The following is a 72089-nucleotide window of genomic DNA, read 5'->3' as shown; positions in this document are numbered from 1 at the left end:
TCCTGGATTCTTGTATTATTACTTCTCATCATGAGAAGTTCCACCAGTTACATGCAGCATCATCGATTCTTCCATTATCAGCAGTGGGGTAAAGCAGGGCCACGTCTTGGCACTGTCTCTCTTTGGCATTTTCTTCTCTGTGCTGCTGCAACCTAAATGAGGATGGCCACCTGCATGCCAGAGCATATGGCAAGCTGCTCAACTTGGCAAGAATGTGCACTGGGACGAAAATATATCACGTCCTAGTCTGTGAGCTGCTGTTTGTTGCTTACTCCATGCTGACATCCTATTTCTATTACAGTTTGAACAGTTAATCTCTGCTGTCCAGTCAAAAGCCTGGTGAGGTCCAAAAAGGCAATTTAGAGTGCCTTATGCTGTTCACTGAACTTCTCCTGATCTACCACCTCTGAGGACGCACTGAGACTCGTGGTAGATGCATGACGCCACAGTCTGCAATTTGCTCAAAGAAATATGAGCTAATGTGTTCTCCTCAATACGTAGTTATCACTGCCATCCCCTTTGTTTTGGACTATGCTTGATTATTTTTTGTATACGCATGTCTTGAGGCAAAGATCTCTCTTCTCGACAGAGACACAAAAATTCCTGTAGATGCTACAACAGTGCCAGATTTCCACTTTTGTTGATTTCTTATGGAATGCCATAATTCACTTACTGTGGCTTATAGATCAGTTCTACAACCTGCAAGGAATTTGGGCTAATTATCAGCATCAGAAATATCAAGGCATTGGGTCAGGATGTGTCAACCCCACCTTTCATCAGTCTCACCCTGGAGGTTTTTGGAAGCTCCATATATTTTGGACCAACAATCACCAACAACCTCACGCAAAATCAGCAATAGGATTGTCAAGGTGACAAGTCAAAGTTAAGAAGACAAGTGTGGATTAACAGCAAATTAACAAAAAAATGTAAAGCTGCGCACACACAAGATTTATATTCTCAGTGCACTCCTGTACCGAGTTGAAGCATGAAAATCTAAAGTAAGCTAGAAAGAGGAGCTGACACTTTCTATTTCCTCTGTATTACATGAATATTGGCATCTCCCAGCAGGACAATTTACCAGAGCACTGAGATTTCCAGCACTTTAGCCTTTTGGAGTAACAGCTATTCTTTTGGCTGCATCATGAGAGTCAAATGGATGATGATTGCATCCCCAAAGATGTTCTATGGTGAAGTTGCTTTCAATATGGGAGCAACAGTTCATCTATGTCTGAGATGCAAAGTTATCTTCAAATTAGACTTCAAATTGACCAAGATTAGAATCAATGCATAAGAGCTCTTTGCTGATGACTGGAGTACCTGAATACAAGTAGTCAGGATGGGTGAGAGAAAAAGGCAGAGGACAAAAGAAGTAACCATATGGTGGAAAAACTGTTAGAAAGTATAAAGAATGGCCATCACTTAATTTGTGTCAGCTACAGAAGTGACTGGCTACGTTATATCATAGAGTGTAGATAGGTTGGCCAAGGTGAAAGGCAAATGGGTTAGAGGGGATCTGAAGATTTTCATTTCACCCAGAGGGTGGTGGGATCTGAAATACACTGCCTGGGAGGGTAGTTAAGGCAGGAAACCTCAGACCCTTTAAAAGGCACTTGGATGAGCACTGGAAATGTCATAACATTCAAGGCTATGGGTGATGTGCTGCAAAGTGTGACTAGTGTAGATTTTGAGTAGTTTTTCTCAGTGCAGAATTGATGAGTTGAAGGGCCTCTTCTGCACTGTGTGATACTACATCGGCTCCTATGGCCAAAACTGGTGATCATTACTCCAGATATAATATACAACATGGTACAGTCCATCATCTCCCAAGATAGGTGGACGCTTACTATTACCAAAAATTAATAAATTAGCCTTATACAGATAGATCGAGAGAGAGAGAGAGAGAGAAAGAGCAATGAAGGATTCCTGGCCGGATTCTCGAGGTGGGATGATTGCCCTGTGAGGAGACCAGGTCTGTATTTGGAAGAAGAAAAATTAACTCTTTGAAGTAGAGAAAAGTCTTAAAGGTTTTGACAGGCAGTTTCTGACAGGATGTTTCATATTGCTGAGGAGCCTAGGCCCGGGGATCGCAGATTTAAAATAGGGTGCCAACCATTTGGGATTAAGATGGGGAGTACTGTTTACACTGAAAGGTTGGTGGCTTCCCTAGAGAGCTATAGGGGCTCAGTCAATAGGTGTACCATGACAGAGATTGAGAGACAATTGAATACAAGGGATATCAAGGGTTATGGGGATAATGTAGATACATGAACTTGAGGCTCAAAATCAATTGTAATCTTTTTGCATGTAGGACTGCACGACATACTCCTTTTTCTATTTCTTGAGTTCTTATATTTTATCAAATAGTACCTTTACTTTCTTATGCCTCGTGGAGAGCACGAAAAAAAATTCTCAAGCTGCTAGAACAGGAAGTTAGTTATGTGTGGTTTGTCACTGCGAGACTTCAATAGTGGTTTCTGCATTTGGTCAGAACTCACTTCCAGGAAGAATTCCCCTTTTTAGAAACCGGGGTCCATTTCAAAAGCAAAGTTTTTGTAGTATATTCTAATATACTCTGACTAGCAAAAAATGTATAAATCTGATGCCACTGCAATTAGCTTCCACATCCAAACATAAATGACCTCAAACAAACAAAGGACGAAAGATACATTAAGGATAACGTTTACAAAGATTACCAGGTCACTGAAGCCCAGTGCCCTAGTTATATAGGAAAAAACAGGAGGGTCTGTTCTTACATAAAGTACATGACCTTTTCTGGAGGTTGGCCACAGGCAGCAGCTATTTTGACCTTGTGATTAAATGTCCAGTGTCCGTTGGTTAGAAGGATTTGAATAGGTGATTGACATCGCGGTAACTACCAGCGCCTTCGAAATAGGGTATGTCAACAAAGTCAGGGGGCAATCTTTTCAGGAGACAGTGCTCGTCAGGCAGCAATCTCCTTCAGGTGGAAGATGGACCAAAAGAGGAGGAGGAACTTCTCCCTAACACTTCAGCTAGGAAGCAGGATGCTGACTTTATAAACCTAATGAGCTCAATATACCCCATGTCCAAAACATGTTCCTCCTTTGCTACCAGTGAATCTTCTTCAAGTGTCACGGGTCATGTACTTTGTCTAATTAACTAATGTATCAGAGTTAAAATTCTCCTTTATAGTAAACTTAACCAAATTTATGAAAATTCCCTAGGTGTGGAAACTGCCGAGATAAGAGTGGGCCTGAATCAAATCTTACACATTTGAGATCCACGTTACCTGGGATTAAAGAAAAGAAGGACCATGTATTATTCCTGTGTAGGACTGTAGGACTTGTAGGACCTGGACAATGATAAAACTATTCTATTAATGTTTTACTATTGATGAAACTACCTTGAAGGATGACCTAAAAGAACAGCTACTATTTGAAGTTCAGTGTTATATTTCCACAAATCTTGTCAACTGAGGAAATTTAGTTCTCCGCTTATTGGCACTGCCTTGACGTTCAGTTGCCAAGGATCTGAGGTTTGATCCATTTGACAAACCATTACTTTGTTTACTATGTACAAGGTGTTCTTTCCTTTGATTTTGTTGGTACAAAATAGAATTTGCCACTGAGTAGATTATACAGATATGAAGTGCATCTACAATGAAAAACACCAGGATGCAACTCATGAAAAATGCATACTAAATTATAAGGTTCACATTGTGCTGAACGACAATCTTTTTTTTTTAGCCATCCACTTCAATTGAAGTGAAATAAGGATGCTTAAGTCCCAAGATAGTTTTGGTTAATTATTTTAACTTGCATTTGGCCGATGTAGCATTACTCAAAAGGTTTTACTCTAAAGGGTGCAAAATATGGGCAAAAAAAAACAAAGTTAAAATCTATCACAGTGGATTGCAGGGTGTCTGCAATTTGTTAAAAAAATTATGATTTTCATTTGTAACAATGTAGAGACTGGGTATCCCACCGAGTTTAGTACACACAATTAAAATTCAAAAGATCAGGGGAATCTTGCAAAAACAAGGAGCAAACTAACAGACTCCAGCATAAGGATTACTGATAAAAACTAATCCCCTTCATCATTTGTTAATAGCTTTCAAAGAAGATGAAATGTTATTACCCCATGAGACAAAATATTACATTAGAGACTTTTGTAGGCTTAAAGCAGATAACATGCTTTCTTTTGCGGCTAGCATACTTTTGTAGATTAGTCATGCAGCATTTGATTTGAATCTTTTCTTTATAAGGCTTTCATGGGATGCGCATGTCACTGGTTAAACCAATATGAATTGGCTATCCTTAATTGCCATTCAGAAGGTGATGATGAGCTGCTTTCTTGAATTGCCTGCAATCCATTCTTAACCTCTTTTAATCTGTCATCATGTTTCTGTATTGCGTAGCTAAGGGAGATATGAGATATGTTTTCTTAGCCCTTCTCTATGATAAATCCATCTGTGTGAAACAATGTGTGCTATTTGGAGCTAGATTTCTCGTTAACAGTTTGAGGATTGGGTCAGCACCTCTAAGTCAAGATGGCAAAATACTCAACAGATTCTTTTTTCTTTCCACGGATGCTATTTACAAGATGCAATTATGGTGAATTTAATCTGTTACTAAGGTTGTAATATAATTCTTTCAACTCAGAATCTAGATTTGATTCTGCATTTGAGTGACTACAGTATAAATCTGACTGTCATTTGGCCCTAAATGGTATGAATTGAAATCCTTTGAGAAAGGCGAACGATGGCTGGAGGGAGGTTCTGTTGATTGAGATTGACATTAAAAATAAATGTTGTTGGAACAAAATAGAGGGAACCTCACCTTTTGCCACTCTAAAGTGGGCAGCTGAAGGAGAGGGTCATGGTCAGGGATGGACTTATGTCTGGAGTTGAACTGTCTGCTTTACTCCCACTGAGAAGTTACAGAAAAAAAACTGAATAAAGGAGAGCGCTGATTTCAAATATAGCAAGAACTGCAGATGCTGGCGTCAGCAACAACAAAGGGAGGGTTGGATGTGCGATGAGGCCAGGGGTGGGGAGATTTTAAAACTGGTGAATTCTATGTTAAGGCCATCTGGCTGTAGGCTCCCGAGGTGGAATATGAGGTGCTGTTCCTCCAGTTTCTGGGTGGCGTCATTGTGACACTGGAGGAGGCCCAGGATGGACATGTCACCCAGGGAGTGTGAGGGGGAGTTAAAATGGTTGGGGACTGGTTGTCGTGAACAGAGCGCAGATGTTCCATGAAACGGTTCCCGAGTCTAGCTTGGTCCATCCATCCCGCCATTCGATCCCCACTACCCCCGACCTGCATCCAACCTATCACCACCCCACCTACTTTTCCCCAGCATCACCCATCCTCCATCCCACCTCCTTGACCTGACACAACCTGTCTGGCTTCTATCCCAGCTATCCACTCCATCCATCCCACTGACCAATCCCCACCACTGCCTACCTGCACTCACCTATCACCATCCCACCTGCCTTCCCAGGCCCAAATCTCCTCCCTCTATTTATTTCCCGGCTCCCTTCCCACTTCCCATTGCTGAAGAAGGGTCCTGACCCGAAACGTCAACATTCCTGCTCCTCTGACGCTGCCTGGCCTGCTGTATTCCTCCAGATCCATACTGTGTTGGCCCTGATTTTAAATCTATTCACCCAGCAGAAACAAGGCTAGAAGCAGTTAAAATGCAGCCATCACTCCCTCTCAGCCACTTGCTGATCTTTGACCAGCCATGAGGGGCATTCACAGGAAAGCTATGGATCTCTCCTTAGATACACAGAGGAAGTCTGAAAGTTCTGGATGCAATTTTAGTTTCAAGCCTTGGCAGAGGAAGTCGACCTGCCAGGAGGCGGATTTTGGAACAACCAAACCTCAAAATTTATTGAGTTTACTTATTAATTAAGACAGGAAGTTCTGAATTAAGCTTTCTTTTCCTAATCTCACTAATTAAATTCAGAGTGACCCCCATACCCCTTCCATGCACCTCCCCTTTACCTCCATCCTGCTTTCAATCACAGCTTTGGAAAATGCTATCTTTCTTGCCTGACAGTGGCTGTAATGCTAACACTTTAAAGTGTGTGTCTGTTGGAGTCCCCTAGGGAGGCACAAAAACAGAAAAAAACAGCATCAGCGTGATACAAAGTGGATTTCATGTTGCACCAAGATAAAAATTATCCAGTGTATATTCAAGTTAAGGCCCCGACCTAACTTGAGACTCAGTCTCCGTGCCACTCATTTTGCAATATTGATTGCAGAAATAATGGCTTTGCATTGACATTAATGTTGTAAAGTAATTATTTGATTTCTTCAGTTTTCAGCAAGCAACAAGGAATGTGACATTATAAATGGTTGCAAAAGCAATCAACACATAATCCCACTGGAAACTGAACTTAATGCGTGATAAGTGGCAAAAATGGATTAACGTTGAACACTGCATTGAGGGCCACGTGTAATTTAATTAGAAATCATTGAATTTGAAATACAATACATCAGTGTAAGAAAACCTACAAAAATATTTAGTTATGTAATAGCAATACATTCATTAAATATTTTCATTGCAACTTTTTTTTCTATGACTGTGTAAGTGGGTTATTAAATTAAATGAAATAAGCTGCTGTGAAAACAAGTGCAACATTTCTAAATGACTGTCAAGGCTAGTGTTTGTGTGGGCCCAGAGACATACCAGCAATGACCTTTAATATTAAATGTGTCACTTTTCTGGAATTTGTTAAACAACTGCTCAATTTATGTCCTATCTTCTTTAATAAAACATGGCTTTCACAAATGAATGAAATTATTTTGCTAATTGTTTCTTTTTAAATGTACACCAATCCAAGGTGACTACAGATTTTTAAATTGTTGATACCAGATATGTCATACTTACAATCAGCCAAAAATAGCATTGGGGTGAAATTTATTTTAAAAAAAACATACTTGTAAAATGAACACTACTTCTTGCAGCAAGAATGATTTATGCAAGTTGTACCTTCTCGATTTGCCTTCTCTCCTTTTCAGGTTTGTTCTGTCCTGCCCATTACCTAAGTTTCTCAATAATAACAAAGATATTTGAGGTTCCAACTTCACTGTAGTCGATTGTACACAAGAATAGCATGCACGATTATCACACCTGTTGGAAACTGACTAATGATCCAAAATTACACCGTAATTTAGCCATTATTATGCAGACTGCATATAGACTAATAATTGCCATTGTTACTGTACAAAATAGATAATAATTTTAACATAACAAGATGATTGCACAGTAAACAATGCCATAAGTTGTGCAGCACTTTTCCTGTCCTCTGGATGTCCCAAAACAATTTACAGCGAAATTAAATGCTTCTAAAGTGTAGTCATTTTTGTAAGGCAGCCAATTTCCTCACAGCAAGGTTCTTCAAAATGGAATAATGATGACCAGAATGTTACATATTTTGGAGCAATACAGAGATAACACTAGTTTTTGAGAGTGGGAGAATCTGAGTGACATGGGCTCTGATGAGATGTGTGGCAATTATAAAGTCATAGTGTTGTACAGCACAGAAACATACCCTTCGGTCTAACTCATCCATGCCAACCAGATATCCTAAATTAATCTTGTCCCATTTGCCAGCATTTGGCATATCCCTCTAAACCCTTCATATCTATGTACCCATCCAGATGCCTTTTAAATGTTGTAATTGTACTAGCCTCCACCACTCCTTCTGGTAGCTCATTCCACATATGCACCACCCTCTGCTTTGACATGAACCCAATTCATATAGTGGACTAGGCTGCACCTCAGGGCACAAGTGAGATGTTGGGTACTGGGGCATCTGCTTTGCTTTTCATAAGCAGCATAACAAGATTCTCATTAGCCAATGATGAAATGGTAAATGACAGGGATTTAATGCCTTATTAAAAGCACAACTCACCTTAGGAATAATCAGCCTCCCATAATACCAAATGCAGTAAACAAGCTAGGCATTGGAAAAACTTAAAGAAATCAGAGCGAGCATCTGACAGATTCAGCTCACCGCTTATTCAACATAATCGCCATGTTGGAAACTGGGCAACAACATCTAATGGCACACACCATGGGCACCTGCAACAGGCACCCACTTCCATGGACATTGGCATCAGATATGTGCCAACCTCCAAGAACCCTTATGGTACATCTCCAATCCAATCATTGGATGCTTCTGCACTTCAAAAATGCCCACATCAGGCTGCACTATTTGTTATCACTGTAATAATGCTACAAGGATATTGTGTGTTCAGAGATGTGCACACAGTTCATGGATGGGCCAGGATACATCTCAGGGCTCTTCACTCACTTTCACCATGCTCACTCACTCTGTGCCTACCTGAATGCTCATAGCATCCCTGCTTTGCATTGCCTCACCTTGCCTTTGTGTGTTTTCTCCCCTAAACCAGACATACTAGGCTCTGTTACTGTTGTCTTGCCTTGTTGCTTAGCACAGACTCAAAGCCAGGAAGCTTGATGTAGTTGTCACTAGTTCCTAGTCAAGTCAAGAGGGATAACCTTCGCTCAGGGGTTCCCAACACTGTAAGTCAAGGGCAGCCTCTGATACCAGTCCAGGCCCTGCTCTGGGCGTTGAATTCAGGATCCTCTCCTCATAAGGGATAAGGAGTCCAATGTCAGATATGCCATCACCCACCATGGCTCTTTCTGCCCCCATTGTGGGCTGTTTACCTCGAAGAATGAGACAGAGAGGCAGGTATCAGACCAAAATCGTCCAAATCCAGAAAATTCAACGCAACTTAGACTGAGACAAGATCCAGCCCTAAGTGTGTAACATGTGTACTTACAACAGCTTTAAAGTATCACGGCAAACATAAAATCTCTACACTCAATCTTACAGCTCAGCTGCACATAACTTCTGTGGTGATTGTTTTCCTGGCTCAGAGTCCACACCAAGACTTAATCATCACGCACTGGAAGTAAAGAGCAGTAACCAGATTTACACAATTTAACACAGAACAATTAAACATTGCATATGTTCCCTCCTTGTATACTGAAGACCTAATTTTGAATTAAAATGAAGACCATGCAAATTATTTATCCAAATTCTCTGCCATTTTCTGGTTCCTTTTGTCTGCTGTTAAGTTTTCAACTCCTTTTATTTACAACTATTCTTTGTCTCAAGCAGGTTTTTATTTTTCAAGTTGATACTGTCCTTATTTTTCTTGTTTGGGAGAACCACCGGTGTCTTCTTCCTATTGTTATTCTTCCCTCCACCATTCTACATTCTACATCTTCCGATCTAAGATCATTTCTTGCTGTTGCACTTATTCCATCCTGTACTAACAAAGCTACCACACCTTCCTTTCCATCCATCTTGCCTTTTTAAAAAAGGTCACATACCCCTGAATATTTAATTCCCACCTATAAATTCACCGTAATCATATCTCCATAATGTTGATAAGATAATACACATTAAGCTCTATGTTTGCCATTAATTCATTTATTTTGTTAGAAATACTATGCACATTTAACAAAGAAGCCATTGATTTTGAGTTTTTACCATTTTTTCCACTTTTGACCCTACTTTTGTGTTGGGGTTTTTAATCTATATCACTTCCTGTCTTACTCTTCGTATCACTTCCTAAATAGACACCCTGCAATGCTTTGTAAGCCTATGTAACCACTGTGCAGAAACGTGCTTACTTCTCTAATGAGTATAAAACACTCTATACAGCCCTAGTTATTCAATTTACCAGGGCACTGGTCCCAGAATGGTTCAAGCAAAGCTCATCCCATCAGAACAGCTCCTTTCTATCACAGAACTGCTGCCAGTGCCCCATAAGCTAAAACCCATTCCTCCCACACCAATCCTTGAGACACACAATTATGTGTTTGTTTGTTTTTTAATCCTATTCTAGTTTGCTAATGATCCGGTTAGTAATCATCATGGAGGTTCTGCTTTGTACTTCAGCTTCAAACTGTTCAAAATATTTCAGCAGAAACTCCTTTATTGTCCTCCTAAATGCCTTTCTGTACCACTGTGATGTGGGAATTTCACTCATCTGCCTTAAAGTCTCTGCTCACGTCCTCACAACTTGTAAGAAACTAGCCAATATTAGACAGTTTGCAGGGGCTGTGGCTCTTCAAAACCTGAGTCCTTACAAAAGCTTTACCTGCAGTTACATGCTCTTGCCCCTGATCATAGACTAAAACCTAACCTGACAGGTGTGGTCAACTCCAGGAGCAAAGTGTCCAGGTAACATGCCCCATCTCTGATGTGGCAAAATATGTCCAGCTTGGACTCCCACTCCTTAACTACAATCTGAAGTTTCTTGAGCTGCAAACACTTGCTACAGATTTGTTCAATCTGGATCACCTTGGTGTCCATCAGCACTCATATGTTGCAGCAGCAACACATCACCTGACCTGCTATCACTATCATTGTTTATTTAGTGTATTAATTAAGCGTTCTAGCATCCATTCTCTTTATTCTTTATTGCAATTACTTTTATTTATATCTATATCAATCTTATATCAAACAAGCTATTTTCTTTAAAAAAGAGAGACAAAGTACCAAACTAATTACTTTACTTTTTACTTTAAATGGTAGAAATACCAATGCTATTCACTAATCAGCTGTTTTGTTTAGGCAAAATGCAATCAAACAGCTCTTCCCTTTCACTGCTGCTGTCCTTGAGATTCTCAACCCCAGCAGTCTATTATAAAGTGTACTCAAATGCTTAGTCTCACAAAGTTGGCTACTTACACATGTTTTCAACAAAATTGGTCCATCTGAATCCCTCAATGAGGATTCACTTTCAATTGCTTCTTAATTAATCTGCTCATTTATTGCAGATCTTGCTAAAAATAAAACTGCTTAAGGATAGCAGTTACAGAATTTAAAATATAGATTTCAGTTTAATACCAACTATAAATCTGAAGGTTAGACTAAATTAGGCTCGTACAAATTAAAGATTTCACTTTCTTATCCAATAAATGCATACACTAAGTATTAACTTGAACTGATTTTGTTAGCTGAATTTGTATTGTCATCCAATAGATAAGTTTTGAATTTACTTTGATCTTGATAGAGATGATCCATACCTGTGGCTGCAATTTAGCCATTTGATGCAAACTAGTCTCCAGGTTCTGGTTCCATTATGCCTGCTCACTTGCACATGCTATATTGTTGCTTTGTGATTTCTTCTGCTTTAATCTGAATCTGAAACTTTTACAACTTTCAGGTTTGGGTATTGGAATGCACTAAAATTTATAGAAAGTGTAGTTACTCTTTGCAAAATGGGCAGAATCAATCACTTTACCAGCACAGAAATAAAATCCAGTGAAATGCAATTATTATTAAGTAGGCTATCGATCAAGAAAGCACAGATGAAACTGGGTAAGGAAAATGACAAAGCTATTGTGTTCAGAAAATCTGTGAAGTTGCAATTTTCACAACTGGGAACATATTTTACTCCCTTAATGGAACGTAACACCTCCACTAAATAAATTAAATAAGTGTTACTGACATCAGGGAGCTGAAATTTATAAAACAAAAAGTAGATTGTGATACACAGGCAATTTGCCCTTCTGTTCTTCTAAAGGCTAAACATTTTATAGTAATTATGCCCTTAGTGAGAAATTTCAACAAACTAGTGACTCTGGATTTAAAGGTGTGAGATGAAGAAAAAATATGTTCATTTTACATTTGTACATTCGTCAACCAGATAGTCTGTTGACAATATACATAGTAAAGATAAGAAAATACTCATGGATAGGTAATGTAAAAGTGGATTGGGACAGGACTTGGATCACTGGCAAAATGGGGGAATTTTCTAACAATTATAAATTGGTGTAGAAATATTAACCAGTTATGTATACAGCAGCAGAAAGCCCTTTTAGCAATGGAGTGTGTGTAAAGAACCATGCAGTAATAGAATAAATAGTTCATAAAATTTTGGTAGATTAGCCATCTATGAATTATTGCCTACATTAACATGGGTTGTCCATGCTAAGATTTCTTTGCAGATGATAGGAAGATGTAGCTTTCATTAGTCAGTTTTGATAGAAAGTTTCATTGGTAATACGTGACCAGTCCCCAGTTTAGGAAGGGTTTATAATAAGCTTTACCTTTCAGAGCATCTGAGTACATTGCATGCAGACAGAAGATTTATCATTGAAGTAAAAGTCCCAAAAAGGTTTCAGCAAGCATTAAGATATAATGCAAGGCCTTTGGAAATCAGTTTCAATCAGAAAGACAGAATTCATTAGAAAAGAGATGCTTAAGGAATAGAGAGGCCCAAGTGAGGTTATTAGTAAAGATGGAGAAATAACAATTATACATCACAGGAATCAGGTTGTTGGTGTACATTCTTTAAGAATGGATTACAATTTTGCAAATTCTAAAGGAGTTACAGAAGATACTGAGGAACCAGACAGCTTTCATAGCCATATTTTGTGTGGCTATGGGGATCAGACTATCACAATTAACAGTTTCTCTGATTAAGGACTGATGAGCTCTGATTGTCAATATGAGGCCAGCAGTCCTAAATGCCAACTTCCAAAAGTGGCTGCTAAAGTCAAATATTTATCGGAAGGGAAACAAACACAGAAGATGTCTGAGAAATGTAGCAGGTCTGGTAGCATCTATGGAAAGAAAAACATAGTTAACATTTCAGGTCCAATATGAATTCTCCTCAGTACTGAAGAAGAGTCAAATAGGACTCAAAACCTTAAATAATAATGTACATTTGAAACAACGATGAGGAGGTATTTCTTTTTTCAGATGGTATTTGGAATTCTTTCCTACAGAGGCTGGGTCAATAAGTATATTCAAAGCTGAGACAGCAAGGCCATCAAGAATTGTGGGGAAAAGGCAGGAAAGTGGAGTAGAAAATTACTAGATCAGTCATGATCTCATTGGATGCTGGGAAGACCCAATGTGCTGAATGGCCTACTTATGATCTTTCTTGAAAACATTCAATGTTTTGGTATCAACCCTTTTCTGTGGCAGAGAATTCCACAGGCTCACCACTGTCTGGTCAAAGATATTTCTCCTCATCACAGTCCTAAATAACCTACAGTGTATCCTTCAACTGGCTGCGGACTCCCCATTTATCAGGAACATCTTTTTTGCATTTGTCCTGTCCAGTCCTGTTAGAGTTTTACAGGTTTCTATGAGATCCTCTGTCATTTTTCTAAACTCCATTAAAAAGTCTTAACTGATCCAGACTCTCTTTATATGTCAGTTCTGCCATCCCGGGAATCAGTCTGGTAAATTTCATTGCCCTCCCCCTGTAGCCAGAACATCCTTCCTTAGGTAGGGAGACGAAAACTCCAGGTGTGGTCGCACCAAAGTATAATTGCATCAAGATTGGGGTCTGGCACAGATGCCCAGGACCAAATGGAATTGGGGAACAAGGGATGGTTATGTGTCAATTACAGGATTTGTGAGTGAGCACATGGCCAGATATACACGTATGATGAAACAGTAATCAGCTGTTGGAGTTGTGGTATTTGAATTAGAAAGGAAATCTTAGTTAGCAAAGTATATGACTGGACTCTGTCTAACCAGCATTTTAACATCTGGTGTTTAACACCAGTGTCCACTGTTTCAAAGTTGGGTAGAGTAATTGTGAAGTGGAAGGCAGGGAGCTGAAATGTGTGGTTCTTTCAAGAGATTTGTGCTTTGTCTGTACTTAGAAATTAAAAAAAAATGTACGTCTGTGAGTAGCAGCTGAAGTTGACAGTACAGAAAGCTTCAAAAAGTGAAACAAGTGTATCAAAAAAATGCCTTACAAGTCGCAGGCCGAACAGCAGTCTTGTTTCAGTGTTGTGACAACGAGTTTGAATTCGGCCAATTAATTTAAACAAAGCACCTAGGAACAGAAAGCCAATTGATTTTGACAACCAGAAACCAATCATATTATAAGAATTTGATTATGTCAATATTGGTATATAAGATAAAGGCATTTGGACAATCAGAGAGAGACAGCGAGAGCGAGAGCTAATTATTTGATTAGATCTAATTAATCAAAGGTACCATGGTATTTTAGCTCCAAGTCCTCTTGAAGAAATTATAGAGATAAAACATCCCTGACAGCAAAATTAATGGAAGAAAGGTTTTTGTGAAGAGTCAAGAGATGACAGAAGATCCCAGAAGACAGTCTGTGTGAACTTGGAGAGATTAAGTTATAATTTATTACTTCTTATTAATTGTGTTTATATCAGTGGGACTTGTTTTTATTTAAACAGCATCCAGTAGAATTTAGAGCAGTTAGGGAGTAGGTAGTAGTCTAAGGGGGAATTGTTGGTTTGTTAGTAATTTTGTTAATTTGTTCATTGTTGGGTTAAATAAATAAATTGTTTCTTGCTACTTGAAATTGGAGATGAGGGATGTTCTTTCTTTTAACCACTCTTTTAATAGATTGCGAGGGGAATGATGAGCTTCCCTGGGTATTCTGGGGGTAATTGTTAGAGGGGAACTCCTATTCCTATCATGACAGATTGGGGCTTGTGTTTTAGTTTGATTATAGAAAGGTTTGACCATTCCCCATCGTAATGCCACCCTATCAATTCCCACAGGATCTTATACATTTTAGTAAGATCATCTCTCACTTTTCTAAATCACAACTCTGTTGTGACATGCATTTTCACGTTGGGTTGAAATGCTCAGATAGACTTATATGCTATTGTTTCCTTTTAATGTATCATAACCTGTTTGTTATATCTGTTCCCATTATGTGTCTTTGCACAATAGCTTCCAGTGACAGCTCCACAATCACTGATTATTTACAAATAAATTTCTGATAAAGGTTGATAATAACGGATAATGCCCATCTTGTATGTTAGGTGGGGTTGGAATTGTACCTATGGCTTTGGCACTGTTGTGGAAGCTGCACCCAGCTGTTGTCATGCCAAAATCCTCTGAAATCAATTCCTGATTCCACAAATTTGCATTTGTCCTTGTTGAGAATTAAGTTGATTGTGTGAGAGGAGAAAAATTTTCTTATAACTGGTGATTGTTGTTCATAGGAGAGACAAAACAGAATACAATGTCATCATATAGTCTGAGCATTCCCTCAATATTTGAGAAATCTGAAGAAACAATCTTCTGGAACGAACTAGATTTGGAACTTTATTCCACAACATATCTGCAGTACTGAAGCGGACTTTCAAGATGAGGCGACTGATGATGTAAGTTCAGTGGCTGTCTGCAGAGAGAGATATTCTGGAATGTCAAACCTGATGAGGTGTCAAGGAAGCTTCAAAGCAACAAACTTTAAATAAGGAAGAAATACATTACAAATTAAACTATAGTCACCTGGGAAATCTCAGATTTTGTATATAATGGGTGAAAAAGAGACAGCTGCTTGTATGAGAAACATGATTTGTGTCCTCCCATGTAATAATGCATAAGAACAGATGTTAAAAGGCATTTCAACTCTGGTGCCTGTGTGGTGATGGAAGAAGGAGAGTGAGTGAGCTGAACTATTTATGTGTACCCAGGTTACAGCATGAGTGTGCTGTGAAGCCACAGTCAAAGATCCACCAACTAGTCACCTCTGCATTGCAGGTAAAGAAACATATTTCTCTAAATACTAGAAGCCAGCTATCTACCAAACCAGTTGAAAGGAACCAGTGCTAAGAAAGTTAATGAATTTGTAAATCTTGAAATTGACTGCTCAACTAACAACATCAGTGCTACCAGTAACATCAACTGTAACAGGCACAATGTTTTGCTATCCATCATTCACAAACAACTCAAAGATTGTGACGCTATATGTATTTTTGAACTTTTATCTGTTTTTGGACTCCTTATTTATTTTTGCATTTATTAACCCAGTAACACATTCTTTTGCTATCTCTATAAAACCTGGCTAAATTGGCTTATTTTAAAACAGAAATTCATTTGATCTGGGAGAAATATATCCACAGGCGAGGGGTCCTCTGTAAATTAACGTTGTTCTGACTAAGCAAGGGTAGGGGGGTGGCTTGAATAAAGAAAGGGAGCCAATTCATCACTACTCATCCGGGAGCTTGAAAATTCAGGGCATCTCATCTGGAACTGCAATAACTTAAGGCACCTCATCTGGGATCTGGTCATAATAATGGTCAGCTTTTCTTAAGCCATATTGCATCCAAAGCAATGCAGGACCCAGGGTAACTTTTCCTCCCTGTTCTTCTTAATATTCCACCAGACGGGCAAATAAAATCTCAATTTAATACGTTTTCTGACAGGCAATATTGGAAAAATCAGACTGAGGCAGTAAAATTTCAGACTATCAGTGCAAAGACTTCCTATGAGAAATTTCCATGATGCCACCTCTACACCTTATCACCCAGTAGACCAACAAAAGACACCCATGTTCTCCAAGTCAATTTAACAAAACTCTGTTTTTTTCTTTGATAATTTCCAAAGCACCCTAATGAATTGGTGACATAAAGAAACTGAATATTGGGCATACAGTTTATTTAAGAAAAAGGAAAAAGACTGCTTTGCATGATCAGTGTGGGCCAGACTGTTAGAACATGTGCAGCCCAGTTTGATCCTGGCTCAGGAAGCTTGCAAATTGCACGGACAAGATTTTCTTCACACAACAGTTACACCTAAATACCGTTGCTGCCATTCAAGTGAAAACTGCGTATGATTTTTGAACAGTGTACTTCATTATTACAGTTTTTAAGGAGTCTGGAAGTACTTGGCAGAAAGGTGAAGTGCACATCCGTACTGTCGGAGGAGGTGGCCAGAGGTTCTGGGAGAAAACAACAAAGCTTGCCAGATTTAGGAAAAATGCAAGGTAGGATGATGCAGAATTCACTTAATCCAAAGCGCAATCTGCTCTTTATGCTGGATTTCTCTTAAACTGGTGCAGTGCAGCGTATACCATTTCCAGATAATCTGAGTGCACTTTCCATACACACATGACGGGCTAAGATTGTAACAGGTACTGAAATTTGCAATTGTGGCAACCGTGTTCACTTTTCACTGCTTTTCACATTTAAGTAGGGATGTAGGCCAGGCCAGACAGCCATCCACAATGACCTGAAATTGAGGAAAACTTGCTACCCGAAGAAAGTAATGTGTCAATTTTACCACTGTAGACATGGTTCCCATGGTAAACAATGTGTTTTATTTCCCACAGTGCGAACATTGACACATTTCTGATTGAGTCATTTGGCAGGCATTTGATGACCTAGAATGATCCATGAGCAGATAAAACAAAGGAGGGTCACCTTGGCAATTGTTGGGAGCCTTACCCATTACAGGTGGCACCCGAACATGCAGCTGAAAGAAATGAGATGACAGTATGTGCTTTCATCTCTGGACAGTATTCTGGGTAAGGACGGGTATGACAGACTGATTCTGATGTAGACATGTTTGCTTCTAATCCCTTTATGGATCATTGTGTTCCTTCTTCAAATCTATAAATGAAACAGGAACACCCAAATAATCCACGTGACACAACTTTTTTTGTTACTACTAAAACTGGAGCTCTCTGGACTACCGACATGGCCCATTTATTTTAAAATGGCAAAGAGCAGTTCAAGTCTGAAAGCTAAATTATAACAAACAGGGCTATGTCACCCTGCCAACCCACACTGTTTAAACTGATACTTAAATTCAGTGCAAAGGGAGGCATTGAAACTGTGGAGAAGCAAAAGGAATCAAAAAATAAAATGATAGGACTTTCTTTTAAATGGAACACATTATTAGCGATACAACATACTATTATCTCACGGCCTTCTTAAATGCCTCTGAAAATCCCAAAACTGCACCTTTAAAAGAGCTTATTGTAGAAACCATTTGAAATACAACAGTTTAGCTTAATTTTGAATAGCATCATGAAACAAGCTATACAAAATAAAAAGTTGGGCAGTTCATCTAACTAATTTCAGAGCCTTGAACAGCCAATTCTATACCATTATCAAGAACATATTACAACAATAGTGTAGCCTTAACACCAGAGCGGCCTCCAGGACCCTTGTATTGGGTAGGCAGCAGTTGTTGCTCATTGCAGCAGTTTACATGTGGTTAACAGGGCAGTAACTGGTGGTTAATTGCCAGTACAACAACATCAGTCAGGTAACAGAAAGACCCCAGCACGGAAGGATCCTAAGACCCAAGCATTGGCCATGGACACAACCGCACCACAAAGCTTAGCAGTTCAACTTAGGTATCAGAACAGAGCTGGAAGGAAAAGAGCCACTTTGACTCATTTTCCCAATCATTTCCCATATGGATTGATTTTACGTAGAGCCATTTTTGCCTCTGATGGGGATACATACAGGTAAAGGGTTATAACATATTAATTTTTAGCACAGAACAAGATAGGTCTCCAACAAATGTGGCACGCACATCTATTCCTTCATTGATGCAAAGGGAAATATCTTGTGTGACAACAGCTTTCAGGAATTTGATTCCTTGCTATCATAACCTCAATCGAATTGATAATCTGATCTCTCCAATGTAACCTCAGTGGTTCAGTAGGATTCTTTTTATGTTTCAATATGTAAATTTCCCCCTACTGTCGACACATGCTGGGGTCTTCCTTACCTGGTTTATGTTGGTATGCTGCTAATTAGCTGCCAATTACTGCCTGTTAGCCACATATAAACTGCAGCAATTGCTGACTTCAAGGGAACATTCAGAAACAGTGACCATTCTTTGGCTCCCTAAGAAATAAAACAAGACACAACATTTTTGAGTGCGTTGATAACAACAATTGCCACATTGATATATTGTATCCCAAATCTTTAGAGAATGATTATAGCATTTCCAGGAAGAATGTTCAACAGGAAGTCTTTATAGACTCAAGGATTAGGGTTAAGTTTAAGATCCTTTAGTTGCCATTTTTTGTCCTGTGTTTCAAGAATTTTTTTAGATGGTTATATATGTACTTTACGAAAGGAAACTTTGATAAACAAAGAAAATGCTCAAAATGCACTGTAGCCCAGTCACTGAATCACAGTGGAATGTAGCGTAGAAAGTCATTTGGCACATTGTGCCTCTACTATCTCTTTAGTGGAACCATACAGTTGGCCCCACTTCTCTGCTCTCTCCACAAAACGTTGTCATTATTTTTCTCTCAAGGACTGAGTGTTACTGTAGAATATTAGGAAGACCAGGCCATTGATATAAAGCAGGTTTTGCAGTTCTATAGCACTTTCCATGTTTACAGAATGTCCAAAAGTACTTTCATAGAATCCCTACAGTCTGGAAGCATTTGGCCCATCGATTCCACACCAACTCTGCAAAGAGCATCCCACCCAGACCCACCCCCCATCCAATCTCCATAAGCCTGCATTTCCCATGGCTAAACCACCTAGCCTGCACATCCCTGGACACTACAGTAAATTTAACACGGTCAATCCACCTAACCAGAACATCTTTGCTTTACTGTCAATTTTTAAAAATTCATTTACAGGATGTGTCCATCGCTGGCTATGTCAGTATTTATTTCCCATCCCTAATTGCCCAGAGGGCAGTTATGGGTCAACCAAATTGCTGTAAATTTGGAGTCACATATAGGCCAGACTATGTAAGGAAGGCAGCTTTCTTTCCTTAAGGGCATTAATGAACCAGATGAACTTTTTTTTTCCTGAGAATCAAGTTATTTTTTAATATTAAATTCAATCTGTGGCGAGATTCAAACCCAGATTCCTAGAACATTACCTGATTCTCTGGATTAATGGTCTAACAATAATACCACTAGGGCATTGCCTTCCCATGTGGAGTACTTATGAAGTGTGGATGCCATTGTAAGAAACATAACAGCCAATTTGTGCTTGAACAGCCCATAAGAGCAATGAACAGATAATCTGTTTTTGTAATGTTGCTATACTTTCATTGTTGCTGGGTTAGAATCCTGTAACTGCTTTCCCAGAGACACTGTGTGTGTAGCAGTATGGACTGCAACCATTCTAGAAGATGGCTGCCAAAAAAAAACATTTCAAAGACATTTAGGGATGGGTAATAAATGCCAATGCCATTCATTCGAAAGAACACATAAAAAATCAAAAACGGCATTGATTGTCATTTAATAACCTTTAATTTTCCCAGAGACTATTTTGTTTCATATTTGTGTTACAGCATCTGTAAAGGGAAGATAGATCATAATGTTTGCATGCACCTTCTACCAGAAGGAAGGCTGAATGATAAACAGGCATTGTAGTAAGATGAAAAATAGAAGGAGGAGGTGGAAAGAAATAATGAGAAGGAGTCAAGAACCCAAATAAACTGTTTCAATGCTGGACATAAAATATTATCAGTGTGATCATGCAGAGTTAATAGAAAGGAAATGTGAAAATAATGAAGGAAAGTATATGATATTTATAATCAAGGTCTATGAGTAATAAAAGCTAGTGAATTAGCAGATATTAAAGCAGAACAGAAATATAGTAAAACACAGTAACTTAACTGGACACAAGAAGAAAAAAAAAGAGACTATTCTTATTAAGAGTATACACCCTAACAAACAGTGCTATAATCTGTTTTGACCCTTTTGCAGATGATGAATAAGCTGTTGTGTAATTGAAGTGTTTTCTGGTCTTACGTCCAATTTCGAGCATTTGAGTTGCGCTTTCCCTTTTTATAACTTGGAAGCACTTACATTACTGCCTTTCTGCTAAATGGGCCAGTTGCTTGGCATCACCACTAAGCCCGAAAATCAGGTGCGCTGGTGTTTACAAACTGCAGTATTATCGACAGATGTGTACCTGCTTCACTACAGTTCAGTCAAATATGAAATAAATTCAATAAAATCTTTTGAATCAGATATTCTTCCATTATTGCCTGTCACCTGAGTTTTTAATAGGTCAGTAATGAGATAATTAGGCAATTTAATATTAATTAATCTTGTTGGACATTGATTAATATATTTGCTGATTCCCATTAAATACCAGCTTTAAAGTCTTCAAATAGATTAGCTGACAAATCAGCAACAGGGAGTAAGGTAAACTGCTACTGATACCACTCAGGACTCTTCAAATTAGCATTGGAGATGTGTTTAGACTAATTACTGTATTTTAATTAATTGGTTCCAAATGGAAATACAAACTAAACACTGGCACCTACTGGACTTTTCTGTGAGGAGAAAAGAAGGGAAATGTGTAATGTTGAAAACACTTACAGATAGTCCCATGTATGTCTATTATTAACTCATTTTTTTCTCATGACAGAGTAGAATCAGAAAACTAAATATTTAATGGTGATTTGTACAATTTGTTTCTTGTCCTAATTTACAGTGTCCGTCTTGACTCAGCCGGTGTAGGGAGTACACCCCATGTAACTGGAATTCCAGGGTAACAACAGATTGAGTTGGTCATAGCAATCTGTTAGAACACTTTGAATAGCAGACCACATTTGAGCGGCTAAATCGATCTTCCAGTTGCTAAATATTTCTAAAGTACTAAAATCCTATGGAGGTAACTGCCGAGTACTGTAACAATGGCCAAAATGTTCAAAATAGCCAAATTTTGTCGGATGAGATTGATGATACCCGGTCCTCTATGGCATAGTGAATTTTTTTCTCATGCAATCCTTTGCTCTTCTTTTTAATTATGAAACCTGACTCGTCCTGGGGAATCATCCGGTCAGACAGACAGTGTTTGCTACTGTCAAAACCTTCTGACTATCACATCTATGACTGATTGTGGCAGTACCCCTTAGACCCCTTCTCCCCACTAAGGACAGCTCCCCTTTGATTTTCACACATGGCCTTTTTCTTGAAGCACATGTTTGCTGCATCGAACTTCAGGCACGTTGCTGGTTTGTCACTGACACTGCATGGTACAGCACATTGACATTTCAACCTCCCATCTGACTGATTGATTAACTGTTCAATATTCCCCAGAGCTATGATCTGCCTACCTCGCTGTCTGCGCTCAAAATCAATGCGAGCTACAGAGGTTGGTAGTCTGAAACTAAGCACTAAAGACCCTGTGTGCTAAAAAAGCAGTGAGACCACACAGAGGCTGGCAGCCTTCCAACTCAGCTGTATAGTGAGTGAGCTCAATGAAAGCTAGCATGTGATGGCATGTGTATTCTTGTAACCAAGGTGCCTGGCAGAAGCATGCAAGTTCATGGCGCTATCAGGCCCCAAAGTAGAATATTGTAGGGATGAGATCGAACAGTTGGACTGAGAACAGGCATGATAACATGGCAAGGCAGGTGGCTTGCAATGCCAATTCTTCGCAGCTGCCATTTCTGAGTTATGTGTTGAAAATTTGAAACATCTGAGACTTTAATAAGATGCTAACACATAGAATTAAAAAAGTCACTGCTCGATGGCCTAGTGGTATTATCGCTGGACTGTTAATCCAGAGACCCAAATAATGTTCTGCGAACCTGGATTCGAATCCCATCATGGCAGATAGTGGAATTTGAAGTCAATAAATATCTGGAATTAATAATCTAGTGATGACCATGAATCCATTGTCAATTATCAGGAAAAACCCATCTGCTTCATTACTGTCCTTTAGGGAAGGAAACTGCCATCCTTGCCTAGATGTGACTCCAGACCCACAGCAATGTGTTTGGCTCTTAACTGTCCTCTGGGTAATAAGGGATGGTCAATAAATGCTGCCTAGCCAGCAATGCCCTCAACCTGTTAATAAATTAAAAAAAAGTTCTGAAGTGGTCTTTTAAAGCTTGAGGGGAACATGGGAACATACTTCCCAACATGAAGAATCTGACACTTTCATTCTCCATGTATTTTCCCACCTTTGTTGCAATTGTTCATGCCTCACCAGATATGGGAGAGTTTCTACGCATTGGTAACAGATTGGTAATGAGGAATATCTACAAGACTTTTCCTAATATCCATCAAAGCTTCAGCAGGAGAGCAAGAGAAGCCCTGAAAAAAAGGCACCTACATTTTTTTTTCTAGTATTTCCAGATAAGCAGAGGATCAGAATGCCGCCATGAAAATCCTGCCCACTGTAACTACATTAGATGCATAAAGAAATGCTGAGCTCTTTAATGGTGACAGTGTTCTTCCTGTTGTCAGATATAATGATCATTTTGAACTTGACCAAAAGTGTACAACAAGCAATATTGAATCAGTCACCTGTTATGTATCTCTCCTGATTTTCTCCTCCTCTGAAGTCGGATAAGACGTAAAATAGACAATGGAATCAATACCCCCATTTTATGCAACCAGTCTAAATCAGATTTGTCCCCTTATCTGCTGCAGTGGACAAATACTGCAACCTCAGTATAATGTATTTGGGATTTGATGTGCCTTTACAGTATCGAGCGTGAGTGAATTGCAGCTTTCACCTGGTATGTACTGTGTAAAATAAAGCGAGATGATCTGATTTAATGGGTTCAGTGCCTGTAGTGACGCAAGGATTTGCAAAGGTTGAGGGTTGTCAAGTGACATATGCAATAACCCAAATCCACACCAAGCACTTGAAGATAAATCAAACCCAGGAGAATGGTTTATGAAAAGTCAGAGGGTTAAATCAATGTCCGGCTACTTCCTGACCCATTGTACAGATTTACAAGGTTGTCTTGATTAATTACCACAGCTTGAAATTACACCTCTGATAAAGACATATCTGACAGCTTTTTTAGGACAAATGGATATTTCATCAAGTGTTATTTTGGTACTTGGTTAACTGAACAAAAAATTTGAACAGGGAATTCTTTCCAGTGCAGCATACATTATGCCTCACAAACATCTGTTGTTGTTCATTTACACTTGCTTTACCCTGAAATGATTTTTCAATTAGCTGCTTCACCGCTGCTGCCATCTGTTTACATTCCTTTATCTCTATTGTTGCTCCCATACTTGCAATAAAACTTTTCAATTCATCCACTGGTGATCTGGGTGTGGTTCAGATATTGATCATTTAGTGCAGGGTGAGGGTCCCTTCTTTATCTCCACTACAGTCAAGCTCATGGGTCTGCCAGAGTATTGAGGGACCACTTATTGTGTAATTTGTTTTGTTGTTGGGGACATATATGATGGGGTATTTGGTTTGTGTGTTTGGGTTCCATCTGGGATGAAAGTAACTTGAGGGCAGCACCGTGGCACAGTGGTTGGTAGCACTGTCTCACCACGCCAGGGACCTTGGTTCGATTCCAGACTTGGGTGGCTCTCTGTGTGGCATCTGCACATTCTCCTTGTGTCTGCATGGGTTTCCTCATCACAGTCCAAAGATGTGCAGGTGAGGTGGATTGGTTATGCTAAATGTTGGCCCATAATGCGTAGGTTAGGTAGCTTATCCATGGGTAAAAAAAAACACATGGGGTTAAAGGGTGGGCTGGAGTACTTTTTGGAAGGTCAGTGCAGACACAATAGGCCAAATGGACTCTTTCTGCACTACAGGGATTCTATTCTATGAAACTGCTCTGCATATGTTCAGAAAACACTGCACAGACACAACAACTTTTCATCAATTTGTCTGAATAGGTTATACATTAACAGACGCGTCTGTACTTGAGTGTATTGTAGTATTCAATTGATGTTTTTTTTAATGTACTTTAGAAGTAATTCATTATACTGCATTCATTTACTGGGAAAACTGAAAACACCTTATAATAGATTCAAGTGTTTTAACATGAGGATTAAAAGATTATCTCCCATTACTGACCCAGACAATGTATACAATATGGGTCTACAGTTGTCCATTTCACTAATGGAATAGCTCTTTACCTAACAGGAAAATAATAGCAAATTTATAAAGCAGCCAGAACATTTCATTTAGCTGTAGGCAGCACCAATTTAATAACAGTACTTTATCTCTTTACAGAAGCCCAGTACCTTTAACCTAGATCGGTCAAAATGTATTATGATGAGGATCTTTAAAATACTGAGCATAATCTCATTAATATGAAGCTGCAGTTGATTAGAGCAGTTTATTTTAGCAGTGATAACTCTGCTTTGTTTTGATGGCTGCACAGTGAAAAGGTTCTTTTAGAAAAGAGACATGAAAGTCTCAGGACTCTTCCAATTTTCCAAATTTCCACAACAAATAATTTTGTTAAAAGGTATGATCAGTGTTGATGTATAGGCAGAGCAGACAATGAGTTTGCACAGTGATATACTACAAACAGCAAATTAAATGTTAATTAATCTGTTTTAGCAATATGAGTTGAGAGGTGAACATCAGCGAGGCTACTGGAAGAAATGCCTTTGTCTGCTGTAAATGGAGATGTGGAATATTTATTTTACCTGTACAGGCTGGACTTTAGTTTCACATTTCATCTAAAAGGCAGTTCATCCAACCAGGCAGTTTCCCTTCAGTACTGCACCGAATTGTCAGCTGAAATTAGGTATACATAGCAAGACTTAAATCCATAACCCTGTGTTTCCCAAGTGACCAAGTTAACCTGATACTTTCACTGGTGTTACCAATGAGATGGAATGGAATGAAGTAGTTTGCATCTATTTAGTTTGATACATTTGCTAAGGGTGCCAGTGAGCTCACTTTGGCCGGTTGGCTGGTTTGTGATGTACAGTGACACCATTCAATTCCTAGACTGGCTGAGTTTACCATGAAGGACTCTCCTCTCAACCTTTCCCCTCACTGAGGTGTAGCAACCATCAGATTGAACTTGTTACCAGTTGCCTTGCTCAAATGAGAAAGCAGCCCTATGTTCCTCTGGGACTATGCTTGCTTATACTTGCTAAGACAACACTTCCTTTCCATTTTGTGGATCAACTACTGTATTTCTGTCTAATCACACACTTTAATGAAAGGTTAGGCATTAAGTTAGTGAAAAATAAACTCAGGGATAAGATTAAATAAAGCTGAATGTTGGAAAGCCACAAACATGTTTTCTTAATGGATCCATGAGTGGCTATATATAATGAGGGCTGAAAAGACACTGATAAAAATGTTATGTTATTGATCATTATGCCTATAACTGAGACCATTAGCAACTGTGTGTTTCACTGGCATAAATGAAATTCAGTAATGTTATACAAAATAATAGAACATTGAATGAATTGTTTGAGCTTCAGAGAATTTTATTCATGTCCAGTGACCCAAATTTAATAATTAGGATCTTAAAGGTCAGAAAGGAAGTTGGAAAAAAAATCCCATCCCAAGGTTAATGGAGTTCTGACATTAGGTGACCATGCAAAACCATTGAAGCCTGCAATATAACTATGCTCAAGTGACAATTGAATATAGTTCTGCAAAATGAAGGGATTGACTGTAATGGTCAGAAAGTTGGACACATCAAATAGAAATGGCTTCCTTCTTGTTCTAAAGTTTTTAGGAGATAAATCCCAATCAAAAGTTCACACATATATGTACTTCAAAGCAGTTAGTGCCCAACAGATTAGCGCACACAAAAGCATGTACTCTCTTCCAGCCTCTTCCATCAGACAAAAGATACAAAAATTTGAAAACACATACAGATTAAAGAACAGCTTCTTCCCCACTTTTATTAGGTTAATGACAAACCTCTCATGTATTAGAATTGATCTTTTTCTGCACCCTCTCTGTAACTCTAACACTATATTCTGCATTCAGTTCTACTGTACTGATGTACTTATGTAAGAAATGATTTGTCTAGATAGCAAGCAAAACGGTACCTTCACTGTATCTCGGTACATGACAATAGTAAATCAAATCAAATATACATATTATAATCAAAGGAATGACAACATACAGCAACTTCAGTGTTGAACAACTCAGAGGTATAATCAAAAACATAAATGAAAGAGAAAAAGATGTGAGCAAACATTTTGCCAAAGACTAAGATTTTAAGAAAGATTGTAGAGGAAAAGGGAGAGATAGACAGGCAGCCAAGTTAAGGAAGGGAAATTCATAGCTTAGCGTATGGACAAATAGTGGCATGACAGGAATGATGTGGAAGTTGAAGAGGGAGACATGGATAATTAAGATGGATAAATGGAGAATTTTGGAAGGTGGGTTACAGTTCTACAGAGTGAAGGATGGGAGGTCAGCCAGGTTAGTGCCCATGAGATTAGTGCAACAGTTGGAGTTTTGAGCTCGGAAGAAAATAAAAGCTTGGATTTGGATTTCAGCAGTAGAGGGGCTGAGCCTGTGATTGTATGGAAATGAAAGTAAATTGATATGATGAAGGTTGACGATAATATTAAAAACTCTGATTAAGGTTGAAGCAACTGCCAAGCTTATGACCTGTTAGATTCCACTAATATATAATGGTTATTAGTAATATGAATATGTCCCTCTGTTTATTTACTATGCAGTTGTGTGAAGTAGTCTCAGTCCAATTATTCAGCTACAGTTGATATAAATTGCACTGCTCCCAACAGACCCCAAAGCTAAATCCAAGCTATTGAAATCACTTCCAAAGCCATTAATGCAACTGAAAACTTGATCTGTTTTTTTTACTTTTATGTTTGTATCAATTTACTATGCTCAGTTCTGTCATTCTAAATGAAATATGAATCTCAAATGCTAAGAGGTTGGAACTGACCCAATCAAATGAAACAACTTGGATTAGTTTGAATTTTTGGCCTGAGTTTCTGCTAATGTCTAATTAGTTATGTACAAGTCCCCTACATATCCTAAAATCATCAAACATTATGACTAAAAGGTTTTTCCTTTTTCATTAATTCATTCTGCAGTTCACTAGTTTAAATATATTAGCCAAATCAAACAAGAAATCCCATCACACTTAAAACTGCAATGCCATATGGCATTGGTTGTTTGTGTATTTGTGTTGAAGAAGGTCTGCACTAAGAAACATAACAAACATACTTTTACAGAAATAAAATGAAAATACCAAAGCAAATGTATGAACAACAAAATATGTATAGAACAAACTGTAATTTTTGTGCAAATTCCCATATTGCAACCAGATATTAATCTGCAGACTGGAAAAAAGTCACCATCTGCATAAGCAATTTCAATGAGAGTCCCATGTGCAACTAACTTCCCAGCAACAATTTTTGGTCTTCCACAATGATGTTATAAATCAATAATTGGTACACAATTTTACTAGTTATTTACATCTTTTACTGGGCAGGCCTATTACGATATTTGCCTAATACAATTATTCAAATGTTTTTACTCTAAAATACCATGGAGATGTAATCTTTTCTTGGATGTTCACTACATATTTAAAGGTTGCTTAGCAGCGAGTGCATGATTCAAACTGAATCTTGGTTGAGTAGCTTGTGAGGATCAATTCGGGAGGCTTTACCAAATGTCAGAAAATATCTTGTCAGTTGCTGTCTTCAGTGATTAAAACATGACAGTCCATTCTCTGTTACAGTATGAATCACTTGAAGGGTTTGGGAAATAGCAAAGAAAGTTGTGAAAACAAGGCAGTTATTCAAACAGAGCCAATGAGAGTAATTCAATAGCAACGAAAGATTTTATCTGAACTGTACCTGGAAATTCTGGTTAGCTGGCCATTGAGCCTGCAGTCTTGCCTAGCCACAATTCCCCACTGTAAGCCAAACCACAGACCATTACTAATTGAAGAGTAAGGGAAGTTCAGAGGAAATAGTTTTCATTCAAAGTATTTCGCTGTTTTGTGGATGATAACATTAATGGATGCCAGATTCTTTTTTTAAGTTGGTGTTTCTTTTTTAACCAGCTTGGATAAGTCAGGTCTCCCTGTTCATTAGGCCATTATGGTGGTGTCACTAACAAGCAGTATTTTGCTGCATTCCAGATAGACCTTATGGAAAATAAAAGCATTCTAATGGAGAGCCACATCAGTATTATGGGAGCTTGGAAACCCTTGATTCAGCATGGAATTTTATTTTTGTTTTACTATTTTATGTGATGTTGGCATCACTGGTAAAGCCAGCATTTGTTGCCCACCCTAACTGCCCTTGAGAAGATGGCTGTGAGCCACCTTTCTTCAATTGCTGTAATCTATCTAATATAGGTGCACACACAGTAAGGGAGTTCTAGCTTTTTGACCAAGCAGCAGCAAGGGATGTAGTTCCAAGTCAGGACAATGCGTTGCTTGGAGAAGAGCTTTCAGGTGATGGTGTTCTGATGCATTTACTGCCTTTGTCCTTCAAGATAATAGAGGTCATGTGTTTGGAAGGTTTCAATGAAGGAGGATTGTCACGATGATACAGTGCATTTTGTGTATGGTACCCACTGTTGTTATTGTGCACTGACCGTGGTTGATGGAGCGCTAACCAAGTCGATGGCTTTGTTCTTGATGGCAACAAGCTGCTTGCTGGTGCTGTATTCATCCAGCCAAGGAGAGAATATTCTCTCACATTCCTTACTTGTACATTGCAGATGTTGGGCAGGGATTAGGGAGTCAAATGGTGAGTTACCTACTACAGAATTCCCAGCCTTTCACCTGTTCTCTGGCCACAGCATTTATATGGCTGGCCCATTTCAATTTGTAGCCAATGGTATTCCCCAGGATGTTGATAGTCAGAATTCAGTGATGGCAAAGCCATTGGATATCAAGGGGAGAGGGTGAGGTTTTCTCCTTTTGCCTGGCACTTGTGTGGTATCTTTAACATAATTCTCTGGAACTGAGTAGCTTTGAATCAGCACCAAGTCTAATCAGATCCTAATGCTCTTAGTGGGTATATGGATGTTTCCTCTTGGTGAAGTTAACAACCAGGAAGAAGACCTTGTTCAACAAAATTCATTTTTTTTTTAATTAACAGGGCTGAAGGCGTCACTGGCTAGGCCAGCATTTATTGCCCATCCCTAATTGCCCAGAGGGCAGTTCAGAGTCAACCACATTGCCACAGAGTCACAGTACCCTAAAGGGCATTAGTGAACCAGATAGATTTTTCCAACAATGGATTGATGGTCATCATTAGATTCTTAATTCCGGTATTTTTATTGAATTCAAATTCCGCCAAGATAATAGAGATAATATCATCAAGATAACAGAGGTCATGTGCTTGGAAATTATTTTTTTAAAATAAACTTTGTATTCGAAAATTGTCATGCAGCCAGGTCACCACTGAGAATCCTGGTCACTTTGCTTCAACTAGCCTGCGTGACCCGTAGTCAATGGCAACTAATTGCTTGTGAGTAGGGAACCCTACCACCTTCCACCCCTCATCCTGCCTCAGGGAAAATGGTCCAGAGGCGGCTGGCAAAGCTGTTTTTAGCAGCCACCCACCTCAGCTTATAGCAAAAGTGGAGCAAAACAGCCTACCCACAGAATGTTCAGAGAAAGCTGCATGATCAGCAAATAAATGATCGTGAAACTGCTTTGCCTTCATTGTTAACAAGGTTAATAACTTTCACTTATAAACAGCCTTTAAATAGTCATCGTAAAACATTTCACAGAAATATAGGGGCAAAAACTGTTACCAAAGAAAGAGTCAATAGAAAAGATAATCAGCAAGATGTAAAAACATTTGCGCTCGGGGACCGCTTTGCAGAACACCTACGCTCGGTTCGCAATAAACAACTGCACCTCCCAGTCGCGAACCATTTCAACTCCCCCTCCCATTCCTCAGACGACATGTCCATCCTGGGCCTCCTGCAGTGCCACAACGATGCCACCCGAAGGTTGCAGGAACAGCAACTCATATTCCGCTTGGGAACACTGCAGCCCAATGGTATCAATGTGGATTTCACAAGTTTCAAAATCTCCCCTCCCCCTACCACATCCCAAAACCAGTCCAGCTTGTCCCTGCCTCCCTAACCTGTTCTTCCTCCCACCTATCCCCTCCTCCCACCTCAAGCCGCACCCCCATCTCCTACCTACTAACCTCATCCCGCCCTCTTGACCTGTCCGTCCTCCTTGGACTGACCTATCCCCTCCCTAACTCCCCACCTACACTCACCTTTACTGGCCCCATCCCCGCCTCTTCGACCTGTTTGTTTCCTCTCCACCTATCCTCTCCTCTATCCATCTTCTATCCGGCTCCCACTCTCTCCCTATTTATTTCAGAAGCCCCTTCCCCTCCCCCTTTTCTGATGAAGGGTCTAGGCCCGAAACGTCAGCCTCTCTGCTCCTATGATGCTGCTTGGCCTGCTGTGTTCATCCAGCCCTGCACCTTGTTGTCTCGGATTCTCCAGCATCTGCAGTTCCTACTATCTCTGCAAATTTTATACTTCCTTTGTGCATCAATTGCACTGTATACAGCAAACCCCCCAGTAGTGCAATGACATCTCAGCCTGGATTAGGTGCTAAACTCCTCAAATCGAGCTTGAAGCTGCAACTTTCTGACTTAGAAGCAAGAGGACTGCTGACAGTCCAAGCTTTTATTAGGAAAGAGTCATGAGATGGCCGTTTAGTTTAGCATGAAGTGTAGCAATCAGTTACTTCAGTGATAGTTAAGGAGCAGAGATGCTTGAAAAACCAGGAACAATAAAAACATGCCACTCAAGGAAAACTCAAAATGTAGTTCAATCGACAGAAGACAGAAACTATTCTTCAACTCAATAGGGCAAAAGTTTCTGGAGCAAAAAGGGCTTTGCCTTTTTATTAATATCATAAACTTGTAAAAGAAGCATGCTGTTACCAGGTGTGTTGCTAAATAACCTATAAAAGGTGACATTAAGGTACATTTTAAAACCACTCAGTTTTCACAGGGAAAACTTACTCATGTGCTGAGCACAGTGTTCTAATCATTTGAATGAAAAATTATGCCCAACATACATTCAAATTTCATAACTTCAGTGCTGGAGACTCCAGTGCTGGCGGCAACATGGCTCAGATGCAATCTGCTGTCTTTGTCAAAATGGTAAAGCTCATAAGAACCCATTTAAGACTCAAAATGTTGAACTGAGCGTATCATTCAAATTGTATCCAACTATTTTGTACTGTTGTAACTCTGAGTCTATGTTTTGATGGCAATTGCTCCAATAATTATACTACATCAGCAGATGGAAAATTAGAAAGTAGTGTCAAAAAATACAATTTTGTGCTGCTGTCAATTTCTAAATCTTTGTTAAGGCGAGAGTTACAAAGTTTTTAATCAACATTGCAATTCATTGAACTTGCGGACAGGGTATTTTCTTAATATTTGATTTGGTCAATGTAACAGACACAGGTGGAGACTTATTTATTATTGTGTATTAAATATAGAAGCAGAAACCCTGGAAACACAGTGGTGAATTCTTCTAAGCCCCTTACCAAAACTTATACAGAAACCTTTTGGACATGTGGGATAATTCTGTATTCAACCCCTGTGATTTCTTGATCTCTTCTCACCCTTGCAGCTACCTTCTTGCTACCACCCAACCACTTCAATGGCTTTTCTCGGGTGCATTAATTTGCCAGGGAGAGGAGATGGAGAGAAACAGGATGATGTACTTTCCTCTAGGAAGAATTGGTAAATGAGATGAATAATGAGCCACAGGACATTTTTTTGCATGAGACAACCAGTTGTTCAAATGGCTCAGAGGATATGAGGCCACCATCATTTAGAAAATGATACATGACCAGTATAGACACAATATCTCAATTCTGCATATTAGAATGTGTCCTCAGACGGATCATTTCTTTGAAAAAGCATTTTATGTTAGTCTCACACTAACAGTCCCTCATATTTTACACTGGTGCCAATCAGTTTAGAGCAGTTAGAAAAGAGTGTGGCAGTTTTTAAAAAAAAAACATTATACAGCTGAATTTCCTCTCAGTCTAGTCAGTCTGTATACATGAGGGAGTGAAGTTTTGGCTTGCCAAGTTCCCCTGCACTAGTGGGACCTCATTTTTATTGGACTCATTTCAGGCAGTTGCAATACAAATCCTGTGTTAATTTCAATGCTTAATCCAAGTAACGATGATAAAGATAATAAGTTTGGAAAATAGGGTTTTTGATGCTATGTTTAAAAGTGCTATTTGTCAGCTTTGTCAAAATACAATTATATTTCTCTGGCACCTAACTACAAATTTGACACTATGGCTAGAATATTGATTAAAATTGGAACAAAACTGTAAAACTGGATTCAAAGACTGCACGATTGCTTTGAGAATGTGCGTTCTGCCTAAACGTAGATCTTTGGCTCATCCTCTGCTTGTGCGTCATTTGGAGCCATTTCTGCCAAGAATCCAAAACCAGCTTCCAACCGTAACACATACTTTGGTGATTTCTCGTTCCTCAAATCTCCACAAGTCCTGTCTCTTTCAAACAGTGAATCAGTTCTCACCAGCATTCTTCTTAGTGGTCAACTGAAAGAAATGTTATTTTCCTTTGTTTTCTTTTACTGCAACATCTGTTTCATTTCTCCCCTTCTGTGAATCTGTATCCAGGGATCCTCCTGCCCTTCTGATGCCAAGATCTAATAAGTGGCACTTTACACAGATTTTGATAACAGATCACATGAACCCCACTCTGGGCTGAATTGAGTACAATTACGATCCCTCTCTTCAGAACATTTCATATCACCTTATATAATTGGAAACGTTTTGAAACAAAACCATGTTATATTATGAATGCAAGATTTTATGTTTTCTGGTGGCAAAAAATTCTGATTGCAACTTTGGAAATAAACATTTTGCTCGATTTATATTGTGCTGGAATAATGCATATAAGCATTTAAAGATGGATATTATAAAATAGAATTGCTAATGTAGCATTGCATTGCTCATTACATGATTCTAGGATTTCTGGTTTTTCTATCTGAAACTAATTTCTTCCCACTTCCTGGCATCAGTCTTAATTGTGTTTAGTGATTTACTGTTTATGTACTACTCCAGTAATTTAAATTACATCAATATTCCAGGTTAACCTTCTTTAAATGGCAGCCTTGACTTAACATTAGCATTCTTGCCACTTAGTCAGAAGATTGTTGTTTGAAACATTAGCTCAACCTAAGCCAAGATACTAATTCAGTTGATTGTTGTAGGTGCTGCCCTTAAAATGTAGCCACATCTTGCCTCTTAAATAAATGGAAAATAATTCATAAGATTATTCAAACAGCAGGAGAGGTCTCCTGGGGCCCAGCCGATACTAATTCCTCAAAATGGCCAAAATAGCAGTCTCATAATTTATTGGATTGCTTTGTGTGTTATTTTGCTGCTTGCTAAACTAGTTTTCTATTTCAGAGAAGTGACTATACTTTCAAATACTTGTGAAGCACTTTGAGACAGAAAAGACTGTGTAAATTCAAGTTATTTCATTAAAACCCTAATAGCACTTTCATTAAAACCCTAATAGCACTATCTGTAAAATCAGCACGTATATTTCCTTTTTAGGCCAAAAAGTCCATTCTTCAGTTTCTTTTCATGTAAGACAAGTGTGGCATCTATCGCAAAGCATCATCCACCAGTACTTGAAAGGCTTCTTGTCTGCAATCAGTTTGAACTGTTTTATTTAGGTACTTTCTTATCTAATTGCTATCTCCTCTGCTTTTTCAAATAAAAAATACAATCTGTTTGGACAGACCTCCATGACCATCACATAATTTATATAAACAATATGGATGCAAATTTAGGAAGCATGCGTAGTAGTTTGTAGATGACACCAAAATCAGTGGTATAGAGTTTCAGTGCAGAAGGTCACTTAAGATTACAAAGGGATCTTGATCAATTGGGCCAATGAGCCGATGAGTGGCAGGTGAATTTTCATTTGGATAAATGAGAGGTGTTGCATTTTGGTAAGACAAACAAGGGCAGGACTTATACAATTAATGGTTGTATCCTTGGGAGCATTGTCAATTAGAGACCTAGGGGTTCAGGTACATAGTTCTTTGAAAGTTGCATCACAGATAAGAGAGGGCGGTAAAGAAAGCATTTGGCATATTTGCCTTCATTGCTCGGACCATTGAGTATAGGAGTTGGGGCATCATGTTGAGGTTATACAGGACATTGGTGAGGTCCTTTTGGAGTAAATGTGTACAGTTCTGGTTGCCCTGCTATAGGAAGGATATTATTAAATTGGAGAGGGTGCAGAAACATTTACAAGGATGTTAGTGGGACTGGAGAGTTTGAATTATAAGGAGAGGCTGGTTAGGCTGGGGCCTTTTTTCACTGGAGCACAAGAGGTTGAAGGTGACATCATAGAGGTTTATAAAATCATGAGGGGCATAGATAAAGTGGATAGCAAAGGTCTTTTCTCCCTAGAGTAGGGAAGTCCAAAACTAGAGGACATATTTTTTAAGATGAGAGGAGAAAGATTTAAAAGGGACCTGAGGAGTAACTTTTTCACACGGAGGGTGGTTTGGATGTGGAATGAACAGCCAAAGGAAGCGGTAGATGCAGGTACAGTTACAACATTTAAAAGACATTTTTACATGGACATGAATAGAAAAGGTTTGGAGGGATATGGGCCAAACACAAGCAAATGAGACTAGTTTAGTTTGGGAAACTTGATCAGCATGGACAAGTTGGACATAAGGGTCTGTGTCTATGCTGTATGTCTCTATGACTCCATCCTAAAATGGGACTTGAACTCAGATTTTCTGGCTGGCCAAGAGATAGGGACACTGCTGCTACAATACAATATGCCATCTCATCTGCTTTTATGTCTTGTTCCACATCATATTTGTTGTTAATTGCGACCCTTTTTGAAAATGTACATTTGCCAGTTTACAATGTCTTGGAAGGCTTCTTCAGTTTATTTTGCCATTGTTCCAAAACTATTCAGACAGCACTGACTTTTTTCTCTCTCTTTTCTGATGTCAGATTGCAATTTGCATGCAATTCCCAATTTCTCCTTCTGCCATTGCTTAGTCCATTTACACGTCTTAACCAATTTATTTTGGAATTTCTCAAATGACCTTGCTTTTAAATTTCTACAATTGCTTCATGTATGTACATTAGAATAATTGTGGTTGCAACAGTGGTTCCCAAGGCACTCCTCACTTAAACATTTGCTCCTACTCTAACTCTGCTAAGGATTATAAGCTTACACCTTGTTCAGAACTTGCTCCTACGTGCCCACACATTTGAATTCAACCAACAATTGCTCATTTCCAATTTTATATAAACAGAAGTGCCTCAGCCATATAATTGGGTTTTACACATTTCCATTTCTTATTTCCATAAGTAAGTCATACAAACATGGGAGTAGGAGGAGGCCACTAACCCCTTTGAGCCCATTCTGCCAATCAATAAAATCATGGGTAATCTAATTTTTAACCTGACCTCCACATTCCTCCCAAGCCCCAATCCCTTCTTATCAAGAACCTACCTACCTTGAAAATATTCAAGATTCTACCTCCACCACCTTTTCCAGAAGAGAATTTAAAAGACTAGAAAAGCTCTATCATACAGATCTACAGCATAGAAAAAGGTCCTTTGTTCTAGTGTCTAACTAAGCACCTATCTATTCCAGGCCCATTTTCCAGCACTTGGCTCATAGCCTTGTAAGCCTTGGAATTATGGTTGGATATCTAACTACTTCTTAATTATTATTAGGGGTTTTGCCTCCACCACACTTTCAGACAGTGAGTTCTAGATTCCCACCACCCTATGGATGGAAATGTTTTTTTCTCACATCCCGTCTGAACATTCTGCCATTTTAATAGGTGGTGTAGTGGACATTGAAGAAGATTATCTCAGAGTACAGTGGGACATTGATCAGTTGGGCCAATGGACTGAGGAATGACAGATGGAGTTTATTTTAGATAAATGTGAGGTGTTGCATTTTGGTAAGGCAAACCAAGGCAGAACTTATGCAGTTAATGGTTGGGCCCTGGGGAGTGTTGCCGAACAGAGACCTAGGGGTGCAGGTGCATAGTTCCTTGAAAGTGGAGTCACAGATAGGCAGGGTTGTGAAGATGATATTTGGCATGCTGGCCTTCATTGATCAGAATATTGAGTATAGGAGTTGGGATATCATGCTGTGGCTGTACAGGACATTGCTGAGGCCACATTTGGAATACTGCGTACAATTCTGGTCACCCTTCTAAAGGAAGGGTATTGTTAAACTTGAGAGGTTGCAAAAAGATTTACAAGGATGTTGCTGGGTTTGGAGGTTTGAGCTATAGGCAGAGGCTGAATAGACTGGGACTTTTTTGCCTGGAGCATTGGAGACTGAGGGGTGACCTAATAGAGGCTTACAGAATCATGAGGGGGTTGGATAAGGTGAATAGCCAAGGTCTTTTCCCCAGCATTGCAGAGTCCAAAACGAGATGAGGGTTTATGATGAGAAGGGAAAGATTTAAAAAAGACCTGAGGGGCAACTTCTTCATGCAGAGGATGGTTTTGCATGGAACGATCTGCCAGAGGAAGTGGTGGAGGGGGGCACAATTACAACATTTAACATACATCTGCATGGGTATATGAATAGAAAGAGTTTAGAGGGATATGGTCAAATGCTGGCAAACGGGACTAAGTCAGATTGGAATGTCTGATTGGAGCAGATGAATTGAAATGATGGGTCTGTTTCTGTGCTGTATGACTCTATGACTTAATGTCCCCTGGTCACTGATTCCTCCACCAAGGGGAAATGTTTCTTTCTGCCTACCTTATCCATGCCCCTTATAACTCTATACATTTCAATCATGTATCCTCTAATCTCTTCTAATCTCCAGAAAACAACCCTAGTCTATCCAATATATTTTCATAACTGAAATTCTCTAGCCCACAACATCCTGGTAAATCTCCTCTACACTCTCTCCAGCACTAGCACATTCCTCCCATAATGTGGATTCTATTCTTCTGATTTCTATCTTAAATGGGTGGCCTGTAATTTTAAACAGTAACCCCTAGTTCTACATTCATCCAGTGGAGGAAAGATCCTTTCCACATGCACCCTGTCAAGACCCTTCAGGATTTTGTGTGTTTCGAACAAATCATCTCTAAACTTCCAACAGATACAAGTATAGCCTCTCCAATTCTTCATAAAACAACCCACCCTATCATTTATTCCTAGTCAGGGGACTGGTCAGTATTTAAGGTGATTAATAGTAACTGGGTTATTGTTATATAGAATTATTCTCAAAATTACCTCTGATAATGAATTATGTTAATTTATATGGGATTAAGATTAATGGGTCTGCATTTGATTGTGACAAGTTGTGTTATATCTTTCCAACCTACTGCTGCTTCCTGATCATTAGAGTTTTACCAATCTCTTCCTAGGTATGGAGCTCTGCTTAATTACCAATTAGAGGGGTGTAAATAATCAGAGATTTGTGTTAAGTTGATGTATCCTTAAAATTTAGTGTACTATGTTTCTAACAAATCCGTTACTGCTTTCCTTAACTCGTTTTACATTGCATGAGTTTGGCTGTTGGACACAAAATCCATTGTAACGGGAACAAAAAAGGGATAGAGTTACTTCTGCTCCCGGAAAGGTCACAAATGAGGATCATCGAAATATTTCATCTAACCGTCGTTTGTACTGTTTAGTTCAGTTTGCAACGGCTATTTTGATTGAAGCAACAACAAGAGTTTGGGAATGATTACTGTTAATTTGCGGACTGTCGCTATTTGTAGTACTGCCAACAGGAGACGCAGTTAGCACGCTACACTGACACTTGCCCTGGACAGACTGTGCAACTTGCAACATTCGTGCAGTCACGTTTTTTTTAAACATTTTTGCTCGCTTGGTTTTTAAAGCAGTTCGGTTACACAGACTGCAGTTTATAAAATATGTGGAAGATATATTATATTTAAATTCGTCAAGTCCCTTCGGAACAGGCATAACTTCCGATAATCTACTTTATCCGGGTCTCAGTGTCTGGTAGGATTCCAAAGTGCTTCAAGCAGTTTTGTATTTAAAATGACGCACACACACAGCGGACTTCGACTTCACGGGAAATACGAAACGAGCTTCAAGACAACCAGGCGAAATTATTCCCGACTGATCTCAATATCATTTGCACCGTCGAGATATCCAGGCGCGATGTCAAATGCAACTTATGTTAGGAGCAGCAATTAACATTTGGCCGGGGTTTTATTCACTTATTTCTTTCGAAAGGCCACCATTTGGTTAGGAAAATACAAGGGTCTCATTAAAATCAGGGTGTGTAAAATGACAGGGTCTTGTGCAGTTGAATTGAATTATTGTAATCTGTAACCTTCACAATGAATCGCTCGCGTTTGAAGTCTTTCACCTCAGCAGCCCTAACCCAACAGGTTCCCCCGGGCTCGAAGGTTACAGGTAACTCCAGAATTCCCAGCACTTCTGTTTGCAAAAAAAAAAAAAAAAATTGGAAGGGGAGAAATCCCGTTGGAAGGCGGGATAGAGGTTGTTAAATAGGTGATATATTTAAAAGTCCGGTTTTTCGGCTGGGGGTGCAGGATGACAAGCAGCTGTTTGGAATGGAATTCCTCACTGACATTAGCCACACGACAGCCTTCACTTTTCATTGCATTTCGCTGGGACAGTAAATTACCCTTCGCAAGGAGCCCCGCCCCTAACCGGCGGTGATTGGCCGTACGGCGCAACCACAAGGCGGGCACCAGCTACCTATTGGTCTGCACGGTTGTCAATCAGCGTATCCCCGCCCATCCAGCTCTCCAGCTGCTGAGAGTTGATACATTCATGGAAGAAATGGGCATTGGGGAGGGAGTTGGTGTCAGAGGAGAAGGAAGCGGGTCCTTTCAATCCTCACTTGCCACCAGCTTCATTTTGGAAACCCTAGCCCCCCCACCCACTCCATTCCCCGAAAACATTGATAAACGGGGGGGAGCAGAAAAAATATGAAAAGTTTAAGCAATGTGCGTTATTTTGAGTCGTTTAAGGTGCAGCAAGCGCCAGGCCTCAGCAATTTATGCAAATATAATAGGCGTGCCATGTCCGTGACTCACTACCGGAACTGCACGGAGAAGCCATATAAAAACTAATGGGAGAGTTAATACGCAGATAGCTAAAGCTTTGCAGCTCGCGCAGTCGAGGGAATTAAAAAAAAAGCAGAGAGAAGGAGGATAAGAAATTGATCACGTCTGTAAAATAATAAAATAAATCTCTCGCCCCTCTCTCTCTCATTCTCTGAAGAAGTGAGCCTGCACGTTACAATGGCTGATGAAAATGCCAACACGAAATGCAGTAGTTTTAACGTTCTGAACTGGGAGCAAGTGCAACGGCTGGACAGGATCCTAACAGAGACGATCCCGATCCACGGGCGGGGTAACTTCCCGACCCTGGAGCTGAAGCCCCGGCAGATCGTGCAGGTGGTGCGGAGCCGCTTGGAAGAGAAGCGGATCCGGGTGCGGGATGTGAGGCTGAACGGCTCGGCGGCCAGTCACGTCCTGCACCAACGCAGCGGGCTGGGCTACAAGGACCTGGACCTTATCTTCCGGGCTGACCTGAGCGGGGACAAGGAGTTTCAGACGGTCAAGAACGTGGTGCTGGATTGCCTCTTGGATTTTTTGCCCGAGGGCGTGAACAAGGAGAAGATTACCCCGCTGACCCTGAAGGAAGCCTACGTGCAGAAGATGGTGAAAGTTTGCAACGACTCGGACCGCTGGAGCCTCATCTCGCTGTCCAACAACAGCGGCAAGAACGTCGAACTGAAGTTCGTGGACTCGCTGCGGCGCCAGTTCGAGTTCAGCGTGGACGCCTTCCAGATTAACCTGGACTCGCTGCTGCTTTTCTACGAGTGCTCAGAGCACCCCATGTCCGAGCACTTCCACCCCACCATCCTGGGCGAGAGCGTCTACGGCGACTTCGAGGAGGCGCTGGAACATCTGCAGCACAAGGTGATCGCCACCAGGAACCCCGAGGAGATTCGTGGTGGCGGCCTCCTCAAGTACTGCAACCTACTGGTGCGGGGCTTCCGGGCGGCCTCCGAGAGCGAGATGAAGGCGCTGCAGCGGTACATGTGCTCCCGCTTCTTCATCGACTTCTCGGACATCGGCGAGCAGCAGAGGAAGCTGGAGTCCTACCTGCAGAACCACTTCCTGGGGCTGGAGGACCGTAAGTACGACTACCTGATGACCCTACAGAGGGTGGTCAACGAGAGCACCGTCTGCCTGATGGGACACGAGAGGAGGCAGACCTTGAACCTCATCACCATGCTGGCCCTCCGGGTCCTGGCTGAGCAGAACATCATCCCCAATGTGGCCAATGTGACCTGCTACTACCAGCCGGCTCCTTACGTGACCGACGCCAACTTCAACAACTACTACATCGCCCATGTGCAGCCGGTGTTTACCTGCCAGCAGCACACCTACTCCACCTGGCTGCCCTGCAACTGAAAGGAAGGCAAGAAGGCTTTGCTGAGAAACAGACAAAAGGGGCAAAAAGAGCAGAGGGTGAGAACGCAAGGGGGAGGGCACAGCACCTTTCATTGTGGTTTGGATCGGGATGGGAGAAACACTATATATATACACACGCGCACACACACACACACACACACCCAAAGTAGAAAGTTCTACCCTGCCCTGGCTTGTTTAGTGCAATGCTGATCTGCTCAACTTTTCAGAGCTTAACTTTTAATTCAAAAAAAATAGCTCGCCTGCATTTTTTTCCTCTAGTTTGAGGCAGATCGAAACTATCTGAGAGAGGGGAAGGGGAGTAAAATCAAATTCGATTTAACCCCGAGCCAGGAGGTGGGTATGGCAGCTTTAAAATGCTTCTTTTAAAAAAAAAACAAAATGACAAAACATTGTTTTTGCTTTGGCTTTGCCTCCTCCCATTCTGGCTGTCATCCTACAATGACAACATGGGAATTCGGCACCCGTACACTCTTGTGGTCGGGACTGACCAGCCCCTTTTAACAAAAAAAAATGCTGATTTGGGGGTGAAGGAGAGGCTCAGATTTTCCCTTCTTGCCTGTTCTCCGATAAATTCGTGCAGCAAAGAAGCTGAAACCTAGAGGTCCGTCTCGTGTTGCCTTCTGTAAACAGGGTTGGGGAACGGTTGCGGTTGGGGAACGGTTGCGGTTGGGGAACGGTTGCATTTGGGGGCTTGCGAACGCCATGTATGGGATGATACACCGTGAAACTGCTTCGCAGTTGCATGCTTTTTTTTTGAGTGCTTTCTAAACTCTAATGGTTTTGCTCCAGACGCAGGATGCAGGATTATTAACAGATGACGACAGAAGTCGCTATTGTGCTGTCCGCGGCTCCTGGTTTGAGAGAGCGTACACTTCACTTTTTTTTGGACGTGAAAGTGTGCAGAACGCTTGGCTAATATAATGTTCAAGGACCAAAGATATTTTTTCGTTTTATATATGTACAGTATATCAACAAAAAAAAAACCCATGGACAAGAACAGATGTGGCTAATTTATATTTGTCTACATGAACATGAATCAAAAGTGCCTATTATCTATAAGAATGGGAATGGAGATACTGTATTCAAATCTTGTGGCTTAATCCACATTTTTCTTTATCAGGGACAAAAAGAACGTGTTCTTGCACGAATTACTAAATTCCCTATTTTCTTGGAAAATACTTGTACTTAAAAAAAAAGTTGCTGTTTATGTGATAGTTTAAAAGTATGTATTGTCTTGGACAGTGTAGCACTTAGGTAAGTGTTTAAACAAAGTACTTTATATTTTCCAGTTTGTAATAAGAGGTTCCTTGGCACTTTTTTTTTGTTTCCTCACTCGGAAAAGGTATAATATGTTGTGTGCCACAGCTGCATTTGAGTTAATGAATTAAATAAAGCACAGTTGGATGTCTGGGGATATATGGAAGTGAGAGAGAACTGTGAAATCTTGTAGTTTGCTTATAACACCAACTTGATTGTGAAGTAGATAATGAATTCAGATAAGTAATCCAGTGGAACCCTCTTAGAAATGAGGATGGGACACACCTGAGTTGCTCATAACTGGGCTTGTGTATGATCGGGTTGGCTGTCCCAATACTTCATTAATCATATCCAAATGTGTTATTCTTAATCTAGTTTGATGTCAGGATCATGTGATTACTTTACTTTATTTGACAATTTTGAGGAACAAAATCACCAAAAAAAACCCTGATTAGGGCTGCAAACCAAATGAAGTGTTTGACACCTGACTAACCTAAAAAGGTCGGGGCAATACTTGAGCACAAGCCAATAGAAGTTGAATTGGAAAATGACAATTCAATCTGGATTCTCTGATTAGGCATACTCGAGAGGGAAAATGACTGTTGTGTAATGAGGGAAAGGTCTTCTATCAGTTGTTTGACCCAGGGCAACAACAGCCGTCATTTGCATTGGCATGTAGTTTTTTTTTAAACGTTGCGACCAAAACATGGTATGTCCAGATATTACCATTACCCCCACCTCCATCGCTGTTCTCCAATTTAGAAATGTGCTTAAAAATGGAAATTTAAATTTATGGTAAATTGATGAACGGTTTAAGTGACTGCCAGCAGGAGATTGTGCCTGTCCTTTAATCTTTTTAAAATACTTTAATCTCCAATCCTAGTTTACCAATGTGTTCCAAATTTGCTCTTTATTGGTGTGCATTTTGGCTAAAGTTTATTACACCAGGATCCATTAAAACATTCCTATAACATGTTTGAAAATTGTAAGAGTTTTGAGCCAGGAGGGGGAGAGAAGAACTTTGCACTCTGAGCTCTTACAATCAGGAGCTAGGAGAAGCCTTGTCCAATTTGCAGTGGGGAAGGAGTTGTGCCGATTTTTGAAAGCACACTTTTTTTTTAAAAAAAATGTTCAGTTAATTCTGAAAAAATCATCAAGTCTGTTACTTGGAAATGAGCAAATTCTATTGTGAAAGGTAGGCTTAAGAATGCACAATAGAATGAACTCAACCGTGCCCTTTTTTGGTTTATCAAAAGCTTGTGTTTACTGTTGCACATCACTTATACATTCTACAGAACCTGACAAACTGCTTGAAAATACAGCACATTGTTTACTTGAGGGAGGTGGGGAAATACCTTCTTTGCCCGACATTGAATGGCATGTATCATGCTGTTTGTTCAGTGTAATACCCCAGTGATTGATCATGCAAAGGAAAGATTTGTTTCCTCAGTGGTAGCAGTAGATGCAAATCAGAAGTAGCACATATCTGTCGGAATCACCATACACCTTGCAGCTGCCTGTGTGGCTTTGAACTAAAGCATGGAAAGAAGGATTGGGGAGATAGGATCAGCTGGTGATGTGGTACATTCATTCTTAGCACAATTATTTGGAGTTCCCATGGAAGCCATTCTTCAGCAGTGAGTCATCCCTTATTAGGATCAACACTACTGTGGGAGGCTTGTAGACATCGCTTGTAAAGAGCAAGTCTGTAAAACCACAACATTAGATAACTGTCTTTCAAGCACTGGGATTGGAAGTGGGAAAGCAAAAAATGTAGGAGACCTAAACTGGTTCTAAAACATATCACTGCCACAATATCAAACTGGTAAAGAAGGAGTTAAAAAGCAGTGTTGCGTCTAATATCGAGATAAGTTGGCAGAGTAATTTTAAGCTGTTAAGTGGAAATTGGTAGTAGAGGCTGCAAACTATGAAGCCTCAATGTGTTTTTCTTATTTGGTTTAGAACTGGTGAGGAGGAGGGGGAGCAAAGGGAAGAAGAATTTGCATGAATTCCAGTTAATAGCACATGTAGCAACACAATTGTAACACATGTAGCAACACGACAGGCTGAAATTACCAACTTTTTTTTTACAATGGTGAATGGAATTTCAGCTGCCGTGGCCCTTTTAACAACCAGAGGAGCGTGGGAGGCTTGCTTTTTAAGTGACCATCCAAGCACGAATAGTTAAATGGTGCGTTTTACCAAAATCTTTCATGTTGATAAATCTTTTTGACAGTTGGATTAGCTGCTGTTTGTTTTTTTTTAAATCCCCTTTTCAATTTATGCTGAATACTGTCATCAAGTGATTGAATTGTTTAGAAATGTATGTACTTTTCTCATTTCAGCCCCCCCCGCCCTCAACACACACACGCGTGCGTACACACTCCACCCACCCTTTTAGTTGCTTTTGCCACTAATTGGAGGGGCGAGCTGTTATTCCAAGTTGAAACAAAGTACGCCAGCTGAAATTCTGAAGTAAAATGTACTGCAACTTGCAATGTATGAGGTTTAAAGTTTTTTTCAAAAGTCTGTAATCACCCTGTGATATATGTAATCACCTTGTGATATAATTTTTTGTTGCATTTGAATGTTCTGTAATCCCACCCCAACTCCTCACCCCCAAGGAAAAAGAATCACATGTACTTGTGGGCAAAAAGAACATTTGAACATCCTCAAGGCTCCCCAGCAGGTTGGGTGGCTTGCTGCATGCCTTGGAATACGAGGAAGGCTCTGTGCATTTACTTTTTCTTCAACTGGCGCACGTATGTTTGGCTTCTGAGAGGCTTCCTGTTACAGCAAACTGTGACTTGGATTTGTCTGCTGGACTGTGTGACTGGGGGCTCTGTCAAAGAGGAAATCAAGAAGCTGATGGAACCTAGACTTTGAAGACTTAAGCATCTGTGTTAGTCACAAAGGGAACAGATTGTGAATTTTGTTTACACAATCCAATATTTGGATTTTTTTGTTTTTTTTGGTAAATAAAAGGAAGTTATTTTTTTCTATTGATGTGCGTCTATGTGTCTTTAATGTGTCTTTTTAAATAAAAGGGCTAACCGTTGCATTCTAATCTGTCTAAACATTGCTTTCATTGCTGAAATCTAAACACAGCACTTTCACAGAAGCTGAGCATTCAGCAAAGTTCTGACTGCAACTTGGAAAATGCAGCCCTACCAGCCAAGTGGAGCTGGTTCAAGTAGTTCAAAATAAATGAAAATTGTTGCCAGAAATTCTTGGCTTGAATAACATTGGATTTTAGCACATTAACCTTTTTCTTGCCCTTCAGTGGGTGGGGTGGCAGGGGAATGGGTGAGAATAAATATGCTCATGGTTGATTACCAAAATTGCTACATTATAAATAACAGGGAAGATGGTTATAGAACCTGTTTTTTTTTGTCCGGGGGGTGTGATAAAGGATCTCTTTCTCGCTTGGAATTGTGGCTACACTTACGTTTTGAATTGTTTGCATTATAGGCTTCCAAAAATGGCAATTTGTTGAATTAGATTTCCTTTTTTTGCTTTAAGAAAACTTGCTTTCACAGCAACCCTTGTCTTTTGAATGTTTTCAAGGGCACTTCAGTGTTTTCTGTGGCTAGTTGTATTTTGACTTTGTCTTATCTGTGACAACAAGCATTGGTCCATGCTTCTTGTTGGCCTTAAAAATAATACTTAACTGATGCCCTAGAATGGGATTTTATAAAACAACCAATTTGACCAACTCTGTTGCAACTGATTAACAAATTTAGTACTTTATTTTGCATTTTGCAACTATTCAAGTGATTTTAAGCAGGAGTAGTCAAAAATTAGTTTTAAGGAAGGTGTGGAATGGCAGTGACTTTGCAAGCATACCTGATCCTAGTTTATTTTAGGATTGAAGAAGATCACCTGTACCATTCAAGAGCTAAGTGAGGCATAAGTGGGTATTTCACACACATTTCTGAATGTGATCAATGGGAATGTCGACCATTTCAGTTTTAGCAGTGCAACACATTTAATGCTGCATGTAATGTGATTATATCTGTGATTTTAGGATAGGTAAATGAACGAGAGATTACACTTGAATTTTTTTTCAGTTTAACCAAAACTGCTTTAAATTGTCTGAATAATTTTAAGGTTAGGATGACTATAAGGAAGCAATCTTTCTGAAATGATTGAGAATCTGCTATTGGTAAATTCCTGTGTACACAGCTGCATGTTTTATTGACTAAAATCAAGCTAAGTAAATATTTCTCCAGAAATGATGTTCATTAGAAGTTTCATATTTAGATTACTTGCATCTTGTGCCACTGTCTTTATTTGGATAAAGAATCAAATTAACCCATTATATAAATTCATTGGGCCCCGTAATACTATAGAACTAAGTTCTCAAGAAAGCAATTTGCATTTCTGTTTTGGTTGCATAGAAAAAGGAATCTGAATCCACAAAGCAAGAAAGTCATCAAAACAAAAAAACTGAAGGTGGAGAAGACCAGGTCAAGAAGCAACCGTTTTAAGCAGCTTTTGTAAACTGGGAGGGAGGGAGCATTGTATTCAAATTTTTGGGGAGTGTCGCACTATATTGGGATGTAATATTGAAAGAGAAGCTGTTGGTTGTACAGTAGACAGATAGAAAATAAAGGATAATCTGGTTTCTGAGCAATTAAGGGTGTATGCATGGAACAAAATACTAAAGCAGGGTTAAGATCATATCAGTGCATGGGGACAAAGAGCCTGAAACAGTAGGCATCACCAGAATGTTACTTTGGTGAAAATTTGAATCTGTTATTGTTTATGGAGAGTTGAGCCAGGGTGATTGGTAAACAAGGAGACTTAGGAAATATGGGTTAGGTGTTCAAATTTACATGATTCTCATACCTGTGGAGTTGGTGAAAATATATCTTCAGCATCATCAGGTGGGCGTTATCAGTTTTGAATTAAAATTGGGATTTTCATATACACTCACTTGACACTTCACCTTTATTTCTGTCTTTGGAAAGAATGAAGTACTATACTGGTGTCACTTTTTAAAAAAACATTAGCCTGACTGAACTTTTAAACTTGTTATGTGGTATTTTGACACTCAAGGTAGAGATTATTGAATAACTTTACTGCATTACATTTTAAAGTATGGCTGCATTCTGACCTGTTGTACCTGATGTACAAACTATTAAGTTTTTATCTATAATTGAAATAATGAATCAAAAAAATTAGTGCATTAGTTGGCATAGAATAAGCAAATCTGCAATAGATAGGTGCTCTGTTTTCAAAAAAGCATTTGGTGTGGATTGCAAACATGTTGTTGGGAATGCACTGCAGTGTTTCCAATAAAAATTCTAGAGTTCTGAAAGTTTGTTATATTCCTATAAATCTTTTTGGCGAAAGAATTCATATTTGAAATGTTGGGTGTGGGACTGTAATAACAAAATAACCACTGAGGACTCATTTCTGGCAACTTTATTGACTTGCATTTGGGCTAATGCTCGATAAGTGGGCAAACTGTTCTGTAATCACACTATCTTATTGTTCCTGTGGGAGAATGTAAACCTAATATAGACTGTAACACTTGAACCTGCACAATGTGCCTTTTTTCATCCTGAAATCCTGTCATAAAGTACAGTGTATTTATTAAATTTTAATAGGGAGTTAAAAGCCAGCAGTGTATTCCTTTAATAGCATTGTTAGCTTCTTACATTTTATGAGAGTAAATGTTTTCTCAGCTGTTTTCTGATTTCTGTAATCAGTAGTCTGCTGTTTTATTTGAACATGAATTGATTTTTTTTCTCTCTCTTGCTAAGCATATTGAGGAAAATTAGCATCATTACAGCCTCAATTCCTGCTTAAACACTATTTTGTTTGACCTCATCATTCCAAGTTACAGAGGAAACAAGGCATTGTACAGGAAATACAAGTTCTTAATTATATTGTAATTCTTAAGAATAAAGCAGCCAATGTGGCTTCAGAGTGATGAGCGGAATGACCATATTAACATTTTTCTAATCGAGTTTAGGTAAATTTCTAGGTTCAAACCATAATCTTGGTATGACCAATGGGTGTGTGAGTGCACAAGAGGTGCGTCTTTGCACAACTATTGCTACGAGCTAGGGTATAAATAGTGCTCGCTAATAGCAAAGTCGTTAGGTTTTTAAAAGTTTGATCATAAGTGAACTTGTTTAATTAGTACATGCAGGGTGTCAAAATTGAAAGCTATACATTAAATAATATGATTTGATAATGATCCCTTGGCTACAGTGTTGGACCGTATGTGGCCATGTACTATAATAGTGCTGTTAGTAAAGTTTTCTTCCCCTCATTCCATGAATAATGAATCTTGGTAAGGCACATCAGGGAAGTCCTAGGTTTGTTGATTTAGCTGATTTTAATTGAGTTGACATTTTGAGGCATTACATTAGCCTTGGTATTTTTGGGCAAAATAAATGAGAACCCAATCATCTTATTTCTCTTTTGACAACTGCCCAGTGATACCTGATAATAAAATTAGGAATATTAAGTAAGAAAGGGACCCATAGCTTTGGAAAATTAATGTCCCAATGCAATCATGAGCCTTCAAAGTACTGACTTAAAAATGGTCACTTGGATAAGACACCAGAGAGGCACTGACACTGATCTCAAAGTGAATCAATGCCTTCAGAAAGGGATATACAGAGAGAGAAAATTAAAGGGATAAGTCCACTTTTCAGATTTCAGACAATCAATCATTTGTGCTATATTTTGGTTATGAAGTAAATTGTACATTTGAAATTTTAGGATTAGAATTTTATTATTATCCTGACTAAAGCAATTTTTGAGGGGGTCTGGTAATGACACATTGCCTTTATTCCATGCATTAATATGGTAAACAGTTCAAAGGAACTTCACAGAAGCCATGTAAGGAGACAGGTGACCAAAAGCTTGGCAAAAGAGTCTTTAACATAGCTATTTTTAGAGATGCCAAGAAGCATCCTGGTTTCAGGGAAGAATTACAGAACATGAGGCCTTGGCATCTGAAGTTATAGTGGGATTATTTAAAACCAGGGATATATAAGCAGTATAACATTGGAAGAGTGCAGAGATGTGAGTCGTCAGTTGGAAAATTTTACTGAGATGGGGAGAAGTGAGGTCACAGAAGGATTTAATAAAAAATGAGAATTATAAGATTGGCTCCAGCAATGCCTCAATGTTGACCAGTGAGATTAGAAGTGATGGATGAATGGAATCGGGTGCAAGTGGGGATGAGTAGCAGAGTTTTAAATGAGCTCAAATTTATGGAGTGTTTTGGATTGGAGTCCCATCAGGGAAAAATTAGAATTACCATCTCTGGAAGGAGCAAAGTCACTGCTGAGAGTTTCAACTGAGGTATCGAAATGAGTGGTGCAGAGTTGAAAGTGAATAGTCTTAATGGAGTAGATATGAAATTGAAAGCTCAGCTTAGGGTCAGATAAGATGATAGTGTTCCAGGTGACTTTGCCTTAGCTTGAACAGTGGCAGTGTAAGACATGGAGTTAGGGATAAGGGGTGGAGTTTATGGTTGAGACTGAAGTCAATGATGTTCGCATGCTCGACATTTAATTGAATGTCAGACAAACTAGAAGAAACTGAGCACAGTGGAGTGTTCAGTAGCGTTAGTGGTGAGGTAGAGCTCAATGTCATCAGCTTACAGGCAAAGTCATGACCTTTGTTTTTGTTTTTGGTCAGATGTTACTGAAGTGCAGGTGAGAAATAGGAAGTGAGCACATATTAATCCTGGTTGGTAAGTGGGGGTAGAGGATGCTGCTGTCATATATAAAGCACAACATAAATCCTAGTGTCTTAATTCCAACAATTTGTTATTCAACATTTTTTAAATGTGAAAGTTAGATAAAGCTATTTCCATTTATATAGAAAATCACACTTAGGCAAAGTGTTTATTGGAATTACACTGGCATCAATATAACTTAAAACCACATTATAATTCCAAAACATTAGAATGACTTGTTCTTGCATTTTGGTCTGAACCTCAAAAGAATGTAAATAAATATTTCAAAATACATATTTTAAGTTGTTGTAATGAGTATACATATTTATAACTGCTTAATATAAACTGTTACTCTTTTACTGAATTACTTCAGCATGCAACAACTTGACCCTACCCAGAAAATCAAACCCAAAGATGAGCCCTGGAGGACCTGCTTTATGCATTGTATGGGAATCAAATGTGGTATCTTCAGACAGTATTGATACAACAGCTATTAACTAGATTTGAAAGGGGTACCTCCTGAAAACAAGTTCAGTCAAGATGTTGTACTGAGAGGATTACTTCTTCAGTGATACGAATGCATAGCTGGAAAAACACCAGTAAAGAAGCCCACAACAATAACAACAATTTATTTAGTAAAAAAGCCGAGTCTTGTTTTGAGGTTGTGTAATTTACATATTCTGATGAGCAGCCATTGAGGACTGAAGCATGATTGTAGCAACGTCTCCCCTGCATTTTCTTCACAACTACCGTTATGTGACTAATATGTGCCTGATCCAAAAATACATCCACTCACCTATATATCTTGGGATAGCTACAACTGAGATATATGGCTGGTGACCACTTTCTCATTTTATCTAACATTTGTTTAATTTGGTGACCAGGTTACAGCTCCTTCTCTTGTTATTATCTAATAGAATCCAACAAAAGGACCTGCATTCTTCAATTATCAATAAACTATGAGTAAACAAATGAAAAAGGGTCTCGACCCGAAACATCAACTTTCCTGCTCCTCTGATGCTGCCTGGCCTGCTGTGCTTCTCCAGCTCCACACTGTGTTATCTATAGAAAAGACAAAACTTCTTCTTTTTGTACTTTTTGAGAAAATGGTTCAATTACCTACAGAATTAATTTAACTCCTTAGTTGTCCAATTGTGAGCAGCTCAATTCCTTCAATATATTGTATGCTTCAGTTTCCAGATTGAACAATTGAAGTGATCATTGTGTGCTAGATTTAGAAAGGTTAGCCAACCATTTACTTCTGTTGTGTTGTTTGATTGTCCAGCCAGATGTTGATCACCCTCTCGAATTCACTTCCTTCCGTCCCCTTGCAAATATGCATAGAACTGCTGCTTTCCCTCATTCTGGTAATAAACATAAATTACACATCATGATTCATAGCTATTATATCACTGTAAGAGATTGGCCTGCTTGGATCCAGTTTCATTTTCATTTCTAATCTAAATCTAGATTGTTGCTATGCAGTGCACAGTTGCATTTTCCTTTAAGTCACTAGTAATGTGATCATCTCCTGTAGGAAACTGCAAGTGATTGGAAATTTTATTTTGCTGCATTAAGTCTGAAAGTTCACTAACTGCTAAAAACCTCGGTTGTGATGATCCTCAAGTAATCTCTAACTTACTAGTTTGCAGTAACTTTGTCATTCTGAGCCAGCTCTATGCTTTAGAGGATTGTTGGCTATTTATCTAATGTCACAATAGACGATGGGCTGCTAACATAAGGATATTTCCTTTGAAGGGTGGAGCTTGTGAATTATTATGTAAAAATGCTTATCTGTAAAAATAAATAGTAACTACATTAAAGGTCACTGTTTAACAGTAGTCCAGAGTTTTGCATTCACCCACCTAAAGTAAATGAGCTAAAATAATGCTGATTGAAAATCCTCCTCTAATGAGTGATGATTCACTTTTAGTATTGGGTATAGGACTTTTATTCAGATTTGAGAAAGGTGCACAGAGGCACCATTTATAATTGGAGCCAATACTCTTTCATGCTGAATAGGTCAGATTCTGCTTTTATGAGATCACTAAACTTTGCCTGAGACTTGCCAGTGTTTTGATGAGGGAAATGGTGTGGATTCTGCTCATCTATCAATTTTTCTGTGGAGAAACCACAAATCAGTGGTCTTGGCCATGTTTCAAACTAATGGCAGAACAATAAGTTAGCAGAAATTGTTGATATCGCCAGCAGTAATCTCAGAGTGAAAGCCACTTGCTGTTGGCTGATAGAGGAGGGTAGAAGGAAGCAGGTTCTCATTGGCCAATAGAGAAGGCCAATTCCAACCAAATGTAATGAAATAAAATATTAAAGTGTAAATAACAGTATTTATGGAGATGAATTGTATTGTCTGCTGCAGCATAACTGATAATACAGTTGAGAGTGGCCCAAACTAAAATGTATTTGAATACTGACCAATATGTTATATATTTTGTCTTCAAGAATATTCTTAAAGCAGGCAAATAGAATGTAAAGGACTAGTAACAATTTGACGAATAAGGGGTTTCTGCATTCTCAAAGGGAAGTGCCGATTAAATGTTTATATAAACGTTTTAATTGTGCACTTTTGTGGTTTTGGAGAGAACTTTATGTAGACTACTACTGAAAACCTGTCAAAAATGATGGGCAATTTTCCCCATTCAATCTAGAGACCAAGAACTGTTAGTGCAATGGCTTGCTTCTGAACGTCAACCAATGTGACCTATTAAAGTCTAATACAATGGCCTTAAATATAATACATGTGGAGTCAATTACTATTGCAATCCAAATAAGAAATCAATTTTGTACTTCAGACATTATTGTTTTACATTAAAATAACACTTAGGAATGTTGAATTAAGCATACACTGTGTAATTGTGAGAAAGTAATAGAAATAGAATTAACTGTACTATTCAATGTCTTATAATTGATACTGATGGTTATCCAGACATCCTGAAGCTTAGCATTATTAGAACTGACAGATTTACCTTTGGTCTGTGAGGTGCTCTACATTATTCTATGCCAAAGTAATCAGCTATTAATGCAAACACATGAACATGCAAAGTGCATGGCCAGGGAGAGGGAACCTTTTTGCAGTTCTCACACAGTCTCTGTGACAATGATTCCAATGGAACAGTGCCATTTTTCCAGATTGTTTATGCTGTTCTCTGGATCTGTTTTGTTTTTATATTAAAGAAGTCGGGTATTTCCAACAATCTGGCAAATGATATGCTGATACATCTCTGAGGACTGAGGGAAACAATGGTAATGGTGGATGCAGGTAGTTGATTGCTTTGATCAAGGAATTTTAACATATGCCACAAACCAAAACAAATTATAATAAGTTGAACTTTGGTTTTAATGAAACCAATCATTAAGGTTTAGAGGTGAGAGGTGTGAGAGCCCGGGAAAATTGTAATCTAATTTTTTATCCACAAGTAGCAAATAAGACCATAAGCTATAGGAGCAGAATTCAGCCCATCGAGTCTGTTCCATCATTTGATCATGGCTGATATGTTTCTCAACCCTATTCTGTCTTCTCCCTCATTTTATCAAATAGCTAAACACGGACCATAATTCTTGAAATTTTTAAAATTTCCATAGAATTGCACAATCATATGTTAGTTGTCATCTGAACTTTACCTGCGAGAGTAACTTTAAGAATCTTCAACGTCTGTTTTGAAAGCTATGTACTAAGTGTACTGGTTTTAGCCATTGCTTCCAAAGGAGTGTGGTTTACATTGAATCATAGTAACATAAAAAATTACAAGGATGTATTTAACCATGGGCTTCAGATAGCATGGAAAACCACACTTGTGTAATATAAGTGCATTGTGGGTGTTATCTGAACTGTTGGTGTACCTCAAAGTGTCTCCTCCCATAAATTATGTAAAATGATCAACACAATGCATACTTCCTAGCCTAAATAAAAAAGCTAAGGGTGCTGCTGCATACAATCAGTAATGAAGAGGGGAGAACAAAAAGAAGAATCATTCAGAGTTGAGAGATAGTAAGAACTGCTGATGCTGGAGTCAGATAAAACACAATGTGGAGGTGGAGGAACACAGCAGGCCAGGCAGCATCAGAGGAGCAGTTCCTGTTCCTCTGATGCTGCTGGCCTGTTGTGTTCCTGCAGCTCCACACTGTTATCATTCAGAGCTATTCTTTCGAGCAGTCAATCAATCAACCACAGAGACAAACTGATGAACCTCCGGATCTTCAATTTGACTTTCCAACTTATATTCCGATTTAATGAAGCTCCATGTTGAGAGCTGAATTTATTCTGTACTGCATATAGTCTGCAACTGAGCAGTGGTAAAAAATCAGGCTGTTTGAGTAATTATGATTGATCTACAATGAAATTCATTTCCAGATGATAAATGTTTCACTAATTAGATACTTTTAAATGTTCTCAGAGTTTTGCACATCTTGGCTTCCATTCTTCTTTGCTCATCCTTTAAGATGGTCCTTAGAAGGTAGCTCTTGGGCTGAGATTTTGCTCATCTGTCCTAATGTCTGCTTATATGGCTTAATGTCAAATTGTCTTTTTATTATAATCCTGTGAAGCCCTTTGCAATGTTGCAATGCATTCAAGATAAGATTATAACAACAAATTGTTTTAAAACTTGCTTTGATTAGAGATTCACTATTGTAAGTAGTTTGAAATGTGAAATTAGGCCCTCTGATTTGATGCCTGGTACTAACAATTTGAGCTCTGCTAACCAAGTAATGCATTCTTTGCGGAATGGAATGTTTCATTTTGTGAATTCCTATTAAATAGTTGTCAAAGAATACAAGCCAGCAGACTTTGAGCTAATTGTGCTGCAATATTTTGGCAGGCATAACAAAGGCTTTTTATTTATACCTCAGCACCATTTCAAATGCTGTTTGGATAATAAAAATGCCTGGCAAGACCATGTGTCCAGCAAACTGGAAGGAAACCTAGTCTGTGATAGAATGACACAAAATTCTAATCCGGCTGTTTTATGGCTGATGAAATAGAAGTAGTTTGGAGTGAAGCGATAGTGAATGGACTGGCATTTCTTGTCACAGAAGGGCTTATTCCCTTGAGAGTAGCATTCCTCAAAAGGGGGAAGTAGACATGTACACTTCCAGCTTCTGGTAGTGTTGCACGTCCAGTTTGTATTGGTTGCAGGTTCTTTTGCAGCATGCAGAACAGTTCCACATCTAACTATATATATAATTGTTAGGAACTAACGTAGCTATGCTATAATTTCCTAGTAACTGTTCTGCTTACCGATGTGGATGAGATGTTACAAGCAAATGGGAATCGCTTACCCCTAGTGCGTCCTGCTTTTGTAGAATCACGACACTGTTCTCCAAAAAGTGTCAGGGAAGGTTTCCACTCAAACACATTATGGATTGACGAGCAGAGTGGCAACGACTGACTGATTTGTATTAGCCTCCTGATAAATCAAATAATAAAAAAAACTATCAGAATTAATTTTATCATAAATAGCACATTCTTGTGGTCCAGCATCCCAATTTTTACATGGTAGATGATGGATCAAGCTGCATAGTGCCTCAAGCATTAGAAATTGTTAAGATGTATAAATAACATAATTACTGAGTTTAGATTTTGCTGCCTTTATAATGATACTGGTCATGAAAATCAGTGTTCTTTCTCCCAGTTTCTGGTAGCTGTGCGTTGAGAATCAGCATGAACAGTCACTAATGGGCATTTTCTCTATCTCTCATTGAAGTTACAGTGTGACAGAGAGAATTCTTGCAAATTTAAGAGCCCACTGCAAATATGCCCTACTTGAAATCTGCAATGGTGTTAACTACAAACAGCAGGCCAATTGTTTTAAGTGACACCATAATATGTTGTAGCAATGAGGCAATGTGATATAATTGGACATATTGAATGGCACAGCCATACAGGTAGCCTCATTTGGCTGTCAGGATGTTTTTGTCATGGAAAATTTCATGTGCAGATTTAAAAGGCTTGATGCAGAGCAATTGCAATTTTTACTTCACAACTGCCTCGTATATTTGTCAATAAATGCCCCAGAATCAATTACACACAGAATCTGATCACTCCACTTCCAAAACCATTTTGATTTAGCCCAGTACATCTCTTCCGACTTGTTCCTCACCTTTGGGGGTGTGCATTGCTCCTAACAAGCTGTGCATATAAATTAGTCAATTGGAAAACATGAGTGATTTAACAGGGGTGGTGATGAAAAAACACAGTAGGTGATTTGATGTGATTTGATGATGAGCACCAAAAGAATTGCATCACTAAGGTAATCACATTTCAAGATTTGAGTACAATGTGAAGATCCATCTTGCCTGAAATTAGCCAAGAGTCTTGAATTGGTTAAAAAAAAACGTGAATTAAGGTAGCACTGTGAATTTACTGACTATCTGAAATACTTAGCAATCTTAATATATTTATAAGTAATAGTTTTTAATTGACTCGGATGGAAAATAATTAACTCTGTAGCCCAATAATTAGCAAAAATCCTTCGTACCCAACTACATTTGTCTGTTATGTTATGTGTATTTAGTTTTCTTATTATTGACAATTAAATATATACAGATTTGAGTTTTGCCATTGGTATTATGTATTAGCTCTACAGTCACGAGCAACTTTAGCATGTTCAAGACTTCCGTTTGTCAGTGTGATTGTTTTTGACGTATTTGGAGTAATCTATTTCTATCACTCTTCTTTCAAAGGAAATTCAGATCATGTTCCTAGTGTCATGAAATAACAATTACAAAATAATATGACAGCTTCAACTGACTTTCCAACACAGATTCAGACTATGCTACAAATGTCTTGAATAGAACATGTCATGGGTAGCAGTGAGATACCACAAGTATCTTCATGCATGGGACTACTTGTGACTTAATTGGCTGGTTAGTTATACATGCATAGATACTTTTTTAATTGTACCATATTCTCCATTATCATTTATTGACGCAGGATAGGTAAATTAGTGATATTATTTCCCCCATTTTGTGCAATTTGTTCATTGATTCATTTGATTCGTAATAACATTTTGTCACTACTTGGTCACAATGTGTGGCAGAAACATTGGAGGCAATGGCCTAGTGTTATTATTGACAGAGTATTAATCTAGAGACACAGGTAATGTTCTGGGGACCTGGGTTCAAATCCTGCCATGGCAGATGTTGCAGTTTGAATTCAATAAAAATCTGAAATTAAGAGTCTAATAATGATCATGAATTGATTGGGAAAACCCAACCCTTCACTCATGTCCTTTTTGGGAAGGAAATCGCTGTCATTATCTGGTCTGGTCTACACGTGATGCTGGCTTCCCACAAAAGTTTGAACCAAAAAAAAATCTAAAGATTTGATGGAATTTGTTGTAGTATATTTGGCACCATACCAAAAGGATCTTGAGAATCTTTTCTATGGTGATAAATAACAGCATGTCACAAATGGAAAGTATTCCCTCTCTGACACCCTCATCATCTCACTCTCCATTTCCAGTTCTAGCTCAAGAGCTGAAGATCTTTAGATCTTCAGAGCTGCATGGTTCTGCTGGCAGAAGGCATTCTGGGATACAGTCAATTGTTTAGTTTGTCTCTCCACAATCACAGTTGATGGAATTTATATGGCTGTATCCCCATTTCTATATAAGGGTATTGCAGCAGATCACATCATTTCTGACACCATTAAGCCACAGCCAAGGTGACCATCTTTCTCTGACTTCTGACGGGAGGGTCTCCTCTGGATCATTAGACAATTTGTGCCTCCTCATCTGTAGACGCATTGAGTACTTAGCAAGACAACAACTCTGAGGGTAACATTGTAGGGGCTGGACTGTGTTTAAATCCTCTTGTTGGTGCATATTATAACTGAGCTGTAGATATTTAACACTGTATACGTTCTTTCCTTACTTGCTTTCTTTTGGGTAATTATTAATCAGTACACTTTGCAGGGTGTGAATGAACCATATCTTTCATATATATTCTGACAATGATCTTCCCTTTCCACCACCCCTCTTTAATTTAGTGACAGTGGAAAATTATCAGACTGCTCATCCAGTACTGGATGCTGGAGAAGCAAAAACTTTCTCCACTTACAATGGAAATCAGTCAAGGGTCCTTAGAATCTAGAAAATATCCGAGGATTCACAAACTGCCAAGGTTATTGAAAAAGGGAAGGAGACAACAAATGGGTAACTTTCAGCTAGTTTTCTTAACATCTGTTATTGGGAAAATTGTGAAGTCTATTCTAAACGATATAATAGCAGAGCATTTGGAAATATATAATATGATCAAGCAGTGTCAGCATGGCTTCACGGAGGGGAAATCATGTCTGACAAATTTACTAGAAGTCTTTGAGGAGGTAACACACCGGATAGATAAAGGCGAAGCAGTGGATGTACTATATTTGGATTTTTGGAAGGCGTTTGTAAAGGTACTACAAATTAGGCTACTTAATAAGATAAAAGTCCATGGTGCTAGAGGATTGGCTAAATAGAAGAAAACAGAGTTGGGATAAAGGGTGCACTTTCAAGATGGGAACCTGTAATTAGTGGAATTCTACATGGTTCAGTGCTAGGGCCACAATTATTTACAACATTCATCAATAACTTGGATCAGGAAAGTGAATGTACAATACTAAGTTTTCAGAAGGCAGAAAAGTAGGTGGGAAGGCAAGTGGTGAGGATGACACAAATGGTCTGCAGAAGGATGTCAATAGATTATAAGAGTAGGCAAAAACTTGGCAGATGGACCATAATGTGGGAAAATGTGAGTTTGTGCATTTTAGCAGTAAGAATAAAGAGCTGAATATTATTTAAATGGAAAGAGACTGCAGAAAGCTGCAATACAGAGGGATTTGGTAGTCATCTAGTATAAAGCACAAAAAGCTAGCACACAAATTCAGCAGGTAATATATAAGGCAGTTCGAGCATAAGCCTTAATTTCAAAGGAAATGGAGTATAAAATGGGAGATGAGGCTGAAACTATGCAAGGCACTAGTCAGACTTAGAATTTTGTGAATATTGTGAATAGTTTTGAGCCCATTATCTAAGGAAAAATTTACTGGTGATAGAGACAGTCACTAGGTTGATCCCATGGATGAAGGGACTGTTTTAAGAGAAGTTGAGTAGGTTGAGCCTGTTCTAATTGGAACTTAGAAAAATGAGAGGCCACCTTACTAAAACATCAAAGATTCTTAGGACACTTGACAAGGTAGCTGCAGAGAAGTTGTGTCCCCTAGTAGGAGAGTCTGGGACAAGAGGACATATTCCCAGAATAAGGGGTTGCACATTTTAATCAGAAAGGGAATCCAGGATTTTGACCAAGGAGGGAAAGTGAAGTTGAGGATTATCAAATTGGATGGCAGAGCAGACTTGATGGGCAGAATGGCCCATTTCTCCTCATTTCTTATGGTCTTATCAAATTTTGTTCTATCTTCCAGATAAAGCCAGTGGCAGAAGAGAACCTTATGGCGTCATTTTCATGGGGTTTGAAGCAGGTGTGCCTCATTCAGCTTAGTGCAGTTGCATCTGACGTCTGTGTTTTTTTAAAACTTATTTAAATCTACAGCACAAGGTGCGCAGCAGCAAGCAATAAACTCGTATGGAGGCTCAGGCCATCGAGTGTGGGTCAGTGGAATTGCGCATGGAGGAATGGACAAGGAATTGAAGAGAAGACAGATGGTGTGGTTGGGGAAATAGAGGAATGAAGCGGCAAGGACATGGGGGTGGATCAGTCAAGTTGGGTCAAAAAGTGAGGAACCTAAAAGATGGTGTCAGCACTGTCCAAATGTGTGCCCAGCTCATGGTGTTCTCTGGACTTTGAGTTCACCTACAGCATTTCAATTATGCCTGTTAAGTGACCTCAGACAGCATCCTGGGAGAACAAACAGAACTTGCAAGTTCAATACATTACAGTAGAGAATGCAACAATGGACACTAACATGAACATTCAAGAAAGAATGAACAAACATGTCAACACTGCTTTTTCAACAATAAACAGTTAGGGTGGCAGAGCTGCTCAGTGGTTAACACTGCTGCCTCACAGCACCAGGGACCCGGGTTTGATTCCAGCCTCAGGTGATTGTCTGTGTGGAGTTTGCACATTCTCCCCATTTCTGCGTGGGTTCCCTCTGGGTGCTCCTCCCACAGTTCCAAGGTATTCAGGTTAGATGGATTGGCCTTGGGAAATACAGGGTTATAAGGTGGGGGTTGGGTTTGGGTGGGATACTCTTCGGAGAGTCGATTATGGGCTTGAGGGGCAGAATGGCCTGCTTCCACAGCTACCATCCGTGCAAGCAAGCCCATTTGCATTTCTGACTAAACTAGCCACAACAAATAACGATGAATAAAATGGAACTAATATAATGCAAAATGTTTAGCAGTGAAATTTTGAAAAATACGTGTGCCACTAAGTTTGTGCTTTCAAGTTGTTGTGACCAGGTGAGGAGGGATGAATCAGCTCATGTCTCTTCAACCATCTTGGTGGCTGCAATAAAGATTTAACAATCCTTTCCAGCTCACAGCTATACTTCACTGCAAGTAAAATGCCATGAATTAGTTCACCAGGAATAAAATAAGGAGTCAATTACAAGGTTTTCTTGAGTGCATGCTTATTACTTGCTAACCTATGACGAAAAATAACAGATAACATTAACTGCACGTGAAAACACAGGTAAACTGTTTCAAAAGAAAATGTTATTCAGTGCAAACAGGAAAATAAAAGAATATGCAGTTCTTGGAGTGTCCTTCACATATTAGGTTTTAACCTGAGATCATGGTTCATTAACACTGGGCTGGATACCTTTTGAGTTCTGCATTCAAATAGATACATCTCCCATTTATGTGTGACTGGTTGCTATGTTCGCCCTGAGTGAGAGCAGGAGGAGAAAGAGAGAATCTTCCAGTTCTGTTGTTGTTTTACAAATCCATTGCCTATGCTCTGCCAAATCAATTGCTAGATACACAGGTCACTCATTTGTTCCTGTGCCTGGAGTCCTTATTTCCAAACTGGATCATTGCAGGCAAGCTATTCATCTCCAAGTGAATGAAATTTATCATAGAGATAGGTGTAAATAATAAATGAGAAATGCAGGCTTCTTCACACCTGCCTGGTTTCTGTTACTTCTTAATACAACAATTAATTGCAGTTATAGAGTCAGAGAAATGTACATGGAAAGAGACCCTTTGGTCTAACTCGTCCATGCCAGTCAGATATCATAAATTATTCTATGCCCATTTGCCAGCATTCAGCCCATATCCCTCTAAACCCTTCCTATTCATGTACCTATCCAGATGCTTTTTAAATGTTGTAATTGTACCAGCCTCCACCACTTCCTCTGGCAGCTAATTCCAATCATGCACCACCCTCTGAGTGAAGAAGTTGCACTTTGGGTCCCTTTTAAATCTTTCCCCTCTCATCTTAAACCGATGCCCTCTCGTTTTGGACTCCCCTACCCTATTCACCCCATCCATGCCCCTCATGATTTTATAAATATCTACAAATCAGCCCTCAGCCTCTGATTCTCCTGGGAAAATAGCCCCAGCTTATTCAGCCTTTCCCTGTAGCTCAAACACTCCAACCCTGGCAACATCCCCGTAAACCTTTCCTGAGCTCTTCCAAGTTTCACAACATATTTCTTATAGCAGGGAGATTAGATTTGAGTGCAGTATTTCAAAAGTGGCCTAACCACTGTCCTGTACAGCCGCAACACAACCTCCCAACTCCTGTACTCAATACACTGACCAATAAATGCAGGCATACCAAATGCCTTCTTCACTATTCTGTCTACCTGCAGCTTCACTTTCAAGGAACTATGAACCTGCTCTCCAAAGTCTCTTTGTTCGAGAACACGCCCCAGGACTTTACCATTAATTGTATAAGTCCTGCCATGATTTGCCCTACCAAAATGTAGCTCGGAGGACTTTATTTATTCCATTTTGGTTTCACATAAAGTTTTTACATTTTAATTGTAATCACGTGGGCAAAGCAAAAAAGAATTTTGGAATGATACAATGATCCAGTTGCAGTGTAAAGAAAGGCTCACTGTTGACAAAATCCCATTTGTGTGTGTGTATAATATATATATACGTATATAGGAGAGAAAGAGAGAAGGATGCTTGAGCGAAAAGGCAGGAAACCGCCAAGGTCTTTTCGTTTATGAAAGAAGGATAACTCCTAAGAAGCAGTCTGGAATTTTCCAGCAAAAAAGAATTTTCCTTCTGAAGAGGGAGGTTTAAATGGATATTACAGACCAGGACAACAGTATCATGTAAAGAAAACATCTGTTCCAATCTTGGGTAAGTGTTTTATTGGGAAGTAGGGAGTTAGTTGATAGCTTGTAATTCCAGCAGTGAAACACCTGGGGCTCTCAACTGCAGGAACTCATTTGATTTCCCAGCCTTGACTCAGGTTCTAAGCCAATGCTCTTCAGTGGATTTATTTCACCAGTTCCTGATTATGATTACCTGACTAAAGCTGGCTAAATGCTTTTGGCTGTATTTTTACTGCTAATGAAGGTGAGTGATGATAGTGTTGGAAAATGAAACCTTTTTTCCCCTGTATTCAGCTGCTGATAGCATTAAAGTCTGCATGGGCTCTGTTTGCCGGCTACCCCTGCATTTCTCTGGCATTCCCAGTGTAAGAACAGTGTACACTGCCAAATACCTGATCAGTTTAGTCACATTCCTGGCAGACAGAGATAATGTCAATGATCAACATTAACAGTATTTATAGGAAAAACTTCTCAAACATGCAACTGAATCTAGATATCCATAACCGAAGATCAGAAATTTTGGGAAAAATTCAATATTCATTCAACACAACCTTTTCAATGAGTGACCCTGATGTGTGAAAGACAGTCATCAACCTGTTAGAGTTTGTCTGACTGCAATAATGTTTAATATATTATTAAGTAAAGTATTAGCTTGAAATGTTGCAATAGCTATTTCTGATGCTGCTAGCTTATTCTGCACGAGATAATCATATCACACATTTGCAACCAATTCCAATATGATATTTAAGGTGGTACTTAGCATGTATTAATAGCCGGGAGCATAAATAAATAATTAAACATTAATCAAAACCAATTAGTAGGGTGTAGATCTAATTTGAATTAATATAGCTGGCCTTAATGTGTTTTGTAAGATCTGAATGCAATCACTTAAGCCAAATTGGATGGAGGATCTAATTCTTTGCACTGTTACAATGGTACAGCTCTGAGATAGCAAAAGATGTTGCCTTAATATGCATCAGCTGAGGAGACTTTTTTAACCTTATTGATCTTCACGACTGTCTGATGCCCTTATGCAAGGGACAATACAGTGTGGAGCTGAAGGAACACAGCAGGCCAGGCAGCAGCAGCAGAGGAGCAGGGATGTCAACATTTCGGTTTGGGACCCTTCTTCAGAATTGGGGATGGGGAAGGGAGCTCAGAAATAAATAGAGAGAGGAGGGGTGAGTCTGGGGAAGGTAGGTGGGATGATAGGTGAGTGCAGGTAGGGAGTAGTTGGGATTGGTCAGTGGGACGGGTGGGGTGGATAGGTGGAAGAGAAGATGGACAGGTTGTGTTGGGTTGTGTTAGAGCTATGTTGGTGAGATGGGCTTCCCTTGAACTGTGCTGGGACCAGTGATCTGGTAAATTGAATAACTAGGGCTATAGAGAGGATTTAAACTTGCTGCTGGCTTTGCTATTGGTATGGTAAGGAGATGCTGGTGTATATGGAACTGCACAGCAACCAATGTTATTTTTCAGGATGGTGGAGATAGGGCTGTGGAAGATTTGAGAGAGGGACAATGTTGGCCAACAAGGCAATAGGATATGGCAGCATTACAGGGCACCTATTTGGAAAGAGAGTGAGGAAGGGATAGAGTATACAAACAAAGAAAAATAAAACAGTAAATAGGATCAAAGGGGGAAAAAATTCTAAAAAGGCAAAATGAATGGCTATTTACTTGAATTTGGGTGGCATTCAGAACAAAATAAATGAATTAACTACACAAATGCAGGTTAATACAGGTATGACTTGATGGCCATTGCCAGACATGGTTTTAAGGAGATTAGTGCTGGGAACTAAATATTCAGGGGCACCTGAATTTTGAAAAAGACAGACTGGAAGGAAAGGGTGGTGGGGGAGCATTGCTTGAACAGGGAGGGTTAAGTACAACCACAAAAAGTGACCTAAGATCGGAAAACATAGAATTTGTATGGATGGAAATAAGATATAAGGGGAAGGAAACACCAGTAGGAGTGGTCTTTCGGCATTCTAAGTAGCTTTATGGTGGGACAAAGAATAAGTGAGATCACGGGGGCATATAAGCAAATGCATTACATTAATCATGGGTGACTTTATTCTTCATTTAGCTTGGAATAGTCAGATTGGCAGAGATAACCATGAGAAAAAAATTGATAGCATGTTCATAACATATTCCCTGAACTATATATTGTGGATTGAGATGGGGTCAGGCTATTTTGGGTCTGGTGATGTGTAATAAATGATATCAGAGTAATTGATCACTGAGAAAACAATGGTAACATGGTAGAATTTAACATTTAGTTCGGAGATGGAGGAACTTGGGTGGGGGGAGATAAGCTGTGCTAAGCATACATAAAGATAATTTCACACAACTGAGGCACAGCTGGCTGGAGTGGACTGGGAAAGGAGATTAGCAGCAAAGACTGTTGAGGAACAATGGCAGCCATTTCAAAAATAGCTCATGATGCACTGCAAAGATATATCTTTGTGAGGAAGAAAGATTCTAATGAGGGGATAAGCTAACCATGGTTAACCAGAGAAGTTAAGGACAGCATCAGGCTAAAGAAAAAATATAGTAAAATGTGAAAGATTAGTGGTAAGCCAGAGGATTGGGAAAGTTTTAAAAAATGACAAAAGATGACCCAAAAAAAGTAATAGAGGGAGAAGATAAACTTTGAGCGTAAACTTGCATATAATATCACAATGGATAGCAAAAGCTTTTGTTATTATATGTTAAAAGGGAGATGCTAAAGTGAACACAAGCCGCTTAGAGAATGAAGCTCAGAAAATAAAAATGGGGAGCCAGGAATTGGCAGAGAAGTTGAATAAATAATTTGTATTAGCCTTCATGTACAAGACCCTAATAGCATTTCAAAATTAATAAATGTTCGAATGTAAAAAGAAGGTGAGGAAAAGAATACACTAATTATCATGAGGAAATTGCTAGGCTAATGGGGCTATAGACCAATAAGTCCCTTGTACCTGATAGGATGCATCATTGGATATTAAAATAGGTAGCTAAAGAAATGTTGGATACATTGGTAACAATCTTTCAAGAATCCTTAGATTCTGGAGAAGCCCTAATTGATTGGAAAACTGCTAATGTAATACCTGTTTACTTTAAAAAGGGAAGGAGACAAAAAACAACTAGCTATAGACCAGTTAGCTTAACATCTGTCATTGGGAAGATGCTAGAGTCTATTATAAAGGGTATGATAGCAAGAATTTAGAAATGCATAGTATGATCAAGAATCAGCATGGCTTCTTAAGGAGAAATCACTCCTAACAAATTTACTAGAATTCTTTTGAAGAGCTAATAAGCAGGATAGATAAAGGGTAGCAGTAGATGTAATATAGTTGGATTTTTAGATACTGTTTGGTAAGGTACTATACATTAGATTACTTAATAAGTTAAGAACCTTGGTGTTGGATGTAGTATATAAGCATGGATAGAGGATTAGCTAACTAGCAGAAGACAGAGTTGGAATAAGGGGCACTTACATGAGGGCAAATTGCATGTTGTGAAATACAATAAGTATCAGTGATGATGCTACAATTATTCACAATATATGTGAATGCCTTGGATAAGGAGGTGAATGTACCATAGTAAAGTTTGCTGATAACGCAAAAGTATCTGCTAAGGCAAGTGATGAGGATGATACAGTCTAAAGAGGGGCATAGATAGCTTATGCCTGTGGGCAAAAACTTGCAGATGGAATATTATGTTGGAAAATGTGAAGTTATGCACTTTAGCAGATAACATAGAGGAGTTGAATACTATTTAAGTGGAGAAATGCTGTAGCCTAGAGAATTTTGAGAGTCCTCATGCATGAATCGGAAAAAGCTAGCATTGAAGTTCAACAGGTAGTAGGGAAGACAACTGAGATGTTGGCCTTTATTTTGAAGGGAATAGAGTATAAAAACGGGAGTTTTTTTCTAAAGTTATTCAAGGCAGTATGAACAACTTTGATCCGTTCTCAAAGGAAAGCTATAGTGGCAATAGACACAGTCCAAAGAAGATTCGCTCAGTTGATCCCAGGTATGGAGGGATTGTCTTATGAGGAGAGGTTAAGTAGATTCGCCCTGTACTCATCATAAAAGATTCTTAGAAGACTTGACAGAGTAGATGAAGAAGGATTGTCTTGCCTTGTGGGAGAGTCTAGAACCCGAAGGCATAATCTCAATTTTCTAGTTAAGGCTGGGATGAGGATGAGTTTATTTTCTCAAAGAATGATGAATCTATGCAAATCATTACTACAGAGAGATGTTCCAACTGGGTTGTTAAATATATTCAATGCTATGATAGACAGATTTTAAGCTAGTAAGGGAATTAAAAGTTAAAGGTAAAAGGCAGGAAAGTGGAGTTGAGGATTATCAAATCAACCATGATCTCATTGAATGACAGAGGGAACTTGATGGGCTGAATGGCCTACTTCCATTCCTACATCTAATGGTCAAAACCTTGTCCTTTTTCAAAGCTCTCTTACTACCTGTAAGGGAGAAGTGGAAACAGATAATTATTTCACATGGGAAATTGGGGACTTCAGAGAAATAAAGTTATGGTGCTATGGAGACCGAACAGGGGAGTGATTGGATTGCTTGACAGCCAGCCAGGACATAAAGAGCTGAATTGGCTTCCGCTTGTGTCATAAAGACTTAATTGGCAATTCTTCATATATAAGTCTAGATAGTGAATATGCACATACTTCTTGCCTACAGCAAGCATCAGAGAAAACGTTGAATCCTGGCTAATGTACACAAGTGAGAAGGATCATTCAGCTGTAATAAAGAGCTACCCTCCCAATCCTACGTACGTTATAATTAGCCTCAAAGCCTGTATCTTTAATCATCACAGCAGAGGTCAGTCAATTCATTACAGTGCAGATCAGGGATTGAATTAGACTCAACTATATGTTTGAATAACTTCTTAAAGACCGCTTGTGTGGCCAATGACATGACAAGGTGCAGCACTACATGCACATATGCAAAATTGAGTGTTGAATTTAAAGCCACATCACAGAAGTGTTTGTCTAATCTAATTACAGATGAATGATTTGAAAATACACAGGTGGCTCTGTGCTACCATCTTGAAGAGCAGCCTGCAATGGGGTTCCCCACACCATTGGAAGAAATGCTTCAAAGTTAGGGAGGACTGAAGAGATATCGCTTGATGTCTCATACACGTTCCAGAATGTTTCACGAGTGACATGCCATTTATCCACTGCTCTCATTTAAGATTCCACCTGAGGTTACATTTTCAAACTTGCTTTCATGGCTGTATTCTGATGTTGCTTTTCGAAACTGATGCTTTCGTTTAAAAAAAATACACTTTTCCTGATTTATTTTGTGAATTTGATATAATTCTAATTTTGTGTATGTGATATCTATCACCTGAGAAGCATTATTTTTGAACCTTAGACTTTGAATTCCATCTGTTTTTAAAAAAGTCTTTGGGTAGCAGTTACAGGGGAACGTTATATTGTCATCTGAGGAAAGGAATGAGGAATGAGGGAGGACTTGGCTAAAGTAAACTGGAAACAAAGATTTTATGGTGGGACAGTTGATGAGCAGTGGAGGACTTTCAAAGCAATCTTTCAAAGTGCTCAGCAAAAGTATATTCCAATGAAAAGGAAGGACTGTAAGAAAAGGGGTAATCTGCCATGGGTGTCTAAAGAAATAAGGGAGGCTATCAAATTGAAAGAGAAGGCATACAAAGTGGCCAAAAACAGCATGAAACTAGAAGATTGGGAAAACTTTAAAGGTCAACAGAAAGCCACAAAAAGAGCTATAAGGAAAAGTAAGATAGAACATGAGAAAAAACTAGCACAGAATATAAAGACAGATAGGAAAAGTTTCTATAAATATATAAAATGAAAAAGAGTGGCTAAAGTAAATGTTGGCCCTTTAGAGCATGAGAAGGGGAATTTAGTTATGGGATGTGATGAAATGGCCCAGGCATTGAACAGGTATTTTGTATCGGTCTTCACAGTGGAGGACATTAATAACAAGCTAGTAATAGACAAAGAGACGAAGGTAGGTGAGGACCTGGAAACAATCATAATTACGGAAGAGGTAGTATTGGGCAAGCTAATGGAGCTAAGGATTGATAAGTCTCCTGGCCCTGATGGAATGCATCCCAGGGTACTAAAAGAGATGGCGGGAGAAATAGCAGGTGCACTGGCGGTAATTTTCCAAAATTTGCTGGACTCTGGGGCAGTCCCAGCAGATTGGAAAACAGCAAATGTGATGCCACTGTTTAAAAAGGGAAGTAGACAAAAGATGGGGAATTATAGACCGGTTAGCTTAACCTCTGTAGTGGGGAAGATGCTTGAGTCTATTATCAAGGAAGAAATAGCAAGGCATCTTGATAGAAATTGTCCCGTTGGGCAGACGCAGCATGGGTTCATGAAGGGCAGGTCATGCTTGACAAATCTTTTGGAATTCTATGAAGACATTACGAGCGAGGTGGACAATGGGGACCCAGTGGCTGTGGTGTACCTAGACTTCCAAAAGGCCTTCGACAAGGTGCCGCACAAGAGGCTACTGCATAAGATAAGGATGCAGGGCATTAAGGGTAAAGTATTAGCATGGATAGAGGATTGGTTGACTAACAGGAAGCAAAGAGTGGGGATAAATGAGTGCTATTCTAGCTGGCAGTCAGTGACTAGTGGTGTGCCTCAGGGATTGGTGATGGGACCGCAATTATTTACAATTTATATAGATGATTTGGAGTTGGGGACGACGTGTAGGGTGTCAAAGTTTGCAGTTGACACTAAGATGAGTGGCAAAGCAAAGTGTGCAGAGGACTGTGAAACTTTGCACAGGAACATAGATACATTGATACATTGAATCTTACTTTTCCTTATAGCTCTTTTTGTGGCTTTCTGTTGACCTTTAAAGTTTTCCCAATCTTCTAGTTTCATGCTGTTTTTGGCCACTTTGTATGCCTTCTCTTTCAATTTGATAGCCTCCCTTATTTCTTTAGACACCCATGGCAGATTACCCCTTTTCTTACAGTCCTTCCTTTTCATTGGAATATATTTTTGCTGAGCACTTTGAAAGATTGTTTTGAAAGTCCTCCACTGCTCATCAACTGTCCCACCATAAAATCTTTGGCAGATGGAATACAATGTAAGTAAATGTGAAGTCATACATTTTGGTAGGAGTAATAGTAAAAAGGATTATTACTTGAATGGTAAAAAGTTGCAGCATGCTGCTATGCAGAGGGACCTGGGTGTCGTTGTGCATGAATCACAGAAGGTAAGTGGATCTGAGTCCACGAAAGGATCAGCCATGATCTTATTGCATGGCGGAGCAGGCTCGAAGGGCCAGATGGCCTACTCCTGCTCCTAGTTCTTATGTTCTTATGTTGAAAGGTCACTGGACCCGAAACATTAACTCTGTTTTCTCTCCACAGATGCTGTCAGACCTGCTGAGTTTGTCCAACAACTTTTGTTTTTGTTTTTGATTTCCAGCATCTGCAGTTCTTTCTTTTTTCTTATTATATTGTCATTACCATTCTGTAGTCGTTCAGCTGACATCCACCTTCCCCAGTCAGTCTGGTTAAATGTGAACCTCTTAGAATAGCTCAATCATTTTTGACAGCCAGTAATTGTTAATGTGCTGGTGACAGATTCAAAGTTTTCTCCTTTTGCTATAAATTGTTCAACTGTTGGTGTAATTTTGGAACAAAATGTTAGTTTCTATACTTTACCCACAGCTTGTCATAGATTGCAGTTTATTTAGCAAAGTAAATTGTTCACTAATATTTGTTTATTAAGGTAATATTGCATAACTGGAAGCCTTAACATAATCAGCCTCAATAAATTACCAGGTGCAATATGAATGATAAACTATGCTGAGTCAAATAGTTTCTGTCTGCACATATATTTTGTGTTTGTGTGTGTGTGTGTGTGTGTGTGTTGATTGTTTACTTTATACAATCGCCATAGGCAGAAATTGCAATGCCTGCATGACAATAGTGTCCCCAAAATGATTAGTAGCTTATTCATTGTGAGAAAATACAAAGGAACACAGTTCGGGAAAAATCACATTAACAGAAGAACAGAGTCAATTGGATGGAATTCTGAATTATTAGGGTAGATTTGGTATGACATGTAAAAAAAGTCAAGAGATTGTGATAATTTTCTAAATACAGTAATTTCAATTTTGTTTTGCAATTTTTAAATACTTATTACACTGTAAACTCTGTTTCTTACCTGGTTAAGGAATGTGGTGGCCACTGAACAGTGTGGCAAAGTGTTTTGAAGGCAGGTATATCAGCCACAAGTTGAGGAGGAGCCCAATTCCTTGGCAAGGGAATGACCCCTTTTGGAAACTCCTTTTTAAACAGAACATTACCTGGTGGGGAACCTGGAGCGAGAGAAGGCCTATGCTTCCCAACTAAAAATGAAAGGAAAGATTCAAGTGAAGTAGGCTGGGAGTTAATTCAAGATAGATCTTCATTTAAAAAAAAACGACCTTTGAAATTTGGAACATTCACTACTTATAAAGCAAAGAAAGTTGAAAACAATAGGAATCTACAACAAGAGATTCAAAATGTATTTTGATTAAGTAGGTTTCTCTCCAACGGGAAACACCTTTTGAGATAAGCTGCATACGAATGCTGCTTAGCTGGTTATTTTTAGTAGTTCGATGGAATGCTTTTAATTAAATGCACACAAGTTAGTGACTCTTCTGTGGAAACATTATCATGAATCATGATATATTATTCATGATGTAATGGGATCTGGATGAGGAAATCAAATGCAGTTTTTCAAAGTTGCTGATAGCACATTAATGTGTGAGATTGTGAGCTGTATGGAGGATGTAGGTGATTTCGACAAGTTGAATGAGTGGGCAAACACATGGTAGATGCAGTACAAAATGGCTAAATGTGCAGTTATGAATTTCTGTGTACAGAAACAGAAAGGAAGAGTATCATTTAAATACTGATATATTGGGAGATGTGGATGTGCAAAGGGATCTGGGTTTTCTCGTACTGAAAGTAGATGGGCAAGTGCAGCAAGCAATTAGAAAGGCAAATGGTGCATTGGCCTTCATTGCAAGAGGTTCTGAGTTCAGTGGCATGGATTTTTTTCAGCGCAGTTATACTGTGCCTTGCATGCAGGTTTGGTCTCCCTACCTAAAAACAATAGGCTTGCCATAGAGGGAGTGCAGTGAAGATTCGCTAGGTTGATAAGCAGGGATCCCAGTACTGCTGTATGGAGAGAGGTTTGACTGGTCTGATATTTACTAGAGCTTAAAAGGATGAAAGGGAATCTGATTGAAACATAAAAAAATTGTCATGAGGCTGGACAGCTTAGATGCAGGGAAGATGTATTCCCTGGTAAGGAGCCTAGAAATAGGTCTCACAATCTCTGGATATGGGGTGAACCATTTAGGACTGCAATGAGGAAAAAAATTTTCACTCCAAAGGTAATGAACCCATGGAATTCTCTGCCACAGATGGCTGTGGAGGCCGAGTCACTGAATATAGTCAGGAAAGAGAGAGAGATATTTTTAGATTTTAAAGGCATCAAGAGGTAGGGGCTAAAACAGGAATACAGCATTGAGATAGATGATCAGCCACAATCATATTGAATGGTGGAGCAGGATTGAAGGGCTGAATGGCCTACTCCTGCAATATGTTTCCATGAGTCACTAACCACAATTAGCTAATTGGTAATCAGATTTGACTAATTAAATTTATAATTTAAAATAAATATTTAATAAAGTTGAGCAATTAATCTCCATGACAACAAGGTGCAGAGCTGGATGAACACAGCAGGCCAAGCAGCATCATAGGAGCAGAAAGGCTGACGTTTCGGGCCTAGACCCTTCATCAGAAATGGGGGAGGGGAAGGGGGTTCTGAAATAAATAGGGAGAGAGGGGGAGGCGGATAGAAGATGGATA

The 72089-nt window shown here is 39.2% G+C and overlaps 1 protein-coding gene across 1 annotated transcript; it reads left to right on the top strand.

Annotated features, from left to right (window-relative positions):
- The first annotated feature begins 37953 nt into the window (after positions 1-37953).
- On the top strand, positions 37954-45236 carry tent5aa (terminal nucleotidyltransferase 5Aa). The gene is made up of 2 exons (XM_048597210.1): positions 37954-41011; positions 41765-45236. The coding sequence occupies exon 1, from the start codon at positions 39773-39775 to the stop codon at positions 40952-40954; it is 1182 nt and encodes a 393-aa protein (XP_048453167.1). The 5' UTR covers positions 37954-39772; the 3' UTR covers positions 40955-41011; positions 41765-45236.
- The last annotated feature ends 26853 nt before the right edge of the window (positions 45237-72089 follow it).

The sequence above is a fragment of the Rhincodon typus genome, chromosome 5 (assembly GCF_021869965.1).
Source record: "Rhincodon typus isolate 14 chromosome 5, sRhiTyp1.1, whole genome shotgun sequence".
NCBI lineage: Eukaryota > Metazoa > Chordata > Chondrichthyes > Orectolobiformes > Rhincodontidae > Rhincodon > Rhincodon typus.
This window is presented reverse-complemented; position numbering and strand designations above follow the sequence as displayed.

Coding starts and splice junctions, on each gene's coding strand:
- tent5aa (XM_048597210.1), top strand. CDS start 39,773: ATGGCTGATGAAAATGCCAACACGAAATGCAGTAGTTTTAACGTTCTG.